Here is a 72,089-nt window from a genome sequence, read left to right on the forward strand (position 1 = left end):
GGTGTCTAGCTATTCAGATAAGTTCCTAGTACACCAGAAGGGTACAATCTGAAATTTTAATTGAGCTGTACATATCAACTCAGGATATCATTAACTATCATTAACTCAGTTCTCCAATTTGTATTCCAAAAAGAATTAAATTCATGCACTTGAAGGTATACATTAAAGATTTGCTTCGAGATTTTAATTTTGCTTATTGTCTTAGTTTTGAAATTCTGGTTGAATTTTATGTTCTAATCAGAGGAAGATTATTAAAACAAGCAAATATTTGTTTCTGGGTAAAGAGAAACTGAGTAAGTTAAAAGCAGGAATCAATAGCATAAGGTCAGCATTCTATAGAGGTATCAAAATGGGCCTTTTGAAATTAAAAAAAAAACGAAGTTTCAAGAGAAATCATAATATTATTACTATAAATAAGTTCAGATTTCCAGAAATGAAAGGGTAGCCTTTTATACCAAAGCCTCCTGGAAAAGTTTGTGATGACGAAAAAAATACTTGTAATTTGTGCTTCAAGTAGCCACTTGAACATGGCAATGTGTTTCTAATGTTCCTTTTTGGCTTTAATGAGAGACTGTAAAGATGCTTGCCAAAATAATCAATCCATGTTTATTTCAAATTTCCAACTTTGGGGAAAAGAAATAGACTGTCCTTTTAGCATTGTGATATTGTTATACTTTTGAAACTAAGGGATCATATCTTCAAAATGCCAGGGGAAATACTGATTATGAACTTCAAAGCTCTTACTTACATTCAGCTCCCTTGTAGTGCAGGGCATACACACACCAGGTACAGTTATTGGATGGAGATCATGCTGAGTGGTTAAGTCTCTGCTTGCTGTGTCTAAACCATTTGGCAGACACAACAGTCTTTTTTTCCTTCATAGACCTAAATTTGTCTCATTTGGCAACCAAATAGTAGACCTCCATCAATGCAGAAATCCCTGCATGCTTACTGGCAACTGTTTCATATAAACATGCAAGTCAATTTAGTATTACAAATGTGCACCTCACACTTTCAAATATATTAAAATTATTTTCCCTTCATTCTCTCTGTTTTATCTACTCTCACCTTTCCATCCCTTTTTTTTCCTTCATCTACTTCATAAGACCTGCCTCCTACTATGCCCCTCTGTCTTTATATTTTCCTGGATTCTTTAAAAACTTCAATTTATATACAAAAAATCCTAAAGATCCAGAATTAAGATGCAAAAAAGGAGAGAGAGAGAGAGAGAGAGAGAGAGAGAGGAAGAGAAGATGTAATATTTGTCTTTGCGGGTCTGGATTACCTCACTTAGAGCAATATTTTATGTTTACAAGTGAATAGTATTCCATAGTTTATATGTACCACATTTTCATTATCCATTCATCAAAGGACAGTTGGATTTTTATGTTGGTTGATTTTAGAGTTTTGGTTTGTTTGTTTGTTTGTTCCATTTCCTGTCTGTTGTGAAATAGAACAGCAATCACCATAACTAAGCATGTATCTCTAGACTAGAATATGGAATACTTTGGGTATATGCCAAGAAGTGGTTCAGCAAACTTGGGCTAGACATTGAGACATTTAAAAAATTCAGCTAACATGGGCTAGCCTAACTCAAGTTGGCTAAAGTTAAGCCACAATAACCCCATCTTTCTTTGAACTCTAATTTTCATTCTCTATGCCTAGCCTATTCATTCTGTTTGCTCACTTGATAAACTCTTAGATATCAATTCTGAGCTCCAATGACAGCTTACCTTGCTCTGAAAGCATGATTTTGGTTTCAAAACCTTTTACCCCCTTCTCATCCTACATCAGTGTTGTGACATTTATAGCACACCCTGAAGTTGTACTGCTACTTTTATTAAATGTCAAACTTTGGGGAAGCCATTAGGCTCTCAAAGAATAAAAATTTCTGTATATGATATAGGAATGGTAATAGCATATAATTCATTCAATAATTAAGGTATTTACATTATATTGTGCATCATACATGGAATTATAGTTAGATAATACTCCAAACTGAAGACAGGACTAAGCACAATCAACAGAGTAGAAAGAAAATAAATGAAGCCATAGTTAATGAAAAACAAACCACAACTAAGAACACAAATCAGCAAAACATTATCAAAATGACAATCAGCAAACACCTTTTAATATGAACTTTAAATATCAGTGGCCAAAACTCTCTAATCAAAATACACAAGCTAACTGAATGGACGGAAAAGCAAAATCCACCTGTTTTTGGTCTACAAGCAATTTATTTTAGGTTTAAGATCAGAAGCGCCTTAAAGTAAAAGAATGGTTGAAAGTATTTCAAGAATCAAGCAGACATCACCATCCTTCACAGACTCTGGTGAACATAAGCCAGGGAAATCCAGCTTATTTCAATATATAGATAATCTGGTCAAAAATAGAGATACTTAAGTATAAATGGCACCTTATCTCAAATGAATTCAGCATAAACTGTAGAACATCCCCCTAACAATAAATAGATATACATTCTACTCCGCAGACATGGAAACTTCTCTAAAACACAACACATGCCGAGACACAAAACAGACCTTTTGAGAAGTGCAGAAAAGAAGGGAAATAATCCCATAATCCTATCTGACCATCATGCAATAAAGCCTAAAATCATTAGCAAAGAAAACACTAGCAAGTGTATAAACTCATGGAAATTTAAGAACTCATTACTGAATGGTGAATGGGTAATGAATAAATCAAAAAAGAAATCAGAATACGTCTAGAACTTTAAAAAAGGGAATAAGAACACAGCCAAACATATGGGACACACTAAAAGCAGTTCTATGAAGGAATTTTTTGCTTCAAGTGTGTACATTAAAAAATTAGAAAAAAACACAAATAAATGATATGTTGCATAATTAGATGAAATGCTTATTTTCATTAGCTAAAAATATTTATTTCAATATTAGCCTGTGTACATAATTTATTTTTGGAGGATACTGTACATTTTTTATAACCATTGAGCCCTATCACAGCACATAGTAAACATTTTAAAGAAGAATAAAATGAAAAGCCAATGATGTTCTCAAAATACACAAGAGGGTTATTAATATTGTAGCATTCGGCCAAGAATAAATATAAGCAATGTTTAGTTTACACCCACTTTTGGGTTTAGTGTCCACTTCTATATGCTATATACAGTACCCACATAAACCTGCACTACATATACATGAATATACATGCAAATGGGTCCATGTAGTCTCCAGAAAATCTAAGAGAGTTACTTTCAGACCATCTTAAGTAAATTATGTTTTGAACTTAGGTAATCATAGACAGAAAACTTGCACGATAAATATATAAAACTAATGATTCAATCAAAACATGGAATAATCAGATAGCTGAGAATCAAGCTACCAGAGATATTATCTGCTATACCACATTCAGTGAGACAATGAGAAGATTAAAGTGAGATTCCAGAGACAAGGCAATGAAGATAGCAAGATGAAACCAAGATGAGAGCAAACTGGAAGCAGCATAAATGAGGTTTCACATAATTACACATTGTATTGTCTGACAGGACATGGTATTTAAATGGTGTGAATTACCTTGACTGGCAAGAGATTATTTTGTCTTTCTATCTCATGCAGACCTCTGTGGGGATATGGAACTTTTCATGATTAATTCAACAAAAAGGAAGGCTAAGTAAAGATGAAAGTAAAAACTTGGATGTTGATGATTCTTGGGTTAAATCCAGATATAAACAGACACAGAACTACTATCGTGTAATATAACATTTCTTGATAAACATTACTATCTGGCTCAAGTCCAAATGGGTATAAGAAAAAAAATGTGTTCTTGTCATTAACACTATCAAAATTATATTGAATGAATTATATATAAGTCCAAACTCCTTTGTGCACCTGATATTCAATAAAGAGTCACAGAATAAATACTGGAGTCAAAACATCATTTTAAAGAAGTGCTACTGGTCAAAAGTCTAGATTGTGTAAAAGAATGAAAGCAGACCTTTATTGCTCACCCTGCACAGACTAGACTCCAAATGGATCAAGGATCCCTTCCTAAGATCTGATACCCTGAATCTGATAGAATAGAGAGTAGAGAATTTAGAGTAAATACACAGGTAGGTACTTTCTAAATAGAACTCTAGTGGTATAGGCATTCAGAAAAAAAAAAGCATGACAAATGAAGACACATAAAATAACAAGAGTCCTCTATTGTAAAGGGTATTTCATTCAGTTTAAAAGGAAGCATACACAATGGGGAACATATTTACCAAATATATATCAGACAGAGGGTTGCTAACTAGAGTATACAAATAAATAAAAAACTATACATTATGAAGACAAACAACCTATGTTTTTTTTTTAAAAAATTAGAATGTAACCACAGAACATTCAAAAGATGAAATACAAATAAAAAAAGTAGAATGTAACCAGAGAACTTTCAAAAGATGAAATACAAATGACAGAAACATCTCAAAAATATTCAAAATTCTTAGTCATCAAAAAGTACAAATTAATACATCTTTGATATTTTCTCTTACCCAAGCAGCAGGGAATATGGATATGGATAAGAATAACTAATACTAAAAGCCATTTCAACAAGAGCTATAAAGAAATGTATCATGTGAGCTTTCTAAAATGTACAGATACGAGAAGAGTTTAAATGGAGTTACTGTATAATGGGGGGGAGGGATATCCCAACTAAATACCACATGCTAACAAATAAAATCCCAAGTGAAAGGAATGGATTGTCTCCTTTTGAGTTATTAGTGACAGGGAATCCTGAGACTGCCAAATATTACAGGCTATTGTTATTGCTCTTGGTTTCTTCCCAGTACTTTTTGGTAGAACTATACTGCTGAGAATACTGTAGACGTGAGTCATAAACATGAAGAAATCGGGGAGTACTGATCTGGAAACTTCAATCTCATTGGCTACCTTTAGTAGCACTAAAAGGTTCTATGTACTCTAATAGTGGAGAAAAGAAATCAGCAGTCTCACCTACCTTTGAATAGTTTAAGCTGTAATAATGTCTGGCTTTTTGAAGATTCACTTATTCATGCTGTAGGGCATGAATGCTATGGAGGTAACCAACAACTTCTGATTGGATCCAAGGCCTGCTTCATGAAGTGGAGCTCCCTCACTGTTAGTCTGGAGTCAGTGAGCTCCCACTAGCTCAAATCAGCTATTTCTGCGGGCATCCCTGTCATGGGCTTGACTCCTTTGCTCTTATCAACACTCCTCCCTCTCTCTTTTTTTTTTCTTTTTTTTTTTATTGAGAAAAGGAGAAAAAAAAAACAAGTTTCCACCTCCTCCCAGCCTCCCATTTCCCTCCCCCTCCTTCCACCCTACGCCTCCTCCTCCCACCCTTCTCCCCCTCCCCCCACTCCTTTCCCCCTCCCTCTACAGTCCAAAGAGCAGTCAGGGTTTTCTGCCCTGTGGTAAGACCTAGGACCTCCCCTCTCCGTCCATATCTAGGAAGGTGAACATCCAAACTGGCTAGGCTCCCACAAAGCCAGCACATTACGTAGGATCAAAACCCCGTGCCATTGTCCTTTGCGTCTCATCAGCCCTCATTGTTCACCATGTTCAGAGAGTCCGGTTTTATCCCAGCTTTTTCAGTCACAGTCCAGCTGGCCTTGGTGAGCTCCCAATAGATCAGCTCCACTGTCTCAGTGGGTGGGTGCATCCCTCGTGGTCCCGACTTCTTTGCTCATGTTCTCCCTCCTTCTGCTCCTCATTGGGACCTTGGGAGCTCAGTCCAGTGCTCCAGTGTGGGTCTCTGTCTCTATCTCCATCCATCACCAGATGAAGGTTCTATGATGATATGAAAGATATTCGCCAGTATTGCTCTAGGATAGGGTCATTTCAGGTTCCCTATCCTCAACTGCCCAAGGAACATGGGATGTACTCACTCATAATTGGTTTCTAGCCATAAATAAGGGTCACGGAGTCTACAATAGGTGAATCTAAAGAAGCTAAGTAAGAAGGGGAACCCAAGGAAAAACATACAGTTATCCTCTTGGCTAAGGGAAGTAGACAAAATTGCCGGGGAGAAAATTGGGATCTTGGGAGTGGGGTGGGATGGGGGTAAGGGGAGATGGGGAGAGAAAAGTTAGAAGGGAAGGAGGTCGGGCCTTGGGAAAACAGGAGGATTGGGATAAAGGAAGGTTGGACAGGGGAGCACGGAACCACAATTCTTAGTTAAGGGAGCCACTTTAGTTTGGCAAGAGACCTGACCCTAGAGGGGCTCCCAGGTGCCCAAGCCGACGTCCCCAGTTAGTTCCTCCCTCTCTTTGAGTGGACTCTGGGAGCTCATCCCAGTACTAGCTGCGGAACTCTGCATCTGCTTCCATCAGTTGCTGGATGAAGCTTCCATGATGACAACTAAGGTAGTCATCAATTATTACAGGAAAAGGCCAGTTCAGGCATCCTTCCATTATTGCATAGGTATTTAGCTGGAGTCATCCTTGTGGATTGCTGGGAACTTCCCTAGTGCCAGGTTTCTTGTTAGACCAATAATGGCTCCCTCAATCAAGATCTCTCTTTTTTTGCTCTCCCACTCTCTTTTCTCCATCTCGGCCATCCTTTCCTTCATGTTCTCCCCTTCTCTTCCCTTCTCCCCCCCTCTTCCCCTCCCAATTTTCTCAGGAATTCTTCTCTATAGATTACTTAAAATACTTATATTTTAAATATTTCCATAGTAAGACCTACAAATCAATTAAACTGAGAAAAGCCAACATTCTTTTCAAACCTCACTACTCTTTCTTCCATAACTGTTACTGCCTCGACAAAGAACCATTTTCTGCTGTTGTTTTCTTAAACAGAAAAGTAATGCCATATCTGATTAAAGACACAGAATTATGTCCTTTCTTTTTAAAATATTAAATAATAAAATTCATCATACATATCCTATATATTTATGTTTAATATTTCTATTCATTTTTTACAATGACTGAAATAGAGACTAACCTAAAATAAGTCAGTGTATGATTTATTAGATAAAAGAATATTGAGGAAATGTTGAACACAACTGGCATATAATGATCATCCAGTGATTTTTGGTAAAGATTGAATATAGAAGGAGATTTTGACATGGCTTTTGGAAAATTAGAAAGGATGAGTATTACCCTTGTCCTCATATTCACTGTGTGGTTTTGACAAGTTGACAAGGCCCACAGGGTAAAACCATATCTGATAAAATTGAAATTTCGCCAGGAACCAACCAATCCAAGTGTGAATTTTGCGAACTATGGAAGCAGATCAAAAAGATAGCAACGGATTTTCTGTGTCTGGCTTCTGTGGTGTAGTAATTCATCTGGCTAAATCATGTCCTCTAAAGTAGCAAGACATGATCATGGAGATTCATTCCTTTGGAAATGACTTCTTGACAAGAAGTACAGTCTTGTTTTATTGTCAAATAACTACTTGTATGCTACAAATACCACTGATACTTCCTCAGAAATTTATGCTAAGTGTTCATAGTTCTCTCATTGCAATACAGATGGAAGAAGTGGAAGAGGGAGAGGAAGAAAGTGAAAAATGCGAAATCAGGTGGAAAAAGGACAAAAGAAAGTTTGTTAATTATTGCTATGGGCAACATATTTCCCTCTTTTGTTTACTGGCAAATTAATATTCACTGTGGATTCACTGTGTGTATGAATCTGAATCAAGAATTACAAGGATTCTGGTTAATTAGTCATTCATGGTATTGTACTGAAGTAGTTCATATTGCAGTGGTGGACACACACACCGAATTAAACATATAAATCATACCATCATCCTTTCCAAATTCTCCATATGACTCAATAAAAGAATAAAACTAAAGTGATATTTGATCATCTTTGGCTCTTAACTGTGCATTGCCTGGTACTTATTTATTTCACTATCATCATTGGCATTCATTTCCTTCTCAGTAAGTCCATAGAGTAAGGTCTCACAGACTGTGGGCTTCAGCTTTTCTTAGAGAAATGCTTTAAATGTAAAAGACTACAAAGATCTGAATCCATTTTCTTGACTGTATTGATTTCATATCAGTGTTAAAACAGAGCATGATGGAGATGATGGTAGAGGAAGTTGCTTACTTCATGTCATCCAGAAAGCAGACCAAGCAAGGAGGAAAGGCCAATGCTCCATTATCATATTCATACATGTACCCAGGGTCTTCATTTCCTTGCTTCCTAATGTTTGAATCACTTCCCAACCATGCTACAGTCTGACAAACAGTCATTTCCCATAGCCTTTGCAGGAATTTATGATTTAACCTATAATATAGACTAAATGTATCAATTTCATTTTATCTTCAGTGTCTTTTACTTTCTTGAAATATTCTGCCTTGAATATTTTCTTCAGTGCTCCTCTCCATTTCTCTCTCTCTCTCTCCCTTTCTCTGTCTCTGTCTCTTTCTCCATGTGTTGTCTCTGCACGTGTGTGTGTAAAGATACAATTCCATATGAGATAAATGAATATAAATGTTTAAATATGCAAGTGTAACTTCTTCACTTCTGTGACAGCTAGAGTAGCACATGCATGTTCATGGATATGTATGCCCTGCTCCATAAGCTATCATACACATCAAATGAAATTGTGAAGATTAACATTAAGCACATGCAGAAGCAGAGGCTATCAGCTCAGGTTGTGGTCATTGTAAGAACTGTCAGAGAAAATTGAATGAGGAAAAGTCTGACATACTGGCTTTGAATACAGATTTTTTAAAAAAGACCACATGACAGAGAGTTTGAGGAGAGCCGCTGAAGCTGGAAAAGTTAAAATAAGTTATTCTTCCTGAGGATTCATAGACAGACAGCCGTGGTGACACCCTGATTTTAATGCCATGAAAACTGTATCAAACTTACTGTCTAAAGAATAATATTCATTGTATTGATTTAAATATCTATATTTGTAATAATTAGTTAAAGAAACAAGTAGTTAACTTCAAGAACAAGAAAAATCTATAGTGGTTTCATTAAAATCTCTGAATATCATCATATCTTTCAAAAGACACATAAGGATAATAACCTATAACCCATTGCTTCATTCTGCCTTACAGTATGGTATTTGTTTTTCTTATTTTAAAGTAATATTATTTGAGTCTCTCTTCTTGGCCTCTCTCTCTTTCCCCCTCCCTCCATCCCCTTTCCTCACTACCCTCTCTTTCTCTCCCAAACAATAAGATAATCTTAGTAAAAATTGTATTTTTTTTAATTTCAGGGAGTCTCCCAATAACTTTAGTAACATCTGGCTTGCACTGAGTGCTACTCATTATCTTCATGAGTGAATAAATCGATAACCTTCAAAACCTTCAATTCCATAAGAAGAGATAGAACATCTTCTAGTGATGTGTGGCCATTTGAATGAGAAAACTCCCAAAAGGCTCATATCTTTGCATACTTGGTCCCCAGTTGGTGGAACATTTTGGCAAGTATTTGGAGGTGTGGTCTAGTTGGAGCTATCTTACTAGGAGTGAGACTTGAGATTTTAAAAGATTTCTGTGGTTCCCAGTACATTCTTTCAATGCTGTGTGTTTGTGGATCAAGATGACAGTCTTCTACCAACATGGACTCTAACCCTCTGATATTTTAAGCTCAATTAAAACCATTGTTTACAAGTTGCTTTGATCATGATGCTATATCACAGCAATAGAAAAGTAACTAAGACATAATGTTATAGAAGAACCACCTGATCTGACAGTATTGGAAAATTCTCTTGGGGTAAGTAATTTTAATGGCACTAGGATTTTTTTTTTAATTTATTGATTTTAATTTTTCATATAACAAGATATAATACTCTTTATCCTCCACTAACTCCTATAATAAAGATAGGGCCTTGCTCCTACTTCCCCATCTTCATGCTGTCACAGTTCCCGTGAATTCATATGTACATGAGCATTATTGGTTTCTTTGGGGCCATCGACAATCAGTTTGCACTTAAAATCTCTCCACCTCCTCTTTCATAAAGATGCCTGAGCCCTGAGGGGAGCTTAGATAAACACATCCCACTTAGGGATGAGTACTCTAGAGTATCTCACGCTCTGTACTTTGCGTAGTCATGTGTCTCTAATAATTTACTATTTATTGAAACAAGAAAGTTGTTAGATGAAGGATGAATATTGCACCGAGAGGCAATGATTTAGAGATACATTATTTGTAGCTGATTCTTTGCTATTTTATTTTTTCAGAATAATAGTAATGGGCTTTTAACCTGGACCATGAATGATCTAGTTTTATATTTTTGGACACGTTAGCAGCACCATATATGGTTTTCATCTTATGGAGTGGGTCTTAAATCCAATTAGAGTGGTTGATTATTCCCATAGCATTTCCAACACTATTACATCCATTATCTTGCAAGCAGGACATGATTGTAGCTCACAGGGTTCATAGGTAGAGATATTAATGATGAATTTTCCCCCTGGTCATGTACATACTACTTTCCAGCATCATAAATGTTAGTAATGAAGCTACTAGTTCTGCAAAGTTTTATTTTAGTATGTATGATGATAAATGTAAGTTGTGCCATCATCAATGGGACCTTAATATTGTACAGGGTAGCAAATAATATTGACAATGGCCTGTGATATTTAGGGAGATCTCTGAAACTCTTTGGCCTAAAACTCAATAAAAAAGCAACCTATTTCTGGTACTAGGGATTTTATTTGGTAGAATAATATGTCTGTGTGGGGTATTGTCCCCCACATTATATGGTAAATCCATTTAATTTTTTTATGTATGTATATATATTTAGAAAGCCTCAATATTAGTGGGTTGCCAAACGGTTTTTCAAAAGGCCATTAGTGTTAGTTGTCCCTTATCACAATTGCCCCTTTACTGTGCACTACCATCCCCCTACCCATTAAATGCTGATATTAGTTTCCCCTTTATGCCTTTATAATTTTATATTCTCTTTTTCCATTTTTCACATATCCTCTTCTTTGCTATGGTCCCTTATGAGATAACTAACTTCTGTGGTTATTCTAAATGAAACATGGATATCTAAAACTTAAAAGCTAGCATTGATATGTAAGAAGAAACATTAAAAACTTGCCTTTTGGGCTATGAATTTCTTCATTTATAATGACTATTTCTAGTCATTTTCCTGAAAATTTATGTCTTAACAGCTGAATAATATTGCAGTTTGTAAATGTACTACATTGTCATTATCTATTCTTCACTGTTTCCAATTTCTGGCCATTACAAATAGAGCATCAATGAGCATGCAGGCGTAAGGATCCCTATAGTAACATTCAGAATGTTTTAGGTATATACCCAAGACTACTACTGCCCTGGATCTATTTTTAGCTTTTTGAGATAACTCCACAGTGTTTTAGTGGTGGCCGTATCATTTTCTATTCCAAATAGCAATGATTTACAATTCCACCTGTCTGATGAATATCCTCCCAGAAAATTCTGTCATTTATGTTTTTCATATTGGCCATTCCGACTAGGTTAAGAGGACATCTCAAGTAGTCTTAATTTTCATTTAACTGATAGCTAAATTTGATGAACATTTTAAAGTTTGTCTCAGTCACTTGTGTTTTGTCTTTTGAGAACTCTGTTAGTTCTATATCCCAATTTAATTGGATCATTTGTTCTCTTGATGTTCAGGGTCTTTTCAGTACTTTGTATTTTCTAAATATTAACCCTTCTGCAAATTGTTTAATTGGTAAAGATTTTTCCCATTATGTAGACTGCTAGTTTGTTGGAATCAATGCATTCTTTGCATTGTGGAAGCCTTTCAGCTTCAGGAGTTTCCATTTATTACAGGTTAGTCCTAGTTCTTGTGCTATAAGTGTCTTGCTCAGAAAGATTTTTCCTGCTTCAATGAGATTACTGAATTTCATACGTTACCTTCCATTAGATTCAGATTATCCAGCCTATTCAGCCTTATGATGAGGCCCTTAGCCCATTCAGAGTTAAGTTTTGTGAAGGGTGTTAGATATGGATCTATTTTTATTCTTTCACATAAAGTGTCTAGTTTGACTGGCACCATAGGTTGAAGATTATGTCATTTCTCTGGTGTGTATGTGTTGCTTCTTTTTATCAAAAATCAGGAGTACATAGATGTATTTAATTATGTCCTGATCTTCAGTTCTATTCCATTAATTAATATGTCTATTTTAGTTCAATACTATGCTGTTTTTCTTATTTTACAATAGTTCTAAAATAGAAACTGAAATCTGGGTTGTTTTTATTCTATTGTTTTAACTTTTTAGTTATACTGGTGTGTGTATGTGTGCATGTGTGTGTGTGTGTGTGTGTGTGTGTGTGTGTGTTTCCTTATAATGTTTAAGATTATTTTCTCAACTTCTGTGAAAATTGTTTTGGGACATCAATGGGAATTGAATTGAATTAGTAAATTTTTTTACTTATGAAGGCCATTTTCACAATATTAATCCTACTAATCCATAAGCATGGGTAGTCTTTCCCTCTTCTAGTGTCTTCTTCGGTTTCTTTTTTCAATGCCCTAAAGTTGGTATTATATAAGTCTTTCACTTGATTAGTTAGAGTTATTCTAAGATATTTTGGGGGATATTTGTGAAGGCACTATATTGAATAGATGAGGAGAGAAAGGACCACCTTGCCTTTGTCCTGATATTAGTGGGAATGCTTTGAATTTCTCTTTGTTTATGCTTATTTCAGCTCTGAGCTTGATGTAAGTTGTTTTATTGAAGTAAGTCCTCTTTATACTGTATTTCTAAGGGCATTCATCATTAAGGGATGGAAGGTTTTGTTAAAGAATTTTTCTGTTCTAATGAGATGATCATGTGTGTTTATCTTTTATAGCTTATTCCCTGTATTGTATTTATTTACTTATGTATGCTAAAACAACGCTGCATCTCTGGGATGAAGCCAACTTCATCATAGTGTTTCATTTTTTAGATGAATGTAGTTTATGTTTTGGGATATTTGTATACTGTTAAGATGTATTCCTGTGACTGGTGTAATAAAAACTTGAGAGAGATAGGTGGGATTTTTAGGTAGTGTGAGAATTCTAGGAAGAAGAAGGCAGATAGAGGCACTAGCCAGATTCAGAGGAAGCGGGATTGTGGAAACAAGCTCCCACAATGTCAACTAGGGTTCCTGAAGTGGGAATCTTCAAGGCCAAAAGAAAGTCAGACAAAAGAACTGAGACAGAAGAGAATCAGGAGGTTCATCTGGTCATGCTGAAACAGCCAAAAAGCCAGGAGTTTATTTCAGAATTTTATTATATGCAAAAGCAGAACAAAGCGCAACACAGACAGTCAGTTGGTATCTAACCACAAGACCATTTCTGTCCTTAAGTGAGAAACCTCCTCTCCAACATGTGCTTGCTGCTATCTTGATGTTCTTGAGCTTTGTTGTCAGCAGTACACTGTCTACTAGACAGAGTGTTCTTTTGTCATGGACCAAATCAGAAGTCCCTCACAGTCCTCAAGGTTATTGGAAAAAGCAGAGCAAGCAAGCTTGAACTCAAATGACTTATAAGTCAGAATGGACTCCAGATGGAAACTGAGTCACACATGGGCTCGCACACAGGATTGGCAGTATGGAGAGATGAGATAACAGCCATGGGACAGAATGTACACAATAAAGATATACGTTTAAGCAGGCAAGTCTCCTGAGGCCAGGCCACTTCACCACCATCCACAGCTGCATCAGAGGGCCATGGAGTCACAATGCCCAACCTGAAATGACAGGAGGAAGAGGTGAGTGGTTGCTCTTCTGGTTGGACAGCCCCATTCTCTAGGCCCTAGATCAATGATACTTCCCCTGCCCCTCCATTACCCATCCCAGTCCCAGCAGCTGGTCAGCAGTAAAGTCCACTAGAACAATGCTGTCTACTCTCGCCATACCTACTCAATATAGTACTCCAATTCTAGCTAGAGCAATAAGAAAACAAAAGGAGATTGAGGGACTACAAACTGGAAAGGAAGAAGTCAAACTTTTGCTATCTGCAGATGATACAGTAGTATACATAAGTGACCCCAAGAATTCTACCAGAGAACTCCTGCAGCTGTTAAACACCTTCAGCAATGTGGTGGGATACAAGATTAACTAAAAAAAAATCAGTAGTCCTCCTATACACAAATGATAAATGGGCTAAAAAAAATGAATCAGGAAAACATCACCCTTTACAATAGGCACAAATAATATAAAATACATTGCGGTAACTCTAACCAAACAAGTGAAAGACTTGTGTGATCGGAACTTTAACTCTCTCAAAAAAGAAATTGAAGAAGATATCAGAAAATGCAAAGATCTCCCACGGTAGGCTCAGCATAGTACAAATGAGAGTCTTACCAAAAGTAATCTACAGATTCAATGCAGTCCCATTAAAATCTCATTACAGTTCTTCAGATAGCTCCAAGGAACAATATTCAACTTCATATAGAAAAACAAAAACAACAAACCAGGATAGCCAAAGCATATTTCCTCAAATATATATTATGTGTAAATGTTTATAATCAGGATGGGATTGTTTGCAATGTAGGTTCATTTGTTTTGGTATCAATTGTGCAACCATTTTTTTTATTACTTTTGAAACAAAGGAATAATCTCTCATCTTTAAAGTGTCAATGTAATCCAAGAGTTGAGTGGTTTTGCTACAATTTAGTAAATGTGCATACAATGAAATGTGCTCATAGAAGAACATTGTAAATGTCAAATTCATTCTTGAGACTTGGACAAATAAGCAGTTTATAAAAGTTAAAGCTGAGCTTAAAGGCCACAAAAGAAATAATTCCCCATCTAAGGTGATCTGACAACATTCTGCAGGTAATGGTAAAGTAATTCTTTAAACAGGTTAGGTCATGTTGTTCTTTTGCTCAAAGGCTATCTTTTTTATGTTTTTAAGAGGAACATTCTAAATGACTTTGAACTCTACCCACCATTTCTCCAGCTATTTCTTGAATTTCTCTGAGACATTGTTTCTCATCTCTTATTCAAATTCTCACCCAGACAATCCTGGACTCATGAATGCTCTTTGAACACATCATGCTGAATTATGTACATATGTCTTATTTCCTTGTGATGCGGACACTTTTTTACACATATGTTATCTCCTGTCTTGGACCAAATACTATCTTTTTTAATCAATTTATCAGGTTCATTATATAAATAAAAACATTGTCCAGTTGTTACTTATCACCCGGTGATAATTACTTTCATTTAAGTAATGACTTTGAGGTATTCTACACATGAAATAAACAATGTAATTATTCAAGTACAAACTTACATTAAAATTTGATTAATAGAGACTACTATAAAGGGATCATTCTTGTAGGTTCATGGGAGTTTCCTTTGTACCAGGTTTCTACCTGACCACAAAATGCCTTTCCATCAATATATCTCTTTCATTACTTTCCCCCTTCATCCACCCCATAACCCAGATCCTCATGTTCCCTCCCAAGGGAACCCACAGAAACAACAATCCTGAGCTCATAGGAGCTCACAGACTGGACTGAAGCTAGGGAACCTGCATGGAACCAAACTAGGCCCCCTAAATATTTAACAGTAGATTGTTCTACTGTAGGACTCCTAGTGATAGCAATAGGTTCTGTCCCTAATGCTTTGACTCACTTCTAGGAACCTATTCCTTTTACTGGGTTTCCTTGCACAGCCTTAATACAAGGAGGAGGGGGCGGAGAGATAAATCCTACCTCAACCTGATATGCCTGTTTTGGTGATGCACAAGAGACCTGCTTTCTTCTGAACAGAAACAGAAGAGGAGTGGATTGGGGGATATAGATTGAGAGAAGTGGAGGGAAGGGGGGATGGGAAAACTGTGGTTGGAATATAAAACAAATGAAGAAATTTAATTAATCAGAAAATAAAAATATGTCAAAAAGTATTTGATGCATTTAATTATTATACACCATAGTTTAGCTTAACCTAACCATCTTCCTCCGTGTACCCATTTCGAGTTAATAATCTTTTCTTTAATTATTATTGTTTTATATATATATATATATATATATATATATATATACATATGTATATATGCATTCGTGTAAGTGTACACATATATGTACAACATACTGTGCCCTTTTAGGATTGCTCATATGTACATTCATTCATGACTAACCATTTGGATTTGGATGACGTATTTGATATCCCAGTCTTGATCTACTAAAAGCCAGCTTTGTTGCCTCCAATTTTGGACAATTCTGAATAAAGTGCCTATGACTAAAAGTTTCCAACTTCTCTGAGGTAATTCTCGGTAAAATGGTTGTCAGATCACATGGTGAATGGATGGATGCCTAGTTTGTAACAATGTGTGAAATGACTTCCATTGTAGCTTACCATATTGTTTTTTTCACCAAAATTGAATTATAGATCCTGAGGAATCACATGCTTATCAGCACTCACTGCTGCCAGTGTTAAATATTTTAGCCATCCTGATAAGTATGCAATGCCGTCTTGTTGTTTTAATATGCATTTTGCTCATGCCTTATATTTATAAGAATGTTTTAATATATCTATTTGCCATCTGTATATATTTACTGGTGAAATATTGGTTAAGCCTTGGCCATTTTTTAAAAATCAGATGCTTTGTTTTCACATTATTGATAGAGATTTTTATCTTTTGGATGATAGTGCTTTATCAGAAATATATATATATATATATATATATATATATATATATATATATATATAGTCTATGGTTTCTTTTTTTATCCTGTATACTGTGTCTTTCACAAAACAGATATTTAATTTCAATAAAATCAAGTTTATTGTTTCTTTATTTCAAAGAATGTGCTTTTGATGTCATATCTAAAACTCCACTGCCAAACCCAAGGTTTTCTAGGAAACTAAAAGTTTTATGATTTACATTTAGGCCTAATATGCATGTTTAGTTGTGAGCCTGTGTTTAGGTGCACTTATTTGCATGGGGAAAAAAAAAACAATTACTCTAAGTGTTTTTTAAAGAAAAAATAACTTCTTTTCATTTTACTTTTTGTCTTTGACAAAAATCAACTTATTATACCTATAGAATAATTTTGGATTTGTTACTCTGCTCTGTGGACCTGTTTGCCCATTATTTTGTCGTCATCACATTTTTAATCACTAAGGCTTTATAAGCTTTTAAGTGAGGTGGTATTTGTCTTTTGACGAAAAGTGTAAGGACTCTACAAACAGCATAGCTGGATGTGCTCATACTATCAAGCTCAGTGATTTCAAGTAAATACATATAACATGACTGTTAGATGTTCCCATGGACTAGCCACTATTAGAAAGGGAATAAGCATAAACTAATATATTTGTGCTTAGTATGTTGTAACACCCATCAAATTTTGTTCTCTAAATTATCCTAAAAACCTAGCTCTGGTTCAAAAGTTATGAAAAACACTGCTACAAAAAAAAGCTTAATGGTAACAAAAGAAAATAAGTAATTGAAGCCAAAAAATACAATCAATCTGCCACATAGCCTATCTATGTAATTTGCTTACAATCGGTCTCTTTTTTTAAAATGTAACCTTTTAAAGGGTAAGGATTTTATCATTTCTATTAAATTCTTTATTTGAATTGCCTACAATTTGGCTGATACGTGATATGAACTCAGTGATTATTTGTTGAATAATTGTATGCATGTCCTATATTGCCTTTATAGAGAGAGACCATCATATATAAGTATAAGAATGTTGCCCTCATTTGTTTCCTGCATCATTTACCCTGATGGCTTGTAGACTCTCTCAATACATTTCAAAATCAATTTCTCATGATGAAAGAAATGGACATGCCTCATGTCTTATAGTTTGAAAACACCAAAGATGGCTCCTCTTGAGGAATAATGTTGAGGAAAATCATTACCCACTACTACACAAGTACCTCACAGTAATGAGTAACAGAAGGACAGCTGCATTTATGAGCTAATTTTAATTGACTGTCAATGTTTACTTTAAAGATGGAAAAGATAAAAGTTAAAAATTGAGTTGAAAAAAAAGACTAAATTCAACTGACTTCACTGTGACAATGACAGTAACACTCAAACCGCTTCCTCAGGCCCATAGCCACATGCCCATTTTATGTGCTAGATATTCCAAGACAAAGAAGAAAGAGATGTCTTAACGATTAGACTTGCAAATTTCAAAATACATAGTGTCAGTCTAGTGATGTTTAAACCTCCATTAAGAATAACTCAGAGGAACTGTAGCGTATTACAAAGTGGGATCATGAATATGCAATTAGCAAATGGTCCTGGAGCCCGATCACCAACTCTGTCAATTACAGGAGTCACTTTCTGTGACAGCGCCTTGGCACTTTGACAGTGATTATACCTTTACATGATGTATTACAGATATTATGCTTCACTTGTTTACAAATAAAACCATATCTTACTCTTTAACTGTGAGAACAGAGTGCTTTAAGTAACAAAACATTTCCTATAATAAATCTTCCTCCTAAGTAAATCATCTATGGTCAGACTGGGAATAGTATACAATGCTACTACTAGGGCACAAAAGTAGCACCCCCAAAATTTGCTTTTATAATTTCCAAAAGTAAAATTAGATGGAGTTCTTTCCAAGTGAAGGGAAAAGAATCTTCACAAAGAACCAGTTTACAATGTATATCACTCTAAAGGAACATTATTTAAATATAGAACAAAATGTGAATAATGGAGTAGAGATGCCATCAAGGCTGGGTACAACAAAGTATGTCTGCCTACTCCATAATCTCTACATATCTAGGTCTTTACTACCATGAAGATTATACACATGAATGATAGAAATATATATTTGAAAAATGCTAATACCATAGGTTTCAGAGATACAATGGTTTCTATTTAGCTATTGAGTCAGGAAATTCATAAATTTATCACCACAATATGATGCCTGTGTAATAACGATGGACATGGTCTTTTTCAAATCACCTTTTCTCACCATTCCCCTGAGTAAACACTGATAAGCATGGATTTGTCAAAACTAGATTTTACAATAAGAACTCTTATTTAAATGTCAAGTGATATCGTGATATTTTCAGGAGAACTCAAGCTGGTCCTGGCCTGAAAGCTTCATCTCTGATGTCATAGAGACAAAGGTGCTATATTGATAGGAATGGAGAAAAGTCCTAACAACACTATTACTCAAGTATGAATACTGTAGCTACAATAATGATCTCCATGGCAAGATGTACCCACTAGTACAGTAGTGGCTTAAGTGTTACAGAAGTAACCATCCATTTTCTGAATGGATTTAAAGACTGCTACACAAGATGGAACCCATGCCTAGAGCTTTTCACTATGCTAAAACTAAAAGGCTGACTGGGCCATAGGTCCTGGAGGAGTACATAATAGTCTTATTCTACTCAATTGATATTAGAACGAATTCTCCTCTAAATCCTTATCTTAATTATTGACAGATTGGTGTTTCTTTCAATCCTCATGTGGAAAGTTTCTTTTTGCAGTAGATTTTGATTACACGGGGAGCCACACTAGTCAACATGCAAGGAATAAAAACTAAAGAGTGTTCATCTCTATATGTGATATATATATATATATATATATATATATATATATATATATATATCACACCTCCTTTCCCAGAGCTCATGGATAACAGTGGAAAAGGGGACAGGAGGATTCCAAATGCCAGACTGAATAGGCAGCTGTAGTCATATAGAGATTCCCAGACATAATGGTCCAGTTTAACACACATACTCATTGCAGCCATGTATGCAAACACAAGACCTCCTCAAGAGCAAATAAGCCAGAATCCCAACATGAATATGAGAGGGGCCCACAACATCCTAGCCCTACCTTAGGAACTACTGTTAATTTATAACAACTGAGGGAGGGAGGTTTCATTTTCTTTGGAACTGTAGTCCCAGAAAGATGACCTATGTTTTTGAACAGATGGTGCCTTACACATGTACATACACGACGCAGTAAGTGGACTCAGGAGGTATTGAAATAAGGAGAAGAAGTAAAGAGAGGGGAAAGTATGTGTCTCTGTGTGAATGGATATTAAATGTATTTTTTAGAAAGAAATTAAAATGTACTTAAAATGTCAATTAGTTTTCGAAAAAAGGAAAAGATCAGAAGTAAACTCTTGTACACTTAATATCCTTATTTTTGTTTATTTTACTCAAATAAATGATTATTTTTGCTTGAACTAAAGCAAAATTAAATTTTAGCTTCTGGACACTAGAATAACTGGGTTGACTGTATCTCTGCAATCAACTAGATCATTTTAAGTATAAGAATGGACTAAAAATAATGTAGACAGTAAAGAACTAAAGACTGTGACCACTGAAATATAAAAAAAATAACGAGAGGGAGACCTCAGGTCCTACTTGCTCTATAAGGAGAGACAAATTTGAACCCACAGTTAGTAACAATCACAGATCTAGTGCGGTGGGTGTGATGAGCTGAGGACATAAGAACTGTTTTGGGATGCTGCTGTGGATATGTACTGGGAGAGAACTGTGAAGGGGAAATTAGTTAGCAAGCAAGTATTAGAACTCTCTGCAGGAATTTCCCTGAGAACTGACCTGTCTATTAAGCTATGTGTGTTTAAGGTAAAACCCTAAAACTAGTAAAACAAATCTTAAAATGTGGCAAATTGAAAATTCGTATGGTTTCCATAATAATGAGAGTCACCCAAGCTCTGTAAAGCCAGGTTAAAGGAAACTTATCACTAAAAGCATTCAGCAGAGGTCAGGGAGATGTTACAGAATAGGAATGGGAGGTAAAAACAAAGCAAACTGAAAATTCAGTGTGCTCTCTTTTACTCATTAGAAGGTAAGTATGCAGGCTACCCCAAAACCTAAAGATGAGAAGGTATGAATAAATCGAGAGAATAGCTCTTAGCAGGGAGTATCCATCTGTGCTAGAGTGAATGTACCTGGTGGAGGAACTAACCAGCTCAATGAAATGTGCTCTGAAGCCAGGCACTGGTGGTGCACACCTTTAATCCCAGTACTCGAGAGATAGAGGCAGGCAGATCTCTGTGAGTTTGAGGCTAGCCTGGTCTACAAGAGCTAGTTCCAGGACAGGCTCCAAAGAAATGTGCTGTGAAATGAAGTATTTGATGATGCAGACAGAACAAGAGAATTCTGCAGGTCTTCATTTTGAGGGAAAGATGGCTTACAGTGGAACAGTTTATGGGTTTCACCCTCAGGGACCTACCAAGAACTAATGGTGAAGATCTAAGAATCTATTGTGGTTCTAGCAGAAGTGGTAAGAGAGATAACTAGGAACTGTTCATACCTGAGAGACGACTTGTCTCATGGTAGGACATTGCCTTGTCCTGATTTTACTTAGGAGAAGAGCCTTATTCTCTTTCCAATGCCCTGAAAGTTTCTCATGTAATGAAAAATGACGGAAAAAAATTGAAGAACACGTGAAACTCACAGCCCAGGGTCACTAGATCAATAAAAGACTAAAATTTCTGTATATAAAATAAACTTTTCTTCATACAATATATTATTCATGGTGAATATCATGGAATAATTTCCTTTCTTCCAGTCCTTGCCACCTTATCAACACATAGGTCCTAAAACAGTTTAAAAAACTGTGAGACACAGATTCACTGAAGAATAATTAGGGATGATCAAGTAAGGGGGAGTATGGAGGCATTGAAGTTTAGATCTCTGATATTTATACATCTAGATCTATAAGCTAGGCAATACTAAATATAATCCAACTAGAGCCAAACTGATACATAATCACATTGAAAATATACTTCATGAGTTTCTGTTCCTTGAAATGTCGTGACTGGTTTTAAATATGTCTGAGGCAGTATCTGAGCCTGAAGATAAAATAACCAGGAATAAACGTTGATAAAAAATAGATGTTGGTGTCACCAGATGGGAAATTTTAAGTAACTGTGTTTAATATTCTAGTGTATTTTACTTCAAAGATTAAAAATACACACACACACGATATATAGAGCTAGTGATAGAAACATCGAAGCAGAATAAAAAGAAAAGACAGATAACCAAATCATTGTAAAAGAAATGAAAACTGTCTTTGATGACCACAGGAAATACTGTGCCTAATAAGAAAAGACAAGTAAGCTTAGGTACATAGGTAAAAACAGGGGAAAGAAAACATACAAAATAGAACACCATACCCCAAACTATGGTATAATACTTTGAAAGTACAGCAGACATATACATACACACATGAATGTAAACACATGCTCACACATATGCATACACAAGTTTCAGTGTGAAGAATTTTTATTATTCTATCTCTGGTAAGGGTATTCTTACTATACCCTGCATTCTATGTCTATGGATATTACATATACACATTTATTTACTGTGATATTTATTTACTGATATATATATATATATATATATATTTGATGGTTTAGCAGAAAGAGAAGAATGAACAGAAGAGTTAGTTGACATGGTGATAATCAAAAGAGAAAAGCTTTGAAATACTTACAGGTCTTATCTTATAAACATTAAATGACAAACATCAGATCACAGATACAGCAAGATAATAGAACACCAAGAAAGGAAATAAAAAATATTCTACTGTGAGACATATTATGTTCAAACTAAATATAATTAAGACAAAAAGAAAATGTTGACAAAAGCCTAAAACAGAAGGAGTTATTTACTGAGGAGCAAAGAAAAATTATCACTAGACTATCAAAATGGTGCCTTTAATGCTTGCAAGTTGGTACTAAAGATTTTATGAGAAGAAAAGACCAGAATAGTTAGCAGAACTGACTGAAAAACAATTTTGAGGTCACACAGGAGTTGGGTGGTGCACATAATGTTCAAAAAAATGTTTCATTTTCATAGTTGGGCACTTATATGCAAGGTTAAAGATTGGTACCTGTAGCATGATTAACAAAAACTCTGAGACAGAAATTGGGGTTCAAGCTGAAGGTCAGAAAAGCAAAACAGCCAGGCACTGGCTCTTACCTCTACCTCAGTCTGAAATGGTGATCGTGCCTCCAACAAACCTCTGAATGAGACTGGCTGAGAACAGTCTCATCTCATTCTATAAGGGATCGCACCACTATCTCTTGGTTTCTATGGTGAACAAGTATAGCTACTGGGATTGATGATGTGTCATTCTGGCTACTGGGATTGATGGTGTGTCATTGTGGCTCCTGGGATTAAAGGTGTGTGTCATTGCTGTCTGGTCAGTAAGACTGACCAGTGTGCTGTTTTACTTTTCTGATCTTCAGGCAAGCTTTATGTATTAAAATATGAATAAAATGCCACTACAGATACCTCATTTGTTTCACAAATGGGAGAAAAAATGAGAAACAACTAAGTTGAAACAATGAGATCTTGTGTTGAAGGGCTATAAAGGACCATCTGAAAGTGTGCTCTTTGACCAAAGTCGAAGCAAAACATATAACATGGCATTAGTCTATAAGCCAAGTCATAAAATAAATATCTGTTCTCCATTGACTCAAACTTGTGGGAATAAATGATTGAGTAAAATAATCACAAATTGCAAATAATAATGTTGGATATATCATCCTTAAAGGGATGGTTCATAAATCTTCATTTTGTTAGTATGATTTATATATAATAACTTGCAAAGAGTGCACAATGTTGTAAAGAGAAAAAAAAAACCTTTTCATTAAAGAAACACAGAACATCTACCTCAGTAAGTAAAACTAACACTAACATCATATTGACAAACACATTCTAAAGTTTATATTCAGGGGCAAAAGTGCAAGACACATGCACTATGAAATGCTATTTAACTATAAAGAAAAGTGATATTATGAACTTTGAAGGCAAGTGGGTGAGACTAAAAAAAGAACTCGTGTGATATAAATCAGACTCTGAAATACAAACATCACATGCTATCTTTCTCATCAGAGTCCATTAGCTTCAAACCTTCACATGTGAATACATAGCCTGGAGCGACTATAGAAACCTTCAGTAACAGCTACCAAAAAGACTCAGGACTGACACAGAAACATCTAGTTCTCAGATACCAGCATAAGTCACACCACTATTGCCCCAGTGAGCATATCTTACAATCAGTAGTGTTACAGACAAGTCGGATATTTACCTATATACATGGAGTCAAAAGTATGTGAAAATTAAAATAATGTCATTTTCATTGCCAACCAGGAATATAAAACTTGAACCTAAACTAAGATTTAGCCATATAGTCACCAAAACATTGAAATAAAACAAAGTTAAATACTGGTTGTCAGGAGGATGCAGAGAAGGGCAAGATACACATTGCTAAAGGAAAGGAAAACATTAACAATTGCCTGGGAAAGCTCTTGATAACTACTGAGATAAAACAGGTGAATGCAGCCCTTCGAATGCCTCTCCTACGTACATTCACAGAAAAACCTGCCTCTATATCCACAGTGCACAGACATAGTAATCAGATTCCTAAGCCCACATCATATTTCTCTCTCTCTCTCTCTCTCTCTCTCTCTCTCTCTCTCTCTCTCTCTCTCTCTCTGATTTCTGCCATCTTCATCACCATCCTGCTCACTGCCAAGTTTATTTTATTCTTCCCAGCATTACAAACATATAACTGTTTATTAAATTAGATATTAAGTAGGAAAATCTGACTCTGTTAAGTGGTTACAATTAAAGTAATTAGCCAAGCCACATCTGACACTGTTACGTTCTGCATGCACAGTGACAATGAGTAAAATCTCCTCTTTTGGTAAATTTTACGTTTATGATGCCTCATCACTGATCACAGTCACTATGCTGTATATTAGGTCTATCACCTTACTCTGAAAGTCTGTGCTCTTTGACCAACTTCTTGTCATTCCTCCATAACATAGCTCTTGTGCCTAGGATTCTGAACAGCCTCTGGAGCTTAACATTCTGTGAATTCCTGTACATATTAGGCCATATAGCTCACTCTTCTATGAATGTTGCATTTTATTAGCAGCATCTTTTTAATTTATTAGATTTTTTTTTAAAAAAATACCAATCCAAGTTCCCACTCCCTCCCCTCCTCCCATTTCTTCCACACATCCTCCCACCCCACCTCCATCTAATCCTCAGAGAGACTAAGGCACATTGCCTTGTGAAAGATCCAAAGCACTCCCTACTATATCTATGTTGGGAGCAGTGAGACCCCAGGTCCTGAATTTCTTGTAAACAACTTGTTTTCCCCTGATCTGAATGCCTACAGCTGCTCTGAGCACGAGACCTTCAGGAGTTCCTGATGGCAGGAGAGTTTTCTGGTGGGTTTGGCTGGGGCCTGGCTATCTCTATATAATCTGCCCCTGAACACAATAAATAGAGCATTCTTGGGGCTTTTTGGTACGAGTGATTGAAGGTCTGTGTGTCAGTCTGTCTCTGCGTCTGTATTCTTAACCTCCAGTCCCCTGCCCGAAGCTCGCGAACTGGGTTCTAGTGCACAGAGTGCCAACACGGGGGCGTGGTGCGAAGCATATCTAGGCTGAACAAAGTATACATGCAAAGAGAATAGGACCCAAAAAAGCCAGTACATGTAATAGGGATAAATCTTGGTGCCATTACCAGGGGCCCCTCAGTCTGCCCTAGCCATGCAATTGTCAACCCCATTCAGAGGAACTAGTTTGGCCCTATGCTTGCTCCTTCCAAGTCTGACTTGGTGAGCTCCCATTAGCTCAGGCAAACTGTTTTCAGTGGGTAAACCCATCATGGTCTTGACCTCCTTACTCATATTCTCATTCATTCCACTCTTCAAATGGACTTTGGGAGCTGAGTCCAGTGCTCCGATGTGGGTCTCTGCCTCTGCCTTCATCAGTGATTAGCAGCATCTTTTAGGACTGTGTTTCTCTAAAGGGCAAGCTTCTTTGTTATTCTAATCATTGATAATATTTCATTATGTTTGTACACAAATTCATTTATAATAGGCAATTGGGCTGTTTCTGTATCTTTGCTAACTCGCATTTAATATTACAAAAAATGTAAAAGTATATTTTAATACCCTACAGAGACCACGATGACATCACTCCTATCTAATGACACCTGAGCCTGCAAAGAGATATGTTTCTAGAGAACTCCATAGGAGCTGGGCAGGAATTTAAATTTGCGATAAACAAGTCATTTCTAGCTAGATTTCAAAAAGAACAGTCAACTTAAAAAACAATTTGCTGCATTCATTTTAGTGAAGCAAGCTTAGGGGAGAAAACAGTTTTTTTTTCCCTATAGTTAAGGATAGAAAATTACAAGAACTAGTACTAAGAAACCCAAGTGGCAGGCTGCAGCTTCATTACAAATACCACCTGATTGAACCATTTTGAGGGGCTGTCCGTCTTCACCACTCATGTGTGCTATATCTTAGGCTGAAGTGGGAGAAAATTAGGGAACTTTCAAAATGAAAACTGATTTCATAAATTACAGCCCAGAAAATAACAAAAAGAGCTGTCATGCCCTTTCACAGCGCTTCCTTTCATCTCAGCAGCATCCTTTGTCTTCAACCTTTGAGCCTTGCTATTGTCGCTATTGTACTCAGACCAAGGCTTTTCTTCTGATGCGCAAGCAAGAGAAAAGATACATGATGATTTTTGTGCTGATTAGAGAGAGTGTGTGTGCTCAGATAACTTTTGCAAGACAAATTGTTAAGGCGGAGGATGCGAAAGCCTAAGAGACATGAAAAGTAACAACTATTAACAAAATAAAGGCAGATCATGGTGGTCTGAAATACACACATAAAAGCTCTCCAGGCCCAATGCCCCCAAAATGGGAAAGATAATTCTACAAGACAGTGACCAAATAGCAAATCTTTGGATGTGTGAGAATTATAGTCTCTCAACTCTATGTTTTGAAAGGGTATAACTACAAAAAAAAAGTGAGTAACAATGTCATCAAAGCTTGTCTACTAAAGATTTTTATTCAAAGTATATCATTGCTTATTCTAAAATAAGATTTGTCCAAACCTATAAAATATAGCTATGCAAAGGAGAGATTGTATATTACCAATCAAAAGTACAATTTATTCATTCAGTTTTGTGTGCATTTATACAAGCATTACCCAGATATCACCTAGGCTAGGTATAAAAACATAAAGCAAGGGAATAAATGTCTTTGTCTTTTTTTTTTTTTTTTTTTGGTTTTTCGAGACAGGGTTTCTCTGTGGTTTTGGAGCCTGTCCTGGAACTAGCTCTTGGAGACCAGGCTGGTCTCGAACTCACAGAGATCCGCCTGCCTCTGCCTCCCTAGTGCTGGGATTAAAGGCGTGCACCACCACCACCCGGCTAAATGTCTTTGTCTTAAAGGATATAGATGAAATGCTATATTCACTAACATAGAATGTTCTGTTACTGAGACTAAAATAGAAAAGTATAGTGGAAGGATCTGTCATTAAATAATAAAGTTCTTCTTAAGAGAAATATATTCACTTCAAATTCATTTTTTCAAAGTATTAAATGTTATACTGATAAGAGCTTAAGTGAAATAACAAATGTAAAAGAACATAAAGTAAATGGAACATGTTGCCCAATCATAAAATCAGGAAAATAAAAAAGGAATCACTTTACTGTTTTCAATGCATGCATATATAGGTGGACAGTAGGACAGCTATTGTGAGCAAACAGAGAAAGAGAAGAAAGGAAGGCACGCAAGCAGGAAGGAGGAAGGGGCGAAAGTTGTATCAAAATTTTTTTAAGGTCATGTGACTGAATTTTGAGATTATGAGGAGCTAAAATTATCTGGAGATACATTTAGTCCCTTGGAAAGCCATTAATTTCCATTCATGACTAACATCCTTGTGATTGAAAAAAAAAAAAACTTACAATACATTGTTAGCAGAACACTAGCTTTCTTGGATTCAAATACTGAGATTGTCCTCAAGACCATCTGAGACTTGTAGCAGAGCTTTACCTGCTTCTCTGTAAACACATAGATTTATGCATTTCTTTGTTCTGTTACTAGTACATTCTTCTGTCTTATCTAATGGTGTCAACAGATGCAGGAAGAAGCAAGATGGGCATGCCGTACTGAGATAAGGTACTAAGACACATTTGCATAGTAAAACAGGGGATGGGGAAACCTGAAAATATGTTCAGGAGCCATCTCATTGTATTTGTCTCTACAATAAGGTGTCTGCTATCAGTTTGAGAAGATAACTATATTTATGTGCCCACAATACACAATACACAGATGACATTTTGACTGACTGTTGGGTTATACTTATTTTCCTTTAAAAATTTTTAGGTATTACAGACTGCCTAAAATAAAACAAATAAGACTAGACATTTAAAGCCCCACATTCTTTCCCTGTCTCCCTTTTTCTTATGTGTGGAAGAACTTTTTTCTTTCTTTTTTTTAAAAGTCTGATAATGAAAGAAAAAAATGATCAAGTTTAGTTCAAGGTTGGATTTTTCTGGATCATCTTGTTCAAAGGAATTTTAAAATCTAATAGTTTTTTTTTTCAGATATTTTGTTATCAAACCTCCCTACCCATTATACTTTTCCAAATATTGTGCAAACCGTTAAGCCAGGGTACAGTCTGCAAATATTCAACTTTATCTTAATTATTTTTCTTTCATTTCTTTAAAATATCTGTTCAAGGAAGTTATTTAGATCTTCTTCTCCTAACATTAACTAAATTTTAATCTCTTCTGTTTTCAATTTAAATCCTTTAATGACAAATTTCCCCAAATGTATTTCTTCAGGTAACAAATCTTTTACAACTCAGTTATAAATTATTACCTCAAACTTATCTTCTTTGTGAAGTATTTTGAATGGTGCTTTTCTAATGCAGATAAAGTGAGTTTTACTTTTGCTCAAACTGTATTCTATTCTCAAATGGGATTCTTTCTGCTAATTGCACATGCCTATCTCCTTTTTTAAATTTAGTCGTTCTTTACCAAGGTCTTGTCGTGGTTTAGTATGAGAACACTTCAACATAGAGAGGGCCATTTCTGGTCATCTTGGAATTTGGGAATCTGCTTAGTGTGGCTACATTCTTCACTAACCCTGCGCTATATCTAATGCCTACTTGAACTTGATTTTGAAGCCAACATAACTGCTGTCTACTTCCTTTCCCTTCACTTGAAAGCAAGGTACAGAGATATGTACTTATCTGAGAATTAATTTGATTGGAACATTTAGGAGGCATTCTTGGATTAAATGCCCTATATCAGTGCTCACTCCATTTGGAAAGTGAGAGGGATTTTGTCTGTCATGCTGCACAGACAAGCAAATATGAATTGACTTCTCTTGGAGAATTGGACAGTTTATGGTGTCAGCATTATTAACTAGCTGCGATTCACAGTTTCTCCCTTGTAATAATTTCATCATTCTCTGGTAAAACAAAAAGAGAAACTATATATTTTAAAAATCATATAGTTGATTGCATGCACTTTTTAAATCTTTCTGAGAAGATTCAAGAATTTTTAGATGGTACTAGAAGGGCAACGTTCACTCTATTTACTCAAAGAAACTAGATTTTACTGCAGTGTAATTCAGTTGCCTTTACATTTCCTTTGGGAAACATCTGTGAATGACCACAAACAAATGAATAAGAAATGAAGTGTTTATATAAAACACAGAACAATACAAATGACACAAACCTGATTTTTACCTGCTCTAGCATCCTAAACATTTGGGGTGTTAAAGAAGCAAGAAACAATGGAGAAATAAAAGAAATCCTGGAATACTCTCTGGGGTTCCCAGCTTTACAAGACCCATAGGAAACAAGATCAATCTTTTTGAAATCTTGGAAACATTCTAAGTCTCCAAATAGTATGCTAAAGAGAAGCATGAGTGATAAAATCAAGAACATCCCTGACTAGCCAATTTAAACTAAGGCAAAACTGAATTAGAAACCTGTGTACCTGAGCAATCCTTGTTTTTTGATTCTCCTCAATTCTTCATGTCGCCATGACAGAACACTCATAAAAAACGAGTTGGAGAAGAAACCGTTTACTTCAGTTTCTCGATTATAGTCAATCACCAAGGGAAGCCAGAAAGGAGATAATGATAGGCACCTAAAATCAAGAACTAAAGCAGAGATAATAGAAGTTGCTTACTGGCTTGCTCAGTATTTTTTTCCTTTATCTCTGCCATCTTCCCAAGAGTGGTACCACCCACACCAGGCTGGGCTCTCCTATATCATTCATTAATCAAGGAGATGCCCCACAGACCAGTCAGATGGAGGCAGTTCCTCAACTAAGCTTCCCTTCCCCCTGGTGACTCTAGTTTATTTCAAATTGATTAAAAAAAACTAATCAGCAGATAGGCATCAGCTTTAAAAAGACAAAAATGAAGATGGTGCTTTAACATGTGGCAATGAGGTAAAAAATTTAATCATAATATAAATATGAAAAGATGACTACAACGATTAGTTGGTACCGAGTAAAATGCAATGTAGTAATATTAGTGGTACTTTAACTACCTGTAACCATTATAACTACTGCTATTAATAGTCCGCCATATGAATAAACAGTGATTTTCACATTTTCCCTATTTTGTCAGTAATAGAGCCAGACAAATGATATCATAAATTATGAACTCCCAAATGTCTGGGGGTGAAGTCTATCTAAATCAGGCACTGTGTTTTGAGTAAAGATAAAATAATTTGAATCCTTACTAAACTTTAACCTTGAAAAATAATTATCTGTTGAAATTAGCCAGGAAAAGTAAACAAATAACCTAAACTCTATGCTACATCTAACTGGGCTTTCAATGCCACTTTTTTCCTGAGTAGTACAGTTCTGAGAAGGATGCCTATCTGAATGATCAAAGCATTGAAAAGCAGAACTAAACACTCTGCTTTTTCATATTTACAATGATATTATTTTCGAAATAGTAAGCAGTAAGCAGCAGCCATGCAGAAAATATATTATATTCACTAAATGAATACAGGTTATTCATGGTGTATACTGTGTGCTAGGTTCATCTCAGTCAGCAGTTCGGGGTTGTTCATGGTGACCTTTCATGCAGTCTTGGTGCATCAAATGACATTAGTCTGAAAGTATTTCACAGGTTCTCATTCTCTGTGGAAACAAAAGAAGAGCGTCTTTTCCAAAGCAACATACCCTTAGACCCAAATTCTGAAGTCAAGATACCTTTGTAATATACATACTGGTTTTGCTTAGCAGACCATACAATAAAATGTCTCTCTGTGCTTAGCTTCTTCACAGTCAGAAAATTCATAGAAGACACAATAATATACACAATACAGACTCTCTGTGTATATTCCATCCTATTGTTTATCTGTAATTCTTTATTGTCCGGGAATGCTTCTTAAAATGCTAAGTACTTCTTAAAACCTTAAGCAGTGGCATTACTAGAATATATATGGTAGTACCTGCTTTCTCTGCACAGTCCAACATGGTGGAAGTTGGTTCACCACCTCTGCAAGCTGTGCACATTGCTCCGGTTTTAGGCATACAGCAGGTCTATGTTGCCATTAAGCAACTTGTAGTACATTGCTCACAAACCCCATTTAAATGTTCAGCCTCCTAAAAGAGCCAGAGGTCACCCTAGCAGCATGGCCCCAAAAGCCAGCATTTCAAAGCTGCAAAGGATTTTCTGCTACTGATGAATTTTAAAGGAGCTGCAGCACACCTTCTTTCAGCAAAGAGCAAGAAGCTGTGCTAAACTCGGTATTTTTGTGTCTAAAATTCCTTTTCAAACCCTCTCAGGTTGTAGTGGATTTTAGTTGGCCACATGGGTACTGATATGTAGTGGGAAGGCCAGTTGATCATTCTGACTGTTTACACCCAAAATAATCACACAGAAACGATATTCTTTAAATCATTGCTTGGCCCATTAGTTCTAGCTTCTTATTGGCTAATGCTTATATCTTAATTTAACCATTTCCAGTATTTTATATTTTACCATGAGGCTCATGGCCTACTGGCAAGGCTGTAGCATGTCTATTTCTGGTGGAAATTCTGACTCTACCCTTCTTTTTCCCAGCATTCAGTTTAGTTTTCCTCACCTACCTCTGTAGTAGGAGCTACAGGCTGCTTCCTGCCACCCAGATCCCTGCCGCCTGGCTAGCTTATGCCCTGAAATAACAATACACAAATTGTATTCATTTAAACACTGCTTGGCCCATTAGCTCCAGCCTCTTACTGGCTAACTCTCATATCTTGCTTTAACCCATTTCTAATAATCTGTGTAGCACCATGAGGTGTACTTACCAGGAAGATTCTAGCCTACCTCCATCCTGAGTCGGAGCTTTATCGCAACTGCCCTGGATAGGAGCGGCATGGTGTCTGAGCCAGAAAGAAGAGGCATGACGATTGCCTCACTTCCTCCGAGCATTCTGTTCTGTTTACTCCACCCACCTATATTCTAACCTATCAGGCCAAGCAGTTTCTTTATTAATTAACCAATGAAATCAACAAATTGATATGACACTCCCACATCATACCTCTAATCCCTGCACAGGACTAAGACAGTTCCTATATTAACCAAATGCATTCACAGCACATAGAAGAGATCAGTTTTTAAACTCTGAAGTATAAATTTCAAGATGATGCAAACATGAAATAAATACTTATATACTGACTATATACTTAAAGCTATCCGATGAAAACAGACTTTCTATGACTCTATGACACTGTTATGGTGAGCCTCGTGTGTTAACCAAAGGAGGATTCATGAAGAACACTGATCCCTAGGGCAGATGACTGATAAGAGCACTTCTCATTTTGCAAATGGACAAAGATTTCTTATTATCAATAACTGTTCTAGCCACTGTGCAATTAGATATCAGTATTAGATAATTTATATGCTGATCAGCCATTCGTAGTATTTATTTTGTTCTATTATATATGTTTGTTAGTCACTTTTTATCTTTTTTTCCATTTATTCAACAAATATATATTTAGATTCTTCCTTCATACATCAAATACATCCCAATCACAGGATCTCCTTCCTGTACTCCTTCCTGCCCCATCCTCCTCCTCTCTTCCTATATCCACCCACTCTGTTTAGTCTTCATAAAAGAGAAGGTCTCCAAGAGATAACACCCAAACAGGGCAAAAGAAAATATGATAAGACAAGACAAAAACATTCACATCTAATCTGGACAAGACAATGCAATATGAGGAAAGAGTCCGAAGAACAGGCAAAATATTTGAAAACATACCCACTATTAGGAGTTCCAACAAACACCAAAGTAACAGCCATAACAAATAGGAAATTCTAAGTGTCCAGTCATTAAAGATATGGCCAGGCTATAAATATCAGTACACAAAATATTTGGAACTAAAATAAATTAACATGATGTAGAATAAAGTTTGAAATATCAAAATGTTTCACATATTAATAAATACACGTTAGAAAAGCAGAATTGTTTTATATTTAAAAGTTAAATTTCAGAACCTATGTCTAGTTAGTTTCCAGAAAAAAAATCCCCACTGCCTTTACTATGGTAGAATAAAGCATGAGCATATTTGTAATGAAAGCAATATTTTTTTCTTTTTCTCATACCAAAAATTTTATTTTTAGGGCCATAGATAATGATGCTTCCTTTCAGTTATAAAATATTAGTCATTGTACCCATTACCAAATATTTCAGAGGAAGGTACTAAAATGATTCTGTTCAGAGGGATTGATTTCCATGTCTACATCTGTGGCAGAATGTAATTATGTGACTTATGGGACCATGTTGTGATTGCTAATGTTTGGGGTTTTGTTGAATCAATGAGTTTTATTGTGATTGCTTAAAGAGTATGAGTGAGGGCTTTTTGATAGGAATGAAAATGACACAATGACAGCAGTATCACCAAAGCCATCCTAATGTGTGTTCACGGCATAGTTTGCTCATTCCTCCTTTCTGTTCTTTCCTTTGCCTTTGAAATTAAGTAGCGCTCTATTGAAGGTTTGGCCAGTAAATTCAAATCGCATCTGCTATTTTGAAGTGAGGGCAGGACTGGTGCACAATACTCCTTCTCAACCCTTTCCGGAAAACAGTACAAGTCTCAGCCCAGCTTACCAAATTTGTGTGGAACATGTGGAACAGATTCATCAATGATTTACATTAAACATTTGCCATAAACAAAATTTAAAATTTCTACAAAACCAGTGAAGATTCAAGACTACTGCAGTATAGAGCAACCTTATTAGGCTGGGATTAATTTAGAAAAATTAGCCATATCACTAAATCACAGATTAAAATTAAAATAATGGATCACTACAAAGAGAGGAGTGTGTTACTAATACATACATCTGAAGTGCGTGTTAGATAAGTACCAATACAAGAGATCAAAAGCATCATGACATCTATAAAACAATTTTGCTTAGTATCTTACAACTTTTAACATCTGTAGATTTTATCTTTAAAGCAACAGTGAAAAAAATTTCTCCAAGGAATAAATTGAAATAAATTATTTTTAATTGCTCTTTTAGACAATATATTGATTGACAGCTGTCTACATTCTATTCTATGACAAAACATCCCAGTTCTTAAGAGAACAATGACATAAATATTCATATAGCTGCAATGAAATAGTCAGAAATCATGTATACAAGTAATATTTAGGTAGAAAATAATGCTTAGTCCCTGGCTTCTCTCTCACTGGAATACCCAATCATTTCTATTTTATTCACCCTCCCTTCCCTCAGCAACAGTCTTAAGATCCAGTGACTAACCCACACAGAAGGAGCCAAAGGACAGGACAGAAAGGTTAGAACAGCTCTGCTGTGTGATCTTTTCTTAGACAAAGAATTGATTTTAAATTGAAAATTTGATTTAAAATGACCTACTGTTCAGAGGCAATCCTCTCGGTCATTTGAGAAAAAAAGTCACAAAATAAAGTACAAATTCCCATAAAATTTTTATTATTTTGTGACCTTTACATGATTTTAACCACTTTACTGGACACCCCTCAGGAAAAGATAAATAACTCTACATTGGACTGACTTCTGTTTTGCATTTGAACTTTCATCTATTAATGAAGAAAGTATGTGACAATTCCAGACAACGAAATGACAAGAAAAACATTTAACCTATAATTTAAAAGCAATGAAAGTCACCTGGACCTTCCACCTTGTCATATGAAGAAAAGGGCTCAGGTAAGTCAAATGTAAGTTTGCTAAAGTTATCTGAATATTTAGCTCCAGTTTGAAAGTTACAGAGTTTGGTTTTTTTTTTTTTTTGACTGTTAGTTGTCCTGGTAGAGACACTACATATATGTAAACCCTACAGTGTGCCTGTGTATCTGTGAGCCTATATCTAGTGATTCTGCATTTGCTAATTCATGGACTATTTATCTTCATGTTTATACTCCAACAAAATGATGGTTGTTTAATTATACTACAAATGAGTTTTGCCAGCCAATTGTGCGGCAGATGTTATTTACTCCCAGAACAACTGTCAAAAGACCAAAGTAGTATATTAGCAAACTGAAATGCACTATACTGGATTACATTTTTTACACAGCCCCTCTTTCTGAGAGATACAGGTTTTCCATTACTGTCAAGATGGAAGGGAGAAAATCACAAATCAGAATAGCAAGCCAGAAGTCTTATTGTTGCTAATAAATAGGAGTCTAAGATGCATAATTAAGTAGATTCTACTTGTAATGAAAACAGAATACTGTAACTACCTTTCCCCAAAAAACTCAAGTTTGTTAAATGTTGTATATTTATCAAGTAATTACATTATGGCAAATGGGGAAAGAAAACCCCATTTTCTCTCTATATGACACATTTCCCCCCTAAAAAATTGTATTTGATGAAGATAAAGATGCTTGTATATGGTTAGTGTCATAGCTTGAATATATGAAGAATTATAATTGTAAATTTGATTTCTGCAGGTCGAATTTTCTTTTCCAACAGCAGCTTGAAAATAAACACACTAAAGTTTATATTAATTATAAATGCCTGGCAAATAGCCCAGGTTTATTATTACCTCACTCTTAACATTTATGTTAACCCAAATGTCTTATCTAATGGTTTCCACAGATGCAGGAAGAAGCAAGATGGGCATGCCATACTGAGAAAAGGTACTAAGATACATAGCAGAACATAGATAAGAAATATGGGTTGATTTAAATATAATAGTTAGGTAGTAACAGGACTGAGCTATTTGACGAGCATTTATAATTAATATTAAATCTCCGTGGGGTTACTTGGGAGTGGTTTACAGGACAGAAACTTCCACCTACAAATTTGTTTATTGTTCAAACTTTTTCAGTCTTGGGGGAACATTTTGTTATGCCTAACATTTACTTCTATAAAACCAGTTAGGGAGAGCTCTGTTGTGGCCCTCTTTATTGTATGTTTCCATCATGCCAAGGTTTTTAATATGGAGGAAAAATAAGAATGCTTAAAACTTTAACGCCCAATAATCTAAGAACAAAAGTCTTAATAATGGTAAAATAAACTTTCAACATTAAGTTATTCTTAAGTAAATAAAATGAGAACAGTGCCTAAGAAGTAACTCTAACTAGTTTAATGTTGCATTCTCCAGCAAATTAAGATGATATCTCTTTGTTTAGCCTAGAAGTAATAAAAAATGGATCTTCATTTCTCTCAGCCACAGTACATTCCACTCTGAAAAGTCTACAACTTCACTTTCTTATTGTGTGTCTGTGAAATTATTTTCTCCGTGACTCCGTTCCGTAGCTCATTTTCATATCATACACTAATTTCAGAGTTGTAGCCAATTATGGGTCATTAAAGTAAATACTCCCAAATCAATCCATGACTCATTTTACATTCTGTTTGTTTCATTCTGATAACAATCAAAGGGAAATCTTCCTTTGCCATGAGATACAGGCAACCTTTTTCTATGTGCTGGTACTTCTAGAAGTAGATGCCTCTAACCTAAACCCAAGCATCTGTTGGCTTAATAAACTGTTCTACCTGCAAAACTGAATAGCTGGCAGGAGAGTTTCAGAAAGCTGTCAAATTTTGAGCATTCATTTTTATTTTCCAAACCAAAATATTGAGAATTTACTTAAAGCCAAAGTCTTACCAATGTTTTTTTATTCTTCCTTTTCCTCACATGTCTCTCATTTTATTATTTTATGACAAGGGAACAATTTGCTAGCTATTAATTTCTACCACCTGAAATTATTTTTGATTATATGAAAAAGTCACTTTCCCAACTTAACAAAGGTACAAGGTGTTACTTGGATAAATATTAATGATGTATTAACTATGAATCTGATTATAGTAATGAATAAAACTGACATTTATAAATTATGTTCTTTCCAAAAGAAATCGCACCTTCACAAGCTTCTTCAATAGGCCCACTGCATTTCTCTGAATTTCCTAACCAATCTTAGGTTCTTCCCAGCAGTGATTTCTCAACTGCTGTCCACATCAACACAAAATTACAATGGATGTGATCTCTTTCTTCTTCTCACTCTTTCTCCTTTATTACAAGGCTGCACAAACAATTTGAAATAAGAAATAATTTATTATATATTACAACCAAAGAGTCTAGCATAATCTGCCCTTACAAAATATCTGTAGGATTTTTAGTATATGTGATAAACTAATATACAAAATATATTAGTTCTGAGACTATCATTCTCTTTCTCTATCTTTGACTCCACCATTTGAACACTCAAACACTGCAGCGTAATGCCAGATAAGAATAATAGATGAAAAACAAAGTTCCTGAACCTGAACATGATACAACTGAAAACCATAATAATTAGGATAGTAAGTAATGTGTCAAACAGCACAGATTTTCCTATAGCAAAAAAATATCTAATTTTAAGGAATATAGTCAAATTTGAGGAATTAACTTAAGATAAGAAATTATTTTTCAATGAAAAGAGCCCATATGTTGTAGTGTAAAAAGAAAAAATATTAAATCATAATACTAAAGATCTGGTGTTTAATAGCATGGCAATGTAAGTAAAGTGCTCCCAAACCTATTGCATATATTATGAATCACTAGAAGAGAGGAGCTTGGAGGATTTAATGTGATTTAATGATAAAGAGGCCAAAACCATGTGAGCAAACCTTCTATGAGATTTTTCCAATTCTAATGAAGTGGCTATTAAACTAAGTCATGCCCATCAGGGGCAGAATTTAAATGACAAAAGTCTTACTGATTAAGACAGTCCTTGGGCTAACTTTTCGTTTTATAAATAAAATTTTATTGGAACCAGCAGTAGACAAGAGTGAGATAATACAACTATATATTTTTTGATTTTGTTAATTATATTTTATGTATTAATTTTGACTATTAAAAATCAGAGTAAACTTTAGACTTGTAAAAAAAGGAATTTTAATGATGAAGGACAAAATAAAGAGATTCTTATATGAGCATTATATTACTCTACAGCCAAGTTGTATGAGTGGAAATTTCTCAGCAGAGATGACCATTGAATATTTCTAAACAGAGGTCCAATTTCCCATGGTTGATTTTACGGACTGGCATACCAAAGAAAATTGGTGAATCGAGACAGTCAAGACTTTATTGTGACATGCCTAGTTTTAGTTTTTCTCTCTGATTGACCATTATGTAGATATATTCAGATAATTCGGGCATCCCAAAACCCCAGTGCATCTGTAAAATAGGATTAAACATCTTCTTTCAAAAACTTATGATATTAATGGAATAAGGTTGTGTTGCCTATAAGGTAGTCTAAAATAGTGCAATATAAGTAGTGCAATATATCTCAGCAAAAGGTAAAGTTCCTACTCCATAACGTCAATGCCATTACAGGGTCTTTTGAGCATTATGGAACACACTTAGATGGTATTAAATCACTGGAAGCTGGAATGAAAACAGCACAGTTAAGACTCAAAGTCACTGGCTGCTTCCTGCACTATGTGTATTCTTGGCCTCTCCATCACAGCAGTTTTCAAAGGAAACTTCTTCATGTTCAAATGAGGTTCTGACTTCTTAACTCAGATTTAAATGTCTGCTCTTATTGTTTTTGGTTCCCACATATTCCTGTTTCTTTCTCTATTTCCCAGATTAAATCTCAAAACTGCTATGAGCTGAGAAAAGGACTGAAAGTCCAGAACATCTGTAATGCTCAGATGAGAAGCACAGGGAGGCAGCGGCTACATGATCCACAGCGTTTACTGTTATGCTGCCCTGTTCCATGTAGGCCCTCAGAAGAAAGCATGGTTATCTCAGCATGGTTTCGGCAGGAAAAGGGATCTCATACCAAGTTTACAAACAACCCTGGAGTGCTCAACTATCTTTTAATAGATAATCAGGTCTGGTGCTTTGGGAATAAGGGCAGTTGGGAATTGTGAGACTCCTGTCTCCTAACTTTGTTGAGGACATTGTCCTCCATTGTCATTGCTACAGATAGCAGTGAACTCCTGCTGAGAACCAGTTTTTTTTTCCGTGTTTGTTTTCCTCTGGAGCCTAGCCCTGTTGTATTTGTATTAAAGATTTGTACAATTTGTATTATAAACTCTAACTTGTGACATTTGGTATTATTAGAGGAAAACCTTTTGATTCAGGTCTTCTTGCTGTTTTTATATCATTGTTTTATTTTGTTTTTAAAATAAACCCTAGTAGTTTGATTCAAATCATATTATAGTTGTATAAAGAAACAAACTTTTGTACTTATATTAAAGCTCTAATTTTTAATAAAAAGAAAAGATTCAAAGTCACACATTCAGTTTCAAAACAGAATGAGTCAGGTTCTGTGTTTAAATAATTTATGGATTAATCTGCATTTGACGTTGTTGGAGATTACATTAATTAAAAAATTCTTATGGTGGTCATCTGTAAACAAAATATTGTCTTAACTGTATAATCTTGGATTTGAGCAAAATGAATAATATTCTTTGGGACTTTGGCGACTTTGTTACAATTCAGTACAGAATTCATTACAGAATAAGCATAATAACTAAATTTACAATTAACATTGAGTGATTCATTGATTCATTGATTGGAATACCACCTAATGTGTATGGAGGTTAGAAAACAACTCTCAGAAATCATTTTCCTTTTTCAATTATGTGTGTCTCTAGGATTAAATTCAGATCATCAAATTTGAAAGCAAGTGTTTCTACCCAGTACGCAATCTTGCTGGCCTATAGCCTCAGTTTTTAACTCTTGGAGTACATATCCCAATATAAGCAGTGTATCCTTTGAAATCAGTGAGATGCAGTTGTTGTACATAGTACAGAATTATTTAAAGATAATCACTTGATAGGAGCACACATAAGCATTCAGGGCATAAGAAGCTAAAATCTTCTCTTGTGGGAATTAGATCTGTTTTTATGGGACAGCAAGGGATAGTATTGAGATTACTTTTCATACATATTTAGTGTAATTTTCAAAGGTCATATGAATACAAGCTGTTATGTAGATTAAATAATTTTATGTATTTTACTTTCCTTTTTTTCTTAAATATTTCTATGCAATGGAACTAAATGGGATCCTTCAGGAAGAGAAAAGTGAAGCAAATCCTTTGTTCCAGGTGCCCTCATAGTAATGCTGCAAGTCTCCCAGGAAATGTACCTTGTCAGACTCAGAATGAATTTCACTTTCTTCATCTTTATCCCTGAACCCAAAATGCATCAATAGGTGCTAGCGTCCCTATTGATTCCACAGCTGTAAAATCTGTGGGATACTTCTTTGCATCCTTATCCCCATTTTTTTTTTGAGATTTCTAATGCAATTACATGTAAGTGGAATTCTTCTGTCCCAGATGCCCGTTCACAAATAACAAGCATCTGCTTCCCAGATAACTGACTTGGAGATTTAGTAGAAATTATAAATGCTTAGCCAATAGCTCAGTCTTATCACTACCTATCTCTTACATTTAAATTAACCTATATTTCTTATCTATGCCTTGCCACATGGCTCATGGCTTGTTAGCTCATTTTCTTCATGTACTGCTTCCTTGACAACTGGCTGGTGTCTCCTCTGACTCTGCCCTTCTTCCCATCATTCTTCTAGTTTAGTAATCCTGCCTATAGTTCTTGACTGGTTACTGCCCAATCAATGTTTTATTAAACCAATTTAAGTGATGAATCTTTACCGTGCACAAGAGGAATATTCTACAGCAATTATACTTCTCCCTACCTTCCCTTCACCCCATATTCTCCTGTATATCCCTCCTTTCTCTCTTTTACATTATTGTCTCTCTTTTTCACTATTTGTTGTTACATACACATATGCCCATTAATATAAATATTTATTTTTAAATATATCCTGCTCTGTCTGTATGCTACCCTCATGTATCCATATGTTCCCAGTGCTGACCATTTGGTGTTAGATAACCAACTAACTAGTGTGTTCTTCTTTGGTGAAGACTGTCTCTCCTATTCTCAATATTTCTTAGATTATACCAGTTTTTGTGTAGGGTTGAGGCCTGATGGGTATTACCCTGTCCACTTTAGCTTGTCTATTAGAATCATCCTTGTTTTGCTTATATTTGTGAAGTCTTGTTGGTGAGACATAACTGGTGTGGCTTCTGATGTCAGTCCTAAGAGACACAATCTCATAACAAATTCCCTGACCCTCTAACTTTTATATTTCTTGGCCTTCTTCCACAACACTCCCTGGCCTTCAGGTGTGGGGATATTTTGTAGATGTATGCATTGGTGCCAGGCTCCACAGCTCTGCATTTTGATAGGCTATAATTTCCTATAATTGTCTATTTTTATTGCAAAGAGATGTTTCCCTGATAAGGAATGAAGATACACTTATCTGTGGGTATGAGGACAAATGTTTAAATGGTTGTTAGAGATTATGCTGTTTTAGTAAATTATTGGTTATAGGTTCTCCTTCAATACCCATGACCTCACTAGCATTGATTAGCAGATATATTTCCAGTACCTGGCATCATTTCCTCCTGTTGAGCAGGTCTGAAGTCTAATTAGAAAGCTTATTATTGTTGATGACTGCCGGGTATGTGTGACGCTAATGAACTTTTAAGGTCATTTTGATACTGTTGTGACCTTAGATTTATTATGCTGGCCATTGATAGGTTCACCGGCCTCAGAACTGGGTAGTACTCTTGGCTGCCTCCTTCCTTTGGAAGCTTTCATGGCACCTTACAGTACCAAGAAAGCTAGACCTGAGGGCTAAGGCATTCACATTAGTTTCAGCTCAGGAGCCTGTGGACCCTGTTTCGTAAGTGTAATTATGTTTTCAGCAATATGGAATTACGTTATGCTTTGTGGTGCAAAGAAAAAAAAAGCAATAATAGGCTGCATATGTGTTAGGAGTCTCTTGGACAACCATGACTCACAACTCAAAAGAGGGCTTCTCATGTCTGGTACTGGGATTCTTGCATTCTTATTATCTGGTCTTTGGCTCTTCTGGGTGCTTCTCCCATCTGCCTCATGCTCTTTCCCGCTCCGAGTTCTTGGATTCATTATTCCAATAACTCCCTAACAGCACCTCGCTGCCTCAGTTGCACACCCCATGTTAAATTATTTAAATGGTCCTGCTATCTAATTACAGTGAGAAAGGTGTCCTTAAAATGAGGATCTTTAGGTGTCTAGCGGTTGCCACATTAACCAAGTGATTAAAACTGTCATGAAGAACAGTGGGATAACCTGACATCACACACTTCATGCAATGGAGTAAAAGTTCTCCTGGTATTTTCTTGCCAAAAACTTGTAATCAAGACCTAATCATGCAGAAATAATCCTCTAAGCTCCAAATGTGGGGCTTTTTATGAGACAATTAGCTTTTTATACAGAAGAAATTAAATATCAGAAAAAAATCTAATTACTGTGCTGCGGCTGGTTGCTTGCATGGGGAAAAGATGTACAGCATTTTGTCCCTGTTTCTCCCTTATTCTGAAACTACTGAATGTGAGTTCTCTTTTGTGAAAGGTTGTGGACTGAAAATCTTCAAAGATGTGCTACAGAAGAAATTAAATATCAGAAAAAAATCTAATTACTGTGCTGCGGCTGGTTGCTTGCATGGGGAAAAGATGTACAGCATTTTGTCCCTGTTTCTCCCTTATTCTGAAACTACTGAATGTGAGTTCTCTTTTGTGAAAGGTTGTGGACTGAAAATCTTCAAAGATGTGCTAGATGTTTGGCACACAATGCTTGTTTGGAAGAAATGCATCAGTGGTAGCTCCTGGTGGGCAGAAAACACAGGAAACATTCCCCACAATGAATATTCTGTCCCAGTGAGAACTGGGCAGGAGCATCTGTTAGTGGCTTTTATGACAGATCAGTATGCAGACAATGTTGCCAGCAAGGGTTTTTCTCCATTATAAAGCAACAATCTTCAGTAGAATTGGAGTCACTAAAAGTGGGAAAACAGCTTGCTTTATGAAAGCTGCCACCTTTTCTGCAGCAAAGAAAGTGCCGATCTGATGCTATTAGTCTTTCTTCAGCTGCACAGGTGGCAACTGCTCCATGTTCCAGTTCAGCTCCCCAAGGTTACAGCTGTGAACTTGGGTAATGGCTGTGTTTATCCTCTGCCAGGCTTAAAAGTCTTTAGGGTAAAGTCTGTTTCATTCTTTCATCTTCTTTTTTCCTTACTTCTCATTTAAAATCCCTTCTGGAGCAGATACACCTATTTCTATCTTCTCTAGCTTCTGTGCTGCAGAATAAGGCTAGCATTTTATTTTGTGTGTTTGTGGAGTTTCTGCTGAGGAGAGATACAATCTTAAAGTTACTCACCTTAACATGATATGTGTTCCTTTGTTGCCACAAAACACAGTCACAGTAATTTGGGCATCAAATAACTATTGCATGAGCATCATTAATATATAACACTGTTTATGTGTTCATGCAACTCCAGCCTGAACTTAAACATTGAGATTACAAAGATGTCGGCAATCTCTATTTCTGTTCATTTGTATGCTTTTCCAGTATTTTTACCAAGAGCTCCAGCTCTGCAAAGTGGTCCCTGCACAGCAACTGTTGTGAAACTTATATATAAGCTTTTGAATAAGTAATTTCATTGTAGTATGGCCATAATTTCTTCTCCGGTTGATTTCCTTAAAGAACATTAAGGCATCCCCGTACACAGCAACACTGCTCAGATGTAATAGTCTCTCCACTGGATCAAAGTTATACCACTATATTTTTTGGAGTCCAACGCACCAAAATAAATACAGAATATATCCATCCTTTATTATTTCTTTTCATGTCCACTATTACTGATTCACCACTGCTAAGATTAGCATTGTGTTAACAGAAAAACGTGGACTTGACTTCATGCGTTTGATCTATCAAGAAAAGAAGCAAAAACAAAAACACAAATCAACTAATAATCACAATTTGAATGAGTATCATCATTGGGGAAATCTCAGAAGAGAATGATAGTAATTGGTCAATGAATGAGTGAGTAGCAAACCAAGTCCAAAGACTCATAGAGGCATCTCTAAGGTGAAAACACATTCCAAGTCGAAGGAAGAGCTCAAATTCAACCTATTATTGTATCTATAACCTTGTAACCTCCTCTAAATTAATTGATAGGAATTCATTATTTTATAGACTTTTAATAACAATCTTCTTACTTTTTTGTTTGCCACAAAGGAAAGCAGTTATAAAATAATGACTCACAATATAAAGAGCCACCTATTTACTTGTTCTTACAATTTCTGAATTTGATATATTAAACTCTCTGCTAATGAGTCTAATTTCCTAGATGTGACATTCAGCTTTTCAAGGACCATTTGTTTAAGATGTTATTTTTCCTCCAATGTATGTTTTTAGTAACTTTGTCAAATATTACATAGCTGCATAGTTACAATTATTTATATTCACACATTGGGGTTTCTATCTTGTTCCCTTGATCTATCGTCTATTTAATAGTTATATGATGCTGTTTGTATTACTATAACTCAGAAATAGCTTGAAATATGGTACAGTAATATCCCCAGCACCGTTTTTCCCAGAATTTCTAAGAATTTGGTTATCGAGGGAATTCTGTACTTTCATATTTTAGGATATTTACATCTAAGGGTCAGGGAACTGCAAAATCAGGGGTGGGGAGATTTTAAGAGCCAGAGACTGTATGTTTCTACCTTCTAGAGATGGCAGGGAAGCCACAACAATATAGTTGCTGATGTAAGACTTTCATGATGACACTACCAGTGAACAAGCTGATATGGATGTGAGAAATTTCATAAAGCTACATTGCTGCGTCTTGAAGAATTGCTACAGGCAATCAATGGCTTCTGAGAGCAAGAGAATCAGTTTTCTTCAGAACTAAGATGCCTGATAAGTTAAAATCCCCAATATTCATTCCTAAAAGCATGTATGTATGAGTAGTACTAAATGAATTCCCAAAGATGCATTTATTATAAGTGTATATATAAAGATTATAAACAAAGAAGGCATGGAGTCAGAGATACCACCAATTCCACTGTTAGGAGCTCCACAAGAACTGTAAACTACACAACATATATGCAGAAGATCTAGTGAAGACAAAAGGAGATGATCCACGATTATTCCTTTAGTCTCTGTGAACCCCTATAAGCCCTGCTTAGTTGATCCTGTGGGCCGTGTTCTTCTGATATCCTTGATCCTTCTGGCTTCTACAATCCTTCCTCTGCTCTTTTGCCTAATGTTTGGTTGTGGGTCTCTGCATCTCTGCCCATCAGTTGTTGGATGAAGCTTCTATGATAACAATATGGATAAGCACCAATTTATGAGTACAGTAGAATATCATTAGGAATCATTTCATCATTATTTTTTGGACAGATGTGTTTAGTACTATCCTAGATCTCTGGACTATTCAGCTTCCAGTTCCAGGATGATGTGGGATTCCCCTCTGTATACTGTGAATACCATTGGTGAATAAAGAAACTTCTTGACCTGCTGATGGGGCAGAACTTAGGTAGGTGGGGAAACTAAACTGAATGCTGGGAGAAAGGAGGCAGAGGCAGAGAGAAGCCATGTATCCCTGATAGAGATTGATGCCAGAAATTTAGCCAGTAAGCCACAGCCACATGGTGATACACAGATTAATAGAAATGGGCTAAATTAATATGTAAGAGTTAGTCAATAAGAAGCTAGAGCTAATGGGCCAAGCAATGATTTAATTAATACTGTTTCTGTGTGAGTATTTTGGGGCTGAGCAGCCGGAAACCAAAAGTGGCTTCCTTCAACACTAGAATATCAAGGCAATGCTGGGCATGGGATCCCTTTCATAACCTTGGCCTCAAATTGGCTACTCCCACAAGTTCTGGGCCACTGTTACCAAAGTGCATCTTGCAGGCAGGACAAATGTTAGGTGAAAGATTCTGCAGTTCTACTGGAGTACTAGCTCGAGCTTCTTATTGGATAACTCTATATCTTAATTTAACCCATCTCTAATAATCTGTGCCTCACCATGCGGTCGTGGCCTACCAGCAAAGTTTCAGTATGTCTGTCTCCAGCAATAGATCCATGGCTTCTCCTTGACTCTGCTTTTCATTCTCCCAGCTCAGTTTAGTTTGCCCCACCTACCTCTAGTCCCTGTGCAGGCCCAAGACAGTTTCTTTATTAACCAATGATATTCACAGCATACAGATGGAAATCCCACATCACTCATTTGCTTGACTTTTTTCACCTTTATTATATTCTGAATTTTTTAATATTTTCATTATGATTTTTAGTGCCAGTTGGAAGTCGTCATCTATCTTACAATTTTTTTTCCAATGGGTTAATTTTCGATCACCTGTAAAAGCTGCTTAATTCAAAAGTATATAATTTTATTTTCTACTTATTTTCTGCAAAATGTAAATGGCACAAGAGTTCTATAAAGCAGATACTCCTCATCTACTGGCATTACTATTTTGGATTTTAATTTTTATTTATATATAATTCAGTGTTATTGTCAAACATGTTAATATAGTTTGTATACAGTGATTGTTTAGATTATTATTTTTTTAAAAAAAATTGTATATACTCACTTATAAAATTGTTTCTTAGATTTATGGTTGGTGTGATCTATGTATATCCCACCCACTCTCATTCAAGGACTTTTAAAATTATATTAAGTATAGTATTTAAATTTTTGATTATTCTAATATGAAAGGCAATTATATGTCTAAATCTAAGATTTAGTCATTTTCTTATATGCATAGATTCATGGCTCTTCTTTTTTTTTTACAATTTATCTCTATAGTACATTTTGTAACTATGAACTCACCTACTTGCAAAATTTTCTGTGCAACTGTAAAATATTTTATTATAGCTCTTTCGTGGTCATATGATGATGTATGCAGTGTCCACAGTATTTGATTCACCTGTCACAATGCAAAATGATGTTGTATGTCTTCATTTATCTTTTGTTTCATAAACAGCAGTTCCTTTTTCAGTCTATTTACTAAATGTTGCGGCTTTCACATTTTGAATGACCACTAAGTACTCTATTTGCATTCCTAAATGCAAGAAGGTTGTTATGTGCCTTCTGGAGAAACTACTTATGTCAGATGAACTTTGTTTTCCAAATGAGGTATTAATTATAATCCTGTAGACTATAAGTTAAATGTTTATGTTATAATTATATGTACTAAATAAGGTATATTTAAATCAAAATTTACATGATAAGACAACTTATATAATTATTTGGATATAAATGTTACCCAAAATTCAGGTAGAAGATGATAATTATATTGGGAAATAGTGAAATGTTCAGTATAGGTGGAGACCACTTGTACATTCCTGGATGCCCAGACCCAAAATAATCTTACAGAGACTATATTACTATGCAATTGTTTGGTTTATTAGCTCTCACTTTTTCTTGGCTAACTTTTATATCCTAAATTTGCTGCTATATGATGTTTGAATGGTATTAAAAGACAGACTGATCAGTTGATAAAAGAGACACAGCCATGATACAATTTTGTGTTCCTAGGTCTTTCCTTAAAGATTCACAGTCATTTAACTTACTATGGATTTTTGTTTTCCAAAAAAAGAAAAGACCAAGGAATACTTTTATCACATTATAAAACTTTTAACTTAATTAAACATAGTTTCCTTTAAGCTGACTTAATATGTAAAGGCAATTGCCAGAAGCCTCAAAGTATAAGTTCAATCCCTAGGCTCAACATGGTGAAAGAAAAGAACAAACTCTCTAAACTGGTACTTTCTCTCTCTCTCTCTCTCTCTCTCTCTCTCTCTCTTTCTCTCTCTTTCCATACACACACACACACACACATATATATATATATATATATGTGTGTGTGTGTGTGTGTGCATATATACGCATGTATCATATATCATACATTATAATGTACATGTGTGTTATATATGATATATTATATACACTATATACATTGATTGTGTATAGTATATGCATATATACAGCAGCAGTATATAATGTGCATAATATATTTTACACATAATTTTGTTATTTTATATGTAATAAAATTTTAGAGACAATAATAATGAAGCAAATATAAGACAAAAGAGAGTCGATAGTGTTAAATCAGAGTCAGCAATGATGTACATAAGGTCTGCCCGATTTACCTTGATTAAAAGTTTGCCACACAGTCAAGACCAATTGCACAGGAAGCTCAGAAATTTAAGTTTTTGTAATTTCCAAAAGAATAGGAAATTGCTTTTTCTGGCTAAATGATGCTGACTGCTAAATCAATAACAAACACATCATTTAGAATTTTTTTAAAAATCTTTTTTGGACACACGTAGCTTAGTATCTTGTACATGTCAGAATGAATGTACAGTACAATCATTAGGAAAATAAAGAACTCTAAATTGTAATTTTTACCTTATTGTGTGTGTTATGTATATGTAATATGTAATATGTATATTTTGAGTGTGAGAATGGGTTCATACCTTTCACAACCTTCATGAGATCAGAGGACAACATTGGTTGTCAGTGACTGCCTTTACGTTGATTCAGATGGTTCTCTTGTTATTACTCTTTTTACACCAGGTTAGACAGCCCACAAGTTTCAAGGATTCATGTCCCTGCTTCCCATCTTAACAAAGAATCACTGGAATTATGAACTTAAGATACTGCATCCAGCATTATATGCATGTTCAGAGTGCAATCTCAGGTCCTGGCGGTTGTGTGGTAATTGCTTTATCCACTGAATCCATTCCCCAGTACCCACCAACATTGTATTTATGCTTCTGTTTAGACAGAACCAGAATAGTAAATTTATTATATAGAATTATGCATAACTATATGTATGAATGGTATTTACCCTTTTGGTCAACATAAAGGATCTGAGTACAATCATAACAGAAATTACATGTATAAACAATTATGACTGCTTAAAGAAACTCCATTTGTTGACAAAAATCCTGGGTGCATGGCATCTGTGAATGAAGTAGTTGAAAGGCCTCTAATATTTGACAGTAGAAACCTAAGTCAAAACTCATTTAAATCAGATGCCAGCACCCTGCCTGGGCACAGATTCTTCCGCAGAGCAAAGGAATGCAGAATGACAGCTTAACGAACATGTTTTAACAATGGCATGTCACTTTATCAGGGCTTTGAAATGACTAAGAAGCAGACTAATGCGATGATTTGAACGAAGGCTCAACATGACAAAACTGTGCAGCAGTTTCGGCACATCATTCCTTTGAGATACGTGGGTGGCACACATTACCTGTGTTTTACAGATGGTAAGATGAAACAGTGTATGCACGTGGAGACATCTCACTGACATTCTGATTGTTAAAGACTTGTCGAATCTCTTTTAATAGATCTCTAATAGTTATTACATCAGCTGTGGTCTCCTGCGATATCTCTGAGTAACAGCACATATGAAGTTGTTGAGAGTCAGGATTTCACTCTGCCTTTTTTTCAATAAGCACATTCATTACTAACGTGGCAAACAAAAATAGAAATGCTATTTCTAGTTCTGTCAAGAGAATTTATGAGTTTCAGAGATCCTTTCAGGGTTTTTGTAGCTCATTCTTCTTCTCATCTCTAAGCCATTCATCTTCTTATCTCTAAGCCATTTATCCTAGCATCTGTAAGCCATTCATCCTATCATTGGCACCTATATAATTGAAATAAACTGGCTGCAAAAATATTTTTAATGTGCATGTTTTACCTAATTTGCAATTTAAAAGTTATGATACTTGCTGAAGGAAGAAGAATTATTTATTTTTTGTGATTGAAATCACTTGTAGATAGCCCATGCTCCAGCGGATGTCTCCATACCCATACAAGGACTAGCAATATGAATTGGATTTGGCATCTTATTAAAAAAAAATACATGCATCTGGGAGGGGGATGTGATGGATGCAGGGCAAGTTGAAGGGCAAAAATGGGGTTTGATATCACCAGATATCACTGTAAACAGCTATAAAATCCAAATCAATGAGGAACATATTATAAATGTCCATATGTCCATGTCCTTATTATAATACAATTTAAATGAATACCTTTTTTAAAGTCTCGTACCAATTTCTAAGCTCACCGTTAAATACTATATAATTTTTTGCCTAGAATGAATTAAATGGATTTTCCAATTTGAAGTAACAGTGCTCAGCAGTCAAGTTCCCATATCTAACATGTAATGGCAGAAAGGGCTGCTTCTCTGCCCAGTGATGGACGGTGATATGGGGATCCCAGTGATCTCAAGTCTTATCATCATCCTTTCTCCAGCTCCTCTTCTCCTCTCTACTTTCTCACCCACAGATCCCCGTGATTATCAATACTGTTAACAACCCTATCAATTGGGAGGATTGGTAGCAGATGACAGGGATATTTGTAATTCTGATAAGGATTCTATTCTGTACTTCTTATCTGGAATTCCATGAAAGTTCACTACAACTCTAAAAACTCAAGCAGATCTGAACAAAAGTGGACAAAATGTCAGTTGCTTTTATCGGTATTTCTAGAGGCAACAGCTAAAAATGAGTCACATAAGCGTTAGTTACTTCATCTCCTACTTGTTAGGATCCAATTCTATGACCTAAAATATAACAAAAAGAAATATGTTAATAACAGTTTATATATGGCAATTTTAAAACGTGTTTTCTGTCTTTCTCTTGACTCAGCTCATATATACCAATCTCTCCGTGAACTTGCAAATTGCTAGTCATGGTATTTAATTTATGATCTTCCTGTCGCTATCTTCAGAGTACTGAGATTAAAGGTGTGCTGAGGACTGAACCCAGTTGCTAGACTAGCACTCTACCAAGGAAGCTATATTCCCAGTCACATTTGTTCATATTTTCTGTTGCTAATATCATAACAAAGACATATCGTAATCTGCACTCCATATTAACATGCATGATATGATTTTCTTGACAGTTTATCTGTTACAATGAAACATGTTCTTGACAGTATTTTATAAACATACATTTTTTAACAGGAGTAAACATATTATAATGGGTAGTTGCATCACATAAATTATTTTCTCAAGCAATTAAATCTGTACTTCCCCATGTACTATCTCTTTGTCTTTGTAAAACAGTTATTTCAATTTCTAGGCTGATGAGAATCCAAGGACAATGGCACGGGGTTTTGATCCTACTTAATGTGCTGGCTTTGTGGGAGCCTAGCCAATTTGGATGTTCACCTTCCTAGATATGGACGGAGGGGTGAGGACCTTGGACTTTCCACAGGGCAGGGAACCCTGACTGCTCTTTGGACTGGAGAGGGAGGGGGAGAGGAGTAGGGGGAGGGGGAGAAGGGTGGGAGGAGGGGGAGAAGGGCGGGAGGAGGGGAGGGAAATGGGAGGCTGGGAGGAGGCGGAAACTTGTTTATTTTCCTTTTCTCAATAAAAAAATGTAAAAAAAAGAATCTATTAAAATAGCACTTAATTAAATAAAATTATGTTTGAAAACTAAAAAAAAAGAATATTTCTTAGAATCTTTACACCTTCCTCTTATCAAGGTTCTGAAATATTTTGTTCTTCAAGGAAGAAGGAGCAACATCCAGATCACTATCAGAGAAGTATGCACTATTTGGGCAGAGCAAGTCCTAGTAAACCCTATGATAGGAAGTTTAACTATGGCTAGAACACAAAACCAGTGCTGAACCTCTATCTCTGAGAAACATTGCAGTGTGCTCTCTCATTGCTAAGGAGCTATTTTGACTCAGGAGCAGAATGTCTGAGGCAGAGTGGCTATAAGGACACTCTGAAGGAGGTAGTATAGAAAATGAATATCAGTAAGAATAATAATTCTCAAGAATGGAGAGATGGCTTTACATATAAGAGCACTGCTCTCTCTCAGAAGACCTGAGTTCAATTCCCAACACCCACATTGTGGTTTAAAACATCTATGATTCCAGTTCAGGAGATCCAAAACTCTCTTTTGTCCAGCACTGGCACCAGACACATGTGTGGTACACAATATATACTCAGGAAAAACACCTGTACACATTAAAATAAACATACTTTAACACTGCTTTATAAAGAATAATAATTCTCTTTAAACAGTTAAACTTCTAAAGAGATTTCCATTGACTCAAATATTTTGTGCACATGAATATTAATGTGCATGGATACCTAGTAATTAAAAATGTCACTATTTAAAACATTGTGTGTGAAGCTCTATTTAAAGAAAGAAATCTTAATCTCCATTTTTAAATGTTTTAGTGTGATGATATAAGCGCATCTGTGCCCTGTATGTGTGTAAACATGTTTATTTGTGCACATGCATTCAATGTAGGTGTAAATGTGTGTGTGCACGTATGTGTGTTAGGGCAGAGTTCCATGTAGAGGTCAAACCTCCCCATTAGTCAATCAGCCAGTTTCCATCATACTTTTGGAGACAGCTAACCCTACTGAACTGAGACTCAATGACTTTCATAGGCTGGACTGCCAATTAACTCCAGGGATCTCATATCTGCATGCACAGTGCTGGGATTACAGACACATACTCTGCACCTGGGAATTATGAATGTGCTGGTTCTACACTCAGATCTTTATGCTTTCATGGCATGATAACTCTCTGCCCAGTCTCTCTATGAGTGTTTTTGTTTTAAAAAAAAAATATATGTTTTATAATACCTTGCTGAAGCAAATTGCTTTGTTGTGTTGTTTAAATAAATAAAAATATCAGTAGAATTAATTTGTTATGAACACAAAAATGACATCTTACAGATAAAACTTGATGTTTGAAGTGCTAAAGAGATAGAAGCTCATCCATGTTAATGTATGCCAATAAGAGTTATATGAAACAAAGACGAGAATATGAAATTCAAAAATAAAGGGAGATTGTGAGAAACTGATGGTGGCCACTTCATAGCCTTTCAATACAATCCTTAGAAACTAAACAGAAGAGTTGGGATTGCATGGACAACTTTATAATGGACCTCAGTTATGAAACATCTATGAAAAACAAAGTGATTGAAAAAATTGGAGGAAATAGGAAATCTTGCAAAATATCAGTCTTCAAGTGAAAAAAAAAGAAGGAAATTGATAACCTGACAAAAAAGAAATCCCAACACACTCACTAGCAGGGATGTGCTAAAACTTACAGCAAAATAATTGATATGTTTCAACTAAGATTAAGATTAGGAATTTGATGTATTATAAAAATGAGTAAGATTGGGAGGTTGGTGCTACAAAGCACAAAATAATACATATCAAAACATAAAACTCCCAAAGTGAACTAGCATAACTAAGCACATAAGTAGAAATTACAGAAGAAAAACTTTTATCAATAAAACAATAGAAAAATGTAAAAATAAATAAATTCAATAGATTCAAATCCTAATAAAAACATATATGAAAAATGATGAAATATGTCTAAAGGCTGGATACTAGTTTAAAACAATTTCAATATTGTCTCAGCTGCAATGATGGCATACATTTCCAAATCAAACTTTCAGATGGCAGAGATTTAATTTTGAGAAGAGCCTAGCTATACAGCAAGAACTTTTCTCAAATAAAAAAGGCAAAACAAATGGATAAAAAAGAGGAGGAAGAAAAGAAAGAGGAAAATGAAAAGATGAGGAAAACGCAATTAATGTAAGAAAATTAATGCAAGAAAAATATCCAAAAAGAAATTGGCAATTCTTTATGTAACAGTTTTGTCCAGGATTGAAACATTCTATCCTGCAGAGAAGCTTTTTAAACAGGAAGGTAAACAACTCAAAATAGCACCAGGATGTCCCTGAAACTGATCAGATTCACTAGACCTCTGTCTCCCAGGGTAAACAATAAAGGTTGCTGAGAGCCAAGTTTCAAAGAAGATTGTAAAAGCAAACCATCTGACTAGAAGAAGCAGAAACCAGCAGAGCTGTCTGTAAGTGGCTTAGACCCCTAAAAGGATACTCTCCAATCTGATGAGCTGGATTCAGACTGTGTAATATGATCCAATTTTCCAGATTTTGAGTTGTCACCCATGCTGGGGTAGGCTTTTCTGAATGAGCTGTCTTTGAGTCATTTATGTTCTTATAAGTAACCTCTCACCCACATTCCTCTAAGTAACCCACATAAAATTCAATGGCTCTCCGAGTTAGACTTTGGTGGTATTCATACTTTGGATTGCTAGGGGCTCCCTGTCTGGGGTGAGCAGATGTGTGTGTGTTGAGTCTCCCAAGAAATCACACAACAACAATATTAATTTCAGAGATTTTTTGAGGGGGGACTCTAATTAATAAGGAGGAGGGAGATAAATACAGAAAACGAAGAGGTTAAAATAACAATAAGGATGTCTTAAATAACTATAATACATGTAAGTTGATATTAATATACATATATAGTTTAGATGAAGTTTTCCCATCTGGGTTGACAATTCTCCCTCAGAGAGCCAAAGACCATCTAACAACAAACATCAATAACAGAAGTAAGAAGTTCTCTTTTGCAGTTTTGGTCAGGGTTGTCCAAGAGACTCTGAAACTTTATAAGCTGTTGTTTACCTTGATTGTCCCAAAGAGGAAGTGCTGTGGGACAATGCTCTTGTACCTTGTAAAGATTTGTCACTTGTAATGGTTTAATAAAATGTTGATTGACCAGTAGCTAGGCAGGAAATAGAGGTGGGGCGATGAGAACAGGAGAATTCTTGGAAGAGGAAAGGCTCAGGCTGCAGTTGTCACCCAGACACAGAGGAAGTAAGATGAGAAGGCTTTGCTGATAAAAGGTACCAAGCAACATGGCTAACACAGACCATAATTATGGGTTAATATAAGATGTTATAATTAATTAATAAGAAGCCTGAAGTAATAGGCCAAAAATTTATGATTGTCATAAGCCTCTGTGTGTTTGAGACTGAACAGCTGAAAGACCAGACAGGACAGAAACTTCTATCTACATGTGTGTGTGTTATAGACACCACATACTTTTTAATTTTTGTTTTGTTTTGTTTAAGATACAGAGAAAGAACATGAAGTCATATGGTTAGGGGATGGAAGGAAGATCATGGAGATGTTGGGGTAGGGAAAAGGATATAATCAAAAAAATTTAAAAACAAAAGCAATAAATGACTAATTATATGAGCACAGTTGATAAATCAGGCAGAATATTTCTCATATTCTGCTTGACATACACATACTCATATATAAAGGAGAGGGTGAAAAAAATAATTGTGCCTGTTTATGTGGCCAAGCTTGTTTTATTTCAATAAACTCTAAGTTTGCCATTTAAAAATATATGTATTGTGTGTGATGACATTGGGAATGGGACGACAGCTTGTAAGATGCCGTGCACCCATGCTAGGAAAGGAAGAAGGACAGTGGAGGTCAAGGATGTGAAGAGTGTTTTGAGAAACTGTAGACTGGTGAAACACCCTGGGCAATGGTCATTAGGTAAGCAGACACTAGCAAGTACCCAAGCACATGCTGGGCCACACACATGGACCACATACAGGCAGGGAGCACACGGGTAACACATGGGTATACAGACAAAAATAGGCACACCCATGAAGGCAAAAGGCTCAGGCCTCTGACTTCAAAGTAATATTTGTACAGAATCACATAAAGTGAAACTCTGACAAAATAAGTATATGCCAGATGACATCACTGTTTACTTGGTTTATTTGTTCCCTGGACAAATAATGTCACCATTTTGTAGTGACTCAAAGGTATCTGGGTATACAATGCCAGCTATTTTTTTTGCCTGACTTATATTAGACATTTGTTTCAGTGATATGTATAAACTTATAAACTTGAAATGGCACTTGCAAATTTCTGTATCCAATACATCTGGAGAAAACAACAGACAAATCAAAAGTTTTAGAGTAATGACAGATATTAAGGCTTGAAAACCTTGCAGTCATTCTTAGGAATACTGAGGAATACAATATTCTCAGGACTTAGAGCATGTGTAGAAGATACTTTTAAAAACCCAAACTCCAACCTGTGCCAGAGCTTCAGACTGAAGCACAAGGCCAACTTGCACATGAATCAACATAGAACCTGAGTTCACTTTCAAAAATCTATTCTTTTTGAAAATTCCACACATACACACACACACATAAAATATCTGCCCCAACTTCCCTCCCACTCCTCCAAGATCCCCCTCACATTTCCCTTTTAAAATCATGTCTGAATTTTATAAATTTTTTTTTAAAAAAATTTAACCCATTGAGTCCAATTACTCATGGCCATATGTACGTGGGTTTAGTGTCATCCAGTGAGCCATGCAAAACCTTCCAGTTCCAAAGAAAAGTGACCGTGTCTCCCCAGCAGCCATCAACAGCCAATAGAGCCTCAAGAAAGGTGGGAGCTAGGGATGGTCTCTTACTTCCATGCTCAAAGTTTTTTTTTTATTGAAGAAAAAAAAATTTCTGCCTCCTCCCAGCCTCCCATTTCCCTCCCCCTCTTCCCACTTCTCTCCCCCTCCCCCCACTCCTTTCCCCCTCCCTCTCCAGTCTGAAGAGCAGTCAGGGTTCCCTGCCCTGTGGAAAGTCCAAAGTCCCCCCCCCCCGCATCCTGGTCTAGGAAGGTGAACCTCCAAACTGGCTAGGCTCCCACAAGGCCAGAACATGAAGTAGGATCAAGACCCAGTGCCATTGTCCTTGGCTTCTCAGCAGCCCTCATTGTCCCCCATATTCAGAGAGTCCGGTTTTATCCCATGCTTTTCCAGTCATGGTCCAACTGGCCTTGGTGAGCTCCTATTGATCAGCCCCACTGTCTCCGTGGGTGGGTGCACCCCTTGTGGTCCTGACTTCTTTGTTTATGTTCTCCCTCCTTCTGCTCCTCATTGGGACATTGCTAGCTCAGTCCGATGCTCCAGTGTGGATCTCTGTCTCTATCTCCAACCATCACCAGATACAGGTTCTATGGTGATAAGCAAGATATTCATCAGTATTGCTATAGGATAGGGTCATTTCAGGTTCCCTATCCTCAGCTGCCCAAGGAACTAACTGGGGACATCGCCCTGGGCACCTATGAGCCCCTCTAGGTCCAAGTCTCTTGCCAACCCTAAGATGGCTCCCTTAATTAAGATATGTGCTTCCCTGCTCCCCTATCCAACCTTTCTTTATCCCAATCATCCTGTTTCCCCAAGTTCACCCCATCCTCCCCTTCTCACTTTTCTCTCCCCATCTCCCCTTACCCCCGACGATCCCAATTTTCTCCCCGGCAATCTTGTCTACTTCCCATAACCAGGAGGATAGGTATATGTTTTTCTTTGAATTCATCTTCTTATTTAGCTTCTTTAGGCTCTCATATTATAGACTCACTGACCTTTATTTGTGGCTAGAAACCAATTATGAGTGAGTACATCCCATGTTCATCTTTTTGGGTCTGGGTTACCTCACTCAGGATAGTGTTTTCTATTTCCATCCATTTGCATGCAAAATTCAAGAAGTCATTGTTTTTTACCGCTGAGTAGTACTCCAATGTGTATATATTCCACACTTTCTTCATCCATTCTTCCATTGAAGGACATCTAGGTTGTTTCCATGTTCTGGCTATTACAAATAATGCTGCTATGAACATAGTTGAACAAATGCCCTTGTCATATGATCGGGCATCTCTTGGGTATATTCCCAAGAGTGGAATTGCTGGGTCCAGGGGTAGGTTGATCCCGAATTTCCTGAGAAACCGCCACACTGATTTCCAAAGTAGTTGCACAAGATTGCATTCCCACCAGCAATGGATGAGGGTACCCCTTCCTCCACAACCTCTCCAGCAAAGGCTATCATTTGTGTTTTTGATTTTGGCCATTCTGACTGGTGTAAGATGATATCTCAAAGTTGTTTTGATTTGCATTTCCCTGATTGCTAAGGAGGTTGAGCATGACCTTAAGGGTCTTTTGGCCATTTGAACTTCTTCTTTTGAGAATTCTCTGTTCAGATCAGTGCCTCATTTTTTAATTGGGTTAATTAGCAATATAAAGTCTAGTTTCTTGGGTTCTTTATAAATTTTGGAGACCAGACCTTTGTCTGTTGCGGGTTTGGTGAAGATCTTCTCCCAGTCAGTAGGTTGCCTTTTTGTCTTAGTGACAGTGTCCTTTGCTTTACAGAAAGCTTCTCAGTTTCAGTAGGTTCAAATTATTCAATGTTGCCCTTAATGTCTGTGCTGCTTGGGTTATACCTATGAAGTGATTGCCTGTGCCCATATGTTGTAGGGTACTTCCCACTTTCTCTTGTATCAGGTTCAGGGTGTTCGGGCTGATATTGAGGTCTTTGATTCATTTGGACTTGAGTTTTGTGCATGGTGATAGATATGGGTCTATATTCATTCTTCTACAGGTTGACATCCAGTTGTGCCAGCACCATTTGTTGAAGATACTTTCTTTCTTCCATTGTATACTTTTAGCTCCTTTATGGAAAATGAGGTGGTCATAGGTTTGTGGGTTAGAATCTGGGTCTTCTATATGATTCCATTGGTCGACTTCTCTGTTTTTATACCAATACAACACTGTTTTCATTACTATAGCTCTGTAATAGAGTTTGAAGTCAGAGATGGTCAATAAATTCTCATCACAAAACATTCAGGAAATCTGGGACACAATAAAAAACCAAACCTAAGAATAATTGGGATAGAATAAGGAGAAGTACAGCTCAACGGTCCAGAAAATATATTTAATATAATTATAGAAGAAAACTTTCCCAACCTAAAGAAGGATATTCATTTGAAGGTTCAAGAAGCATACAAAACACCGAATAGACTGGACCAAAAAAAAAAAAAAACACATCTCCTCACCATATAATAATCAAAACACAAAACATACAGAATAAAGAAAGAATATTAAGAGCTGCAAAGGAAAAAGGCCAAGTTACTTATAAAGGTAAACCTATCAGAATTACACTTGATTTCTCTATGGATACAATGAAAGCCAGAAGGTCCTGGATAGATGTACTGCAGAGACTAAGAGACCATGGATGCAAGCCCAGACTACTATACCCAGCCAAGCTTTCGTTTATTATAAATGGAGAAAACAAAATTTTCCAGGATAAAAACAAATTTAAACAAATTTTATACATAGCCACAAATCCAGCCTTACGGAAAGTAATAGAAGGAAAATCACTAACCAAGGAGTCCAACAATGACCACAATAACTCAAACATCTAGAGACCCTTCACTAGCACAACTCAAAGAAGGGAAACACACAAACTCTACTACTAAAAAAGTGACCGAAGTTAACAACCACTGGTCATTAATATCACTTAAAGTCAATGGACTCAACTCACCTATAAAAACGCACAGGCTAAGAGATTGGATACGAAAACAGGATCCAACATTCTGCTGTTTACAAGAAACACACCTTAACCACAAAGACAGGCACCTACTCAGAGTAAAGGGATGGGTAAGGTTTATCAAGCAAATGGACCTAAGAAACAAGCAGGTGTGGCCATACTAATTTCTAACAAATTTGACTTCAAACTAAAATCAATCAGAAGAGATGGAGAGGGACATTTTATACTCATAACAGGAACAATTCATCAGGAAGAAGTCTCAATCCTGAATATCTATGCCCCTAATATAAAAGCACCCACATACGTAAAAGAAACATTACTAAAACTCAAGGCTGCCATCAAACCGCACACACTAATAGTAGGAGACTTCAACACTCCTCTCTCACAATGGACAGGTCAATCAGACAGAAACCTAACAGAGAAATAAGGGAATTAATGGAGGTAATGAATCAAATGGACTTAACAGACATCTATAGAACATTCCATCCAAATAGGAAAGAATATACCTTCTTCTCTGCAGCTCATGGAACCTTCTCGAAAATTGACCACATACTTGGTAACATGCTCAAAGTTTTAACTGACATGGCTATATGCAGGCCTTGTAAAGATAACCACAGGTCTCGTGAGTTCATGGGTAATCAGCAATCTCTAGAAGATGGCATTTCACACAACTTTTTCCCATTATTCGATTTTTGCGTTCTTTCTTCCTCTTCTTCATGTATTAGTGATCCCTGGGGCTTGGAAGGGGATAGGTGAATGGTAGAGTTGTCCTGTCTGTGCTTGAGTACTCAGCACTCAACAGTAATGAATCTCTCCTTTAACCATTACACACTGCAATAAGAAGTGTCCCTTAACAAGTTTGGGAGTAGCACAAATCTACAGGTAAAAGCATTGACATTCAGAAGTCCATTGGACATCACTGTTTTAGAAAGCAGCATCAATAGGCTCTCCTCTGAGATTGTATGACTTCCATAGCCATGGTTTTCAAACATGTTTATAGTACCAAGAAAAGAATTCCCTCTTGTGGATCAGGCCTCAACTGCAATCAAGAGAACTGTTGGTTGCTCCTATAAATAGTCTTGCCTCTATTGAATGAGCAAGCACATCTTGCCTGGGAAGTCAGTTTTTGTAACATACAGACTCCAGTGCTGGATATGAGCATTGTTCCTTTTCCTCCACTAGCAGTCTGCATAGCTCCTTTGAGCACTGTAACTAAGTCATCCAACAGGTAGAGTTTCCTAGTAGATTCAAGACTGACTTCTCTGTACCCTGCAACCCAGACCTGGGGTGTTTTCACCACAGTATCTTACTATCTAGTTCTAGAGGGAAACAATAGCAATGATAATAGCTCGTATTGTTTTGGGTGCCTCTGTGACTTTCTTTACTAATAACTTTTAGAGAGATAAACATGTATGACAGTGAAATTTTTGTTTCATGATTTATGTTTTCTGAGGCAGCAACTAATGCAAGTACTTATATTCAAACAACTAAATTAGTTAAATGGAAAATAAACTCAAATATGTTTTTTCAAGGAGATATTAATCTGAACAATTAAAAGTATAGAAATTTTCAAAATTACTCATCATTAATTATACACAAATTAAAATCATAATGAATTTCCTTTCCATGCCTACTAGTGTGATATTATTAAAGAGAACAAAGATAATATGCATTGATAACTAGGTTAAAAATTGACATCTCATACATTCTTGGAAAATGATGTGAATAATTTTGGTAATTCTCCCATTCCAATCATCTTTTTTAGCTTTTTTTAAATTGTTTTTATTGAGCTATACATTTTCTCCACTCCCCTCCCTTCATCCTTCTCCCCTTCTACCCTCTCCTGGTACCCCCACATTCACAATTTACTCAGGTTATCTATTCTTTTTCTACTTCCTATATCGGTCTATATATGTCTCTCTTAGGCTCCTATTTGTTGTCTAGGTTGTCTGGGCTTGTGGACTGTAGGTTGCTTTTTTTGCTTTGCTTTGTGTCTAGAAGTCACATATGAGTGAGTACATACTATATTTGTCTTTGGGGGGTTTGGGTTAGCTCACTCAATATGTTTTTTTCTAGACCCATCCGTTCGCATGCAATGTTCAAGATGTTATTACTTTTTTCCTGCTGTGTAAATGTATCACATTTTCTTTATCCATTCTTTGGTTGAGGGGCATCTAAACTGTTTCAAGTTTCTCATTATTATAAATAATGCTACTATGAATATAGTTGTGCACGTCCTTGTGGTATGTTTGAGTATCCTTTGGGTATATACCCAAGAGCAGTATTGCTTGGTATTAAGGTAGATTGTTTTCTAATTTTCTGAAAAATCACCATACTGATTTCCAAAGCAGCTATACGTGTTTGTACTCCCACCAACAATGGAATAGTGTTCCCCTTACCCCACATACTCTCCAGCAGAAGCTGTCAGAGTTTTTTATCTTGGCCATTCTTACTAGTGTAAGATGCAATCTAGCAGTTGTTTTGATTTGCATTTCTCTGAGAGATAAGGAAGCTGTGAGACAATGTTCTTTTATCTTGTCACTTGTATTATTTTTAATAAAATGTTGATTGGTCAGTAGCCAGGCAAAAAGTATAGGTGGGGTTATAGAGGCATGGCAACAAGAATTCTGGGAAGATTCATTCTGCATTTGTGAACCAAACGCAAAGGAAGCAAGATGTGACTGCCTCGCCAAATAAGGTACTGAGCCAGGTGGCTAACATAGACAAGAATAATGGGCTAATATAAGTTATAAGAAGACTGAGCTAATGGGCCAGTCAATTTTATAATTAATGTAGACTTCTGTGTATTTCTTTGGGACTGAATAGGACCGGGTGGGACAGAAACCTTGGTCAACATTAGGATGTTGAGCATTTCCTTAAGTGTGTTTCAGCCATTTGATATTAATTTGTTGAGGGTTCTCTGATTGGGTCTGAATCCCATTTTTATTGGGTTACTTGGTCTTTTGATGTCAAGTTTCTTGATTTCTATGTATATTTTGGAGTTCAGCCCTATGTCCCATGTGGGGTTGGTGACGATCTTTTCCCATTCTGTAGGTTGTAGTTTTGTCTTGTTGACTATGTCTTTTACTTTACAGAAGCTTCTCAGTTTCTACACATTCAATGGAATTGAAACAAATGTTTTAATGAAAACCTTATTCTTCAAAATTAAGAACACCACTACTTACAACCTCAAAGTGGAAAAGAAGAAATATATTGCCTTGAGTTAATGGATATATCAGATATTATGCATATAAAATAGCATATGACCTAGCCATGAAAAAGCAAGCATTGATACATACTACAGTACATTGAGCCTTGAAACTTTATGCTAATTGAAAGGCAGAATTTAAAAAAAAATTCATGTGCTATATGATTTCATGTACTTGAATGTGCAAATTAATCAAACCCATGGAGGCAGGGTGTGGAGGATCCAGATAGAGTAGAATGAAAATTATTTAATGTTTATCACATTTATTATCAGCGTGATAAAATGTTCTGGAATTCTCTAATGATGATGATTTTGCAATCTTGTACAGTACTAAAAATACTGAATTATACAATTTTATAATACTCCAAGAGATGAATTTCATGTTAAAAATTTTGTTTAAACCATTGAAATTGCAAATTATAAGTCCATGTAGGTACACATAAATATTAAACTGCAGCAACCAACACTGATATGTTTGTTGTCTAATCTAGTCGGCTGATTTAAAAGGAAAGGCATTTGATCATACACATGAAAACAAGCTACTGTGTTCTTCTTTAAAATTTGTCTTTTGAGTAGTTAATGTATCAGTGATTTATTTATGTTACTACTATCTCTCCTTCTACCCAGTCTGACTCCCCCAAGGACTCCCAACTCCTAAAATTTGTAACACCTCCAAATCAATGGCATAGATACACAAGCAGCCAACTTACTGAGTCCATCTAGTGTTGCACATGTGTACATGTGTTTCAAGTGTCTCCAGGGATAAAAGAAATTATTAAGGCAATGGCATTGCTTCAAAAATAAGACAGTTATTTTTCTTCCTTTCTTCACTAGGCTGGATTCTCTCTTTGCTGTGGGACAATGGTTTTACCCTGTAAAGATTTGTTTCTTGTACTTGTTTAATAAAATGCTGATTGTCCAGGAGCCAGGCAGGAAGTAATGGCAGAGCAATGAGAACAGGAGAATTCTGGGAAGAGAAAGAGTCAATCTGTAGTCCTCACCTAGATGTAGAGGAAACCAGACACAGAGCAAACAAGATGTGACTGCCTCCCCCAAAAAGTACCAAGCCATGTGGCTAACACAGACAAGAATAATGGGCTAATATAAGATGTAGGAAAGAGTTAATAAAAATCCTGAGCTAGTATGCTAATCAGTTTATAACAAATGTACACTTCTGTGTGATTCTTTGGGACTTAACGGCTGCAGAACCTTGTGAGACAGAAACCTCTATCAACATCTCTTGTCCAGTTTCATCCAAGATTCATGACTTTTCATTTTAGTAAAATCTTAATGTTTATACTTGATAAAACTCTGTTTTAATACCCCTACTTATTTGTGATATTATATTTAGTATTACAGTTTTAAATTTTCTGTACTTTTGCTCTTTGTTACTACTAAATTTCTTAATTTCAATGACCAACTTAAGTTCAAAGTGCAGGCTCTGGGCTTTTTTCCCTCATAATGAGCAAATGGGGCTCTGAAATCAAGCCCCTAAGTCTCCCTGAATAGTAGGTAAATTAAAAAGACAATGACTATGTATGCATTTAGCCCCTAATGGTTGATCTTTTTGTGTGTGTGTGTGAACTTAGAGAGATTTGTGTTCATACACTCTTTGAAAATCAAATATTAAATTACACTTTGGGAGAGGGATATTCTTTCAGATGTTCCCCTGTGTGTATTTTTCTTCTCATATAATGCCAAAAGCTGAAGTTCAGTCATTATTTCTATAGATACCTGGGAGTGTCTAATGGTCTAAAGGGCAAAATATGTTCTTAAATGTTCTCATATCACCAGTTTGAAGTCTTAATTTCACACACTACATCTGCTCTTGTAACTAAATGAAATGCATGTGATTTAAGAATCTGGACAAGTGTTTAGAAAAAAAATTAAGAAAATGCAAAATGTTGTCCAGTAATGTCTATTCATTTTATAATATAAATGTGTTGCTTAAAAAACACAGTATTATTTTAATAAATGTTCTAGAATAAGATTTTATGATGGAAGAGGGTCATCTTTCTATCTGTTGCTTTCATTGGTTAATTAATAAAGAAACTGCTTGGCCCTCTGATAGGGTAGAATTTAAATAGGTGGAGTAAACAGAACAGAATGCTGGGAGAAAGAAGCCGAGTCAGGCAGTCGCCATGATTCTCCCACTCCAGACAGACACAGGTTAAGATCTTCCCGGGTAAGCTACCTCGTGGGCTACACAGGTTATTAGAAATGGGTTAGATCAATATGTAAGAGCTAGCCAATAAGAGGCTGGAACTAATGGTCCAGGCAGTGTTTAAAAGAATACAGTTTCCGTGTAATTATTTCGGGCATAAGCTAGCCATGCGGGAGCTGGGGCGGCCAGAGCGCAGCCCACTACAGCTCCTTCAACAGTTTTACACTATTTCTTAATATCTCTGGAAGAAGGGATTATTCACCACATTTTAAGTAGCTTTTAGGTCTTGGCTATATATTTTTTTTAAAATTTTTGCTATTATCTTTGTAAAAGCAACTTCAACTACTGTGGCTTTTCTGCCTTTTTCTTTTTTTTTTTTTGCCATAAATGTTTATTAAAAAGGGGAAGGGAGAGAGAGAGAGAGAGAGAGAGAGAGAAGGAGAGAGAGAGGGAGAGAGAGAGAGAGGAGAAAAGAAGGGAGAGAGAGGAGAGAGAGAGGCAAAAGCCCCAAGCAGGAAGAGAGCGGGCAAGGCGGAGGTCAGGAGTTAAAAGGAGTGGGCGTGGCTAGGGCAGGGACCAAAAGAACAACATTCCCACATCTTGCTTTTAATAAAAAGCAAATTAGACGCTCCAGTTTGAAGGAATTGGGGCGGTGAATTCTCAAGACTGCTTCCGGCTGATTGTGGGTGTCGTCTTTGGGGGGGGGGGGGCGCGAGAGAAGGCTGGGTGCTGGGAACATCCTGGCATAGCTGGTCTCTTTGCTTTTGACCGATGTCTGTGGCATGGAAATGTCTGGTATCTCTTACCCTGTTTAAGGTATTGGCAGAACAAAGAACAAAGTTAAATTAAGGGAAAAAAAATTTTTTAGGACCAGGGGATTGAGGGGGTATCTGACCTGTTTAAGATGGATTCTTTAATTCGGCTCCCTGGAACTCACGAGAACTCCTTGGATTTGTGAAAACAGAAGTTTTAGACACATAATGACTGTAGCATAAGAGATAAACTTGGTTTGAAATTTGTTTGGTGAGGTCACCTTGCAAAACCTCTCAGCTGTCAAACTGTCAGAGATCTTTGAGAAGGATAAGATTTTACTTGAGTTACTGATTAAAAAATGACAGAGAACTTACTTGGTTGGCACCCAGAGCTACTCTTTTTGGGTCCTCCATGGTCACTGAAGGTTGCACTTGACCTTTGCTGTTTAGCGCAGGGCCTGCCAGACTGCAGAAGATCCTGCCTTTTTCAATGTTAAAACATCAAAGGGAATAAAGGCACCCTGGCCAGTCAGAAAATATTGGGGATGAATTTTCATATCTTCAGCATAAAGTTTATTTCAAACACACACATATGCACATACCCCATGCCTATTAAAATGTGGGTAGATGGAAACTATCCAGAGTAAAAACTCACACTTTTTGTTATTGCTGCTATTAGCCAAAATAGCATAGGACCATTTTTCTTTATGTGTATCCTAAGAAAGGAGACTGTAACTGGCATAACTTCTACCAGCCCACAGAGGCTGGGAATCAAGTCTGACTTAGATCTGTACTTCATGGATAATCTTTAAAGCATCATTCTCAGCTATTTAAATATGATAAATGAACTGAACGCAAGAACATAGGTGGAGTGTCTAGGCGCAAATCGATGTCCTCACATTCTATCTGTCACTCTTTCGTGCATCATCAGTCCCTTTCTCCAAAATTATCCTTTAAATCCCCCTCTTTGTTTATTTTTCAATCTTATATGTTTTCTTGGTCTCACCACTTTTCACCTACCCTCTCTTTGAGCATTCTCATTCTCTCTCTCTCTCTCTCTTTCTCTCTCTCTCTCTTTCTCTCCCACCTCCCTCCCTCCTTTTTTATCTCTCTGTCCTTCCCTCCCTCCCTCTCCATTTCTTGCTCTGCTGAACTTCACAGTTCCTTAGCTTTAGTATTGAACTGTTGGTCTCTGTCCTCAACAACATTCAATTTAATCGACCTAGAGGATAAACAAAGAAGATCCTCTGACCTTGACCTTGGTTCCTGTTGCCAGGATGGGGGAAAAAAAATCTTGGCTACAATGTTAAAGTGTAGTTTTCTTAAGAGGCTGAATGATTTCTTTACATCTATCCTAAAACACATTTGCTTTCATTTCTAATTAATATGTCCCAATATTGGTGAGAATCCAGTTCTTCAAAGAACCTGATGTAAGCTTGCTCTTCCCTGCTTTGACCCATGTTACCCTCCCATCAAATTCACAACACACTGCCTTCACTTATCACAGCTAGCTCTTGGAATGTTACCTCTTGCCCTGCTGAATTTCCCTCCCCTCTTACCATGCACGGCATAGCTTTTGGGATAGGATGTATCTACTCTTCTTTTTTTCTCTAAATAAGAATACACAGGAATCCAATTTTGGTAGCCATGCCGTCTTTAATTGATAGATTAGTTTTTAACAGGATTTATGATGTTTCTAAGAGTCCTCAGAGGGGACTAGATTAACAGTTGGTTACTGTTCAGGAGCTGTATCTCCACAGCCATTCTGAATGAGCTTCATTTCAGTTATGTAATTAAAAGTTCTGGGGGTTTTGAAATTATTATAGTATTACTAACATTTATTCAACATATACATGTCAGACACTTCCAGATTTGTTAGAATTTATTACATCATTTAATCCCCAGCAAATCTCTGTGAGGCTAATAAAATTTTTCCCATTTCACATCTTCAGAAAAAGAAGCACAAGATAACATTGGTCATACATCTTCTAAACCCTGGTCTTTCAACAATATGTTTTCACACTTAATCACTACTCCACAGCTACTAATTATGATAATTCTGGTGAACTCGATTGAAAGAATCACTTTTAAGTAACAATTGCCAAGCACTTTATTATGTGATTTGTTGTTCTTATCAGCCCTTGGGAATATAAGAAATATTGTCACTGAACTGTATAGCTGATAAGAATTAGGTAACTTGATTTTAATGTTTCCTTTTGTTTTCTAGTAATGACACCCAAGTCTGATACCTTAAGATCAACAAACACTTCACCTCTCTAGGCTTTTGTCTCCCAATTCATTTGGACTTCATTAGTAGACGAGTAACCATACTATCATTGGTGAAGTACTATCAACTGTGATGATTCTTTAAAAAAAGGAATCATACCACAGCTTAGGTAGACTTGGAACCCACAAAGTAACCCAGCCTGGCCTTGGACTCTTGGAAATCCTCCTGCCTCAGCCTCTGAGTTCTTGGATTAAAAGCACAAGCTATCATTCCCATCAGTAATTTTATTTGAGGTATTATTTTAAACTAAAACAGAAAATCGTAAGAAAAATTTCTTATAGTTACTCAGAAAATTTTCATCCTCACAAATATAACTGTAAATAAAAATAGAGGAGAGAGAACATTCTTTATTTAGAAGATTCCAGAAAGTATTTAAGTAGCATGGATTAAGTGTAGTAAGGTAATACAATTTGCAGAGTACCGTGCAAGATACAATTAGGTAAACAGTGTCACCTTTGGGCAGAGCATCTTCTCTACAGAGCGTTGTCTGCATGCTGGCTGTGTACAGCCTGGTGATAGAAAAGACTGTGAAGGATCCAAACAAAATGTCTTCTGACAACATGCCCATGTGACCAGAAATGAATACACACAAGCATGGAACAGCAGCAATGAAAGCAATTAAATGAAACACAATTGCTCTGACAGCAATGTTTGACATGCAGAAGGTCAGCATCACTAAGCCAGCCATACTAACCAGGCAGAGGAGTCTCACTTCCCCACTGCCAACTCCCTATTGCACACCAAGGACAGAATTTTTAACAACAGAGCACATCAACAACTTCCAAATACTTATGCTAATTTTACATGAAGACTTAAATATAATTAATAGAGATATTTAAGTCCCAAATTATTTAGAATTGAGAAGGTGACTTTCACATTTTCCTCTTAAGGAAAATTTCCTCATTTCCATTTTCTACCCTCTTGAAATCTTATAACAGCTTATCAAGAAATGATTCACAGGGTCACCCATTTCCAAACACCCAAAGTGCATAAGGGACAAAAAACTCCTCTCATACAATTAAGCTCACCACAAACATCACAGGAATTTTAGTGACAGTTTAGTCAAATGGTCAAGGAAGTTTTTATTCTAGTTCCAAATTTGCCCTTCAGTGACTAAATAGGTCTTGGACAAACATGAATTTGCAATATTGTCATTGGTACAGAGACAGTAAGTGTTCTTCAGGAGAATTAATGGACTTCAAGTAGGTTCCTCTATGTCAGAGGAAGGAAGAGGAGGGACTGAGGAATTCTGGTATTTAGAGAAAAGGCACTACCCCTTACTGAGCAGTTATTTGAAGTGGATAGTTGCTGCAAGGAGAATTAGGCTCCACAGCCAGGCACACATGGGAAGCACTAACTGGAGTCAGTAGGTTACAGACAAAGCAAAACTATCCATACAAGACATGGAGTTGACAGGGGAATGTGTTGGAGGTGTGTGTGTGTGTGTTGGAGGTGTGTGTGTGTGTGAAGGAATTACAGGGGAAAATATGGTTAGGTTAAATCATTTTTTTATTTCTTAAGTATATCAAATTCTCAATAATAAGGAAAAATTAAAATAACTGAAGAGTACCCTTTCTCTTTATGTTGGACTTAAAAAAAGAAGGAAGAGGAGGAAAAAGAAGAGAACAAGGAGGAAGAAAAAGAAGAAACACAGGGACACACACACACACACAAACAGAACCAATAAAAATACAAAACCAGAATCTTTAATATACAAGCAAAAGACCAGTAAAACAAAAAAAAATCCCAAATAAAGCAATATAAGACAAAGAGTCCACTTTGAGTTCATTTTGTGTTGGCCATCTACTGTTGTGCTTGGGGACTACACTTAGTGAGACTCCAGAAGAGAAAACTAATTTTTCCTTTGTTAAGAGGATATCAACTGAAAATAGCTCCTGGGTTAGGGATGGAGGCTTGTGTTCACTTACCTTCTCAGCTCTGGGACCCCATATGACCTGTACCTCTGCAGGCCCAGTGCATGCTGCCAGTTTCTGTGAGTTCATATGTGTGAAAGTGCTGCTGTGTCTGGAAGATACAGTTTTCTTGCTGGTATCAACTCTCTGTGTCTCTTAAAATTTCTGCCTTCTCTTCTTCATAGTTATTTATACTATTCTTTAATCCAAAACTTCCCAAACAAGGTTCTTCACTGAGCAACCTACTTGGTATTAGATGTTGTAGTAAACCCTAATGTCCACTAAGAATCTTGCCCGCGTACTTCTCTGTAGTCCTTCTGTAAGTAAATATGACTATCAAAATTTGTAATAGATAAAAAAATGTATACATATCAACAAAGGGCATTTTTCTTGCTTACCCAATTTCAAATTGGGTTCATTTATAAATGAAGAGTTAGTTCTTTGAAAAAACAGAATTCAAAGGCACAAAGTATCAAATGCATGTTACTGGTGTCCTTTCCTGCAGGCCAGCCTGTTTTCATTAAGTAACTGATGATGCTTTTGGAGTCATGGAATATTTATATAAAAGTATTCTCATCATTTCATATTCAAAACAATATGATTCTGTATCAAAGATGCTAGAACAAAAAGTGAAGAATCTAAGCAGGCACCGGGAATATTTCTCCATGTTCAGTGAATCATGTAGGCATTGTCTTCAGCACTGGGAAGCTTCAGTTTGTAGAGAGAAACCTACAGTCTTGGCAATAGCCTAGGTAGTTTTAAGATTTCCGAGGAATCCATTCTTCAACAGTTCAATTAAATGTAACCTGACCCTGATAGTAGAATCTTCATTTGTTGACAAGAATTGGCTCTAAATTCACCATTATTTGACAATTTCATTTGGATTGCCTTCATACTTGACTATATTTTAGGAAGTTTTTGCTTTATTAGGTTTTTATGTTACACTTCAAATGGCCCTTACTTTTAGCTGTCTCTCCCAGTATTCCCTCTCTTGTCCCCTTCTCCCCATCCCTCTTCACTTAATATTCCTCTTTCTGCCTCCCCCATGCATCCATAATTATCTATCCTACTTCACATTCCTAATTAGACCTATGTGTATTCTCAGCCTCGTACTCTACCTAAATTCTTTGGTTCTATGGATTGTAGTTTATTATCATTGACTTACCAGCTAATATCCATATGTAAGCAGGTATATACTATATTTCTCTTTCTGGGTCTGAGATATCTGACTCCGGAAGGTTTTTTTTTCTAGTTTCATCTATTTACCTAGAAATTACAATATTTCTTCTTTTTTAATGACTGAGTTGATTGTGTAAACGTATTGCATTTTTTCGTCTGTTGTTTTGTTGTGGGACATTTAGACTGTTTCGCATTTCTGGCTATTATGAATATAACAGCAAGGAACATGGCTGAACATATATCTCTGTGGTAGGATAAAGCATTTCTTGGCTATATGCCCATGAAAGATATAGCCAAATCTCGGATTTGATTAATTTTATTAATCCATTTTAAATAAATGAATAAAATTCCAGAAGTAATTTTTATTTTGAAGTCTGTGAGTGCATATGTCACAGATCACACATTTTTGAAGTTATTTCGTTCTTCCTTTGAGGTGCTGAGCACAACCTTCTTTTTCTGTAATCTCCTGTCTCTCTATTGCTCCTTATTCTCCCTCTATCTCACAGCTAGTTATAGGTCTTGGGGAGCATTTATTATTGTGCTTTCATGGCCTACTTTTCAGAATTGCATTAGACTTGCACATATGCTCTTTGGAAGCCTCTAGCAACTTGAGTGCTGTAATGTTAAAAGCAAACAGACTCTAGAAGATAGGCTGCTATAGTCACTCACACCTCCTGAGCAAATAAGGGGGTTTTTCAAATCAGCAATTTGAAATGTGAAATATTTTAAATCGTATGAAAACTAAAGTCAAAATTATCTAAATCAGTGATTGCAGATGGATACATAATCTTTCCTTCTAGAACCTTTGTGTAATGTGGTTAGTTGTGGCCTCGCAAGTCATCTAAATCATCAACAAAACTCCCTGCAGTCTCCAAAAATGTCAAAATAATGTCTTGGACCCATCAGCATGCTTAGATGACTTTGAAAGGCAATCAAGGGAGAGAACCTTCATCCACAAGCCCTTGAACTCTGGAATCCTCCTGGGTTGTTGATCTATTTAAATTCATAGTAGTTGGGCTATCATCAAAATATAATGACCTCTTCTGTCATTGAAACTAAGCCACTTATATCCAAGTAGAAGTGTAAACGTATTTATATAACGCTCAAGATTAAAAAGAAAAATAGAACATTTAAAAGAACAGTGCACTCTGCATTAAAGTGTAAAGAGGTCACCCTGCCCCCTGGTTCCTACCCGTTCAAATCCCTCCCATCTCACAACTCTCATCTTTCTTCAAGACCCTCATGTGTTTGTACTATTCTAAACAGCCTTGTATTCAAATCCATTGTTTAGGTTCCACAGACTGTATATATGGAGACATTTCTATCATCTTCTTGAAATTTGATTTCTTTCCTTCCTTTCTTTTT

Source organism: Microtus oregoni, unplaced genomic scaffold (genome assembly GCF_018167655.1).
Source record: "Microtus oregoni isolate MIOR12 unplaced genomic scaffold, Mior012 000005F_ref0000423, whole genome shotgun sequence".
NCBI lineage: Eukaryota > Metazoa > Chordata > Mammalia > Rodentia > Cricetidae > Microtus > Microtus oregoni.